Consider the following 72,089-nt stretch of genomic DNA (forward strand, 5'->3'; position numbering starts at 1 on the left):
GGTTTTGTTGTCGTGGTCAGTTAAAGTCGGCACTAGCTCTCATGCGCCCTCCGATGTACGTCATACATGTTTCATATAATGGAAAAGTTAACATTTAAGCCTATACCTGTTTTGGTATTTGCAAATTTGTGACGAAGGTTTGCCCTATATTCATAAACTGGGTGTCAAAATAACCGCAAGACATCAGAACAACTGTCAGAAAAACTTGGCAGAATTTAATGAAAGCATTGCCACGACAGGAGCCAAAATGTATACGGAGGGGGGTTGCGGCCCCGCCCCCTCCGCACTGTTTACGCCGCGCTTAAGTTAATTAGTCTGACCAAAAGGAACTCTTAAGTCATATTTTCATGTTCCACTAGTGCCAAGGCATCAATAAAAATGGTTTCAATTTCCCAATTTAAATTTTGTATTACGTTTGCACAGTTTCAATTCAATCTGTTAGTTGACACTGTCATGCACGCTTTCATGCGCATGCACTTTTCAATGAGAAAAGTAAACATTTAGGCCTACCTGTGTTGGTAAATGGACATTTCGTGACAAAGTTATGCCCTTTTTTATAAACTTGGTGTCAAAATAACCGCAAGACATCAGAACAACTATCAAAGAAACTTGGCAGGATTTAACAAATACCTTGCGACAATAGGATCCAAAATGTACATGGTGGGGGGTTTAGGCCCCGCCCCCTCTTGGTTTTTCCTGCCGCTCTTAATGCAATAAGTCTGGTTTCGTTCTTGTTCTCAACATTTTGATTAAAGGTAAAATTGGCCCCATTCGGCATGGCGCCAATTGGCCTTGGTCTGATCTAGCGAAACTTAAAAATTGCCATTCTGTGATCAGGGTCGAAAATACTATGCTGACAATCAGGGGATTTGTTCCCGAAATTTTGATTAAACACTATCCAGCTCTCCGTTTAAATGACAAATGAGCTTTGCGCTACGGCGTACTCCCGCCCTGACGCCATTTGTGAAGTTTAATTATCACGATGGCATTGTACTTTTAGCAGGTGAATAGTGACCACCCGTTTACATTTATTTTAGAAATGAAAAATAAGAAATATTGATGGAATGTTTTATGCAATACAGACAAATATAAACACACACAATATTACGACATACAAGTTTTTACAAGCGGTCCTCTTTCTTTCAGCTTTTGAAAATGATATATGCCTTGTTCGTCTGTTCGAAAAGATTGTTGCTGTACTTCTTACCTTATTAATGGGGGCGGGGGAGGGGACATGGGGGATGAGGGTCACTACGTACCCTCATCCTTCAGCAAATGAGTGTCTGGTTTTTCTGTCCCCCCCCCCCCGGCTGTGAGATGGTCAAAATAGCCCGGCCCCTTTCAGGTTAAGGGCCCGGATTTTGGGGGGATTATAAATGTTCTGTGGTGCGATCTGAGACCATTTTTGACCACTTATACCATCTTTTTTGAGGAGAAGATGATGGTGTACGCAGTGTCTGCCTTTATTGCGACGTCACTTAAACAATCATAAACATGCGGGGGGGGGGAGATGGGTGGCCCCCGTTGCCCCCCCCCTCCCGGATCCACCCTTGGACAGAGGTCTCCGCTCGTTTTTTTATCCATGTCTTGACGCGACAAAGATGAATGACCGAAGACCCGACAGAGAAAGCACCCGCTGATTGGTCAAAGTCTAGAGTTCAAGGTTCGGATGTCTTGACTAATGTCATATAGACTACCCCTCCGTTGTACAGTTTTGTATTCATGGTCCATGCTTAGTTTACCTAGGTAACGCGGACGGCGATTTTTTTAAGGAGATATTAAACCCCCAGCCTCATCAGCTTCTGCGTATAGGTTGTTTAGTATGTTATTTGTGACAACGGATATATTTTGGCTATTCATTGTCCATTTTAAGTTTACCTAGGTAACGCAGACGGCGAGGTTAGGTCATGTAATTACTACGGCCGTGCACCCAAGCCTGTGCCAGGTGAGAGCTGGATGGAGACAGCATTACGAGAGGCGTACCATCGATGCAATCAGCAGACTTACACTGGCCCTGCAGGTATATCATGATAGACTCTGTGCATGAACAGTAGGTGGCGTTTCGTCACCACACACACTGCAAGGTGACTGACTGACTTAGTAACTGACTGAGTGACTGACAGATTGGGTGACTGCCTGAGTGAGTGAGTGACTGACAGACTTGGTGACTGACTGAGTGAAGGAGTGACTGACAGACTGGATGACTGAGTGAGTGACTGAGTGACTGACTGACAGACATGGTGACTGACTGAGTGACTGACTGATTAAGTGAGTGGCTGACATTCTGGGTGGCTGACTGGGTTAGTGAGTGGGTGGCTGACAGACTGGGTGGCTGACTGACTGAGTGAGTGGCTGGCTGACTGACTGACTGACTGACTCCCCTACTGGGTGACAGACTGGGTGGCTGACTGACTGAGAGACTGTCTAACTAGTGAGTGGCTGAGAGACTAGGTGACAGATGTGTGACTGACTCGGTGACTAACTGGGTAACTGGCGGAGAGAGTGAGCATAAACTGACTGACTGACTGACTGACTGACTCCCCGACTGACTGACTGACTGACTGACTGACTGACTTGTAATTTTCTTTTTTTAACCTCCATGACTTTGTGACAGGTTGCTGCAATGGGAAACCACTCGGTATGAAGGATGGCTCCATCCCAGACAGTAGCATCACGGAATTGAGGCATCACAGCAGTTGGGTGACAGCTTTCGCGCGACTAGGTATGGTATTTTCCTAAGGAGTTGAATATTGGTTTAATGGACCACCTGCATAGAGCCACTTATTGAGGCTTAATATGCAAATCTATGCAATGGAATGGAAGTACAAGCTCTCATCTCTCGCCTACCACACACATTCCCCAATTCATTTATCCTATTATTATAATCGGGTAATAGCACATTTGTAAGGGTTTCATCGTCGCCCTACAACTTCAAAAAACAATCACTCGTTTTAGTTCTCACGCAACGAGGAATATAGCTTCAGTCTGAACCCCACAGTAAAATGCAAGTTTGCTTATTGTATATGAAGCCGATTTTCTCACACCTTAAATGGACATGCAAATGGTACAAGAGCTGTGAACATATCAAACAATCACTTGCAAGATTAAGCCCTTTTCCAAATCGATCATTTGTGTTATTTTTGTTGTTCATAGCTGCATCACTTCAAATCTGAGGTGCTGGGTAAACCATTGGTGGATTCCGATTCAATAGGCCTACAAACAATATAACGATCATTGAAACTCCTTGATACGATCATGCTTTTATATGTTTAGAAATATCAGTCTTGTTTTTTAAAGGGAATATACATCATTTGCTTTTGCTGTAATTTTCAGAAATGGATGGAATTGGGGGGTTGAAAATATATAGCAAATATAGTTACACTGACTTTTTTGAGGTTTTGGGTTCGAAAATGCCCCATTTAAGAAGAAACAGAGCAGTTTACATATATTGGGGAATTGTAAGGTCAGGGAACCAATCTAGCTGGCTTGTACCCGTTCATAGGTGTGTAATCGATTGCAAACAAGTGCGATGGTCAACTGGGGCCAGTATTTGAAAAAAAGCCAGTTTTTTCCAACGCTGATCGGCCGATCAGCGTTGGAAATTGATACAAAAATACCACTTTTCTTGAAAATGACAGTATACCAGGTGCCATGATTTTACACGATGCTTTACGCTGTCATTCACTAACAGTCCAGCAAGGTATTTCAAAATGATTTGGTAGTTTTATTTTTTGATGTTTGCAAATGTTGTATTTTCCCTTTAAGTACAAGTATATTATTCAAAGGTATTTGTATAAAAAATATAACTAAAATAAATTGACCCTTTATTCAGATGATAGCAGATGCTGGGGGTTTTATCTGCACAATGGGTACAGCTGGATACAGGTCGACCTCGGTGCCATGTACAGTGTCTCCGGTTTGATCACTAGAGGTTATAATCACCCGAATTATCACTACTGGGTGCTTGAATATCAAGTCTCATACAGCTTCGATGGGGATAAGTGGCGTAATGTGACCGAGGCAAGCGGGACAACCAAGACATCGCCTGAACAGGTGGAAGCCCCTAAGAAGGTATTCAGAGCTAGTTTTTGTTTTACAATTTCACAGCTGAGAACCGTTGCGGTGGGGTAGTCCTCGATGTTTGCATGTATGTTCTTTACAAGGATCAGATTCGAACCAGCCAACCGATCCCGTTTGGTCGAGTGGTAAGACATCTGCACTAAAAAGCAGGAGGTCGTGTGTTCGAGTCCAACCTGAGTGATTTTTTTTTCAAACATTCACTCGGGAGGTATCACACTGAGTATACAGTGTTTATACGTCGGTGAAGGGCAACACCTAATTTGCTTAACAAAGTTGTTCTGTCAATCTTGAAAAGGGCATTCCTATCGGTTCACAAAAAAAGTTGAACATTTATTCAAGACCTTAAATATTCAGAGGGAGAGACACCCCCCTCCTAAAAACATATGTCTTTGAAATTATAATTCCTTGTTAGGCCAAAAAAAAAAAAAAAATATTCGGTCTCTGGTCAGACCAAAGTTCCAGAATTGACGCGGCGACGCGTATTTTTTTTCTTTTTTTCTTTTTTCTTCAAGCTTGGATTGTACAGACAAGGTGGGGTACTATTTTGCTTTTTTGGTGTCCTCATGTACATTGGTGTCCTCCATAATTTGCCTTGGTGCTTTCGATCATTTGCCTTGGTGCAATTTCCCATTCCTTGGTGCTCTTTGGTAAAAACAAAATTGAGGAGGTGCGGCAATAGAGGGCGCTGTTGGAGCTACCGCGGAACATTTTGGAAAAAAAAGATTGACGCGCATGATTAAAATCGACGCGCGCGCTGACCAGAGACCGACTTTTTTTTTTTGGCCTTATCGTCGACAGGCTACATTTACAAATTTCCATTTAATGTTTGTTTGAAGTTCGCAGGAAACATCGACGGGAGCTCCCATGTAACCATTCAGTTCCCGATGGCCGTACGCACCCGATTCCTGCGGATTGAACCCACACGGTGCAACCATTTCTGCTGTCTTCAGTTTGAGGTGTTGGGTTGCTCTGATATATAAACAAGAAAGAAAATAGAACGAACTTAACAGTTTCGCGCCCCTTTCATTTTCTCAAACTCATGGGGACACAGCTCGTCAAGCAAAAAAAAAAATAGGTATCGTCGCCATCATGCAAAACTATTACGGCAGGCTTGACGAGAGTGTAAATCATAGAACATTCGGAAGATTAATAGTCGTGTTACTATCTGTGCTGAAGTGCTGAAGGAGAGAGGAAGGGGGGGGGTGCTAGACACAATCTTCCCATTGGGGCGCTGTTCAAAACCTATATCCTGTTTGACGTGAGGCAATAACTACCGCTATTCGCTCTCCACGGACAGTAAAATAAACAGCCACTTGCGAAAAGTCAGGGTTTTGGTGAAAAATACGCACACAATCGCGAAAAAATGGACTTTATGTTCCTCCAGCTAATCATGGTAACTCATGCGGCCGTGCTTTTCTCCGGATGCTAAATTTCCAGGAGGGGGGGGGGGGAGGAGCTAGGCGACTGGGAGCGCGAACTTTTTCTGAGGGGGGGGGGTGCCCCCTGCCACCTAGCTACACCGCTGATGTGCAGGCTTCAAATTGTAGCAAAATGTAAACCAACAGCAGTCTTAAACTTCCTTTTTTTATTAAACTGTATGTGTTCATAATTCAATAAGTTAACGTTGGTGGTTTCATTCTGTTATATATATTACTGACATACAGATCCTAGTCATTTGATTGGTGGAACTCACATCACGTGGCATTCGTTATTACTCTCATTCATGCCACGGCTCAAAAAGTACTATCCGCCCATCGGGAATGGGAAATATTATAACACCTCACCCACAGATTCTGTGTCTTGATTGGCCGTGAGCGAGTCACATGTTACTTTCTATTTTTGCTATCTTTCTGTGCCGGGCAAAGTACTATGCGCATAGCAACCAAAGTACTATACCATTAGCAACCAAAGTACTATTTCCACGGCGCGGTATTTGTGTGCAAATGCATGCTGGTGTGCGCGTTGCCCGTTGTGCGTAGCGCGTATTATTTCAAAGAGAGCGCGCCGCAGACTTGGGTTCAAACATTTCGTGAAGGGTTAGTTTTTAAGAGAGAAATACATTTTCCACCAATTTTGTATTGAAATTGAAGTTTATTTCAACTGTGTTCAGATTTAAATAATGTAAAATATTAAAATCAAGCAGAATCTGTGGGTGAAGTGTTATAAAACAAATATTGAATGTTTTATCTCGTGGTGAAGTAAAACTAGCCTCCCTCGGTGATCAATGGACCATTCTATTTTCCCTCGGCTTCGCCTCGGGAAAATAGAATGGTCCATGGATCACCTCGGGAGGCTAGTTTTACTACAGTTAGGAGCATGACGCGGCATTTGTGTGCAAATGCATGCTGGTGTGCGCGTCCAGCGTTGCGCGTAGCGCGTATTGTTCCAAAGAGCCAGCGCTACAGCGTTGGGTTCAAACATTTTCGTGAAGGGGTTTGGAAGAGACAAATGCATTTTTCTCCAGGTTTGTATTGAAATAAAAGTTCAAATATATCAAATGACAAGGATCTATATGTCAGTTATATAAAACAAATATTGAGTGGCTTTAAATTGTGAAATGGGAGGAATATTATCGCAAGGTAAAATCTGGACTTTTCCATTTCACGAGGCGAATTCCACGCTGAGCCACTCAATATTTGTATACCATGTCCTATTCAGAAATGAATAATTTATATATTTCTAAGAAAACAGACATTGCAAAAATAAATCAGTTGACGAGATTGCTCGACATAGCACGAAGAAAACATCTTTAATTTTACAGAGTTGCACATTGGTTTTTAAATAGTTAATTAAATGCACCAGCGTTGGTAGTTTTTCCTGATAGTGATTGCTTATTTAAAGAATGAAATATATGAATACGTATATATATTTATTAGCAATTTAGGACAGTGTGGACAAGTTTATTCTAACAGAGTTGCACGTGGCTACGTTTGTATTTAGTTAAATGCACCATAATGAGTAGGTTTCGTTTCACCTAACATTCCTTCTTTACATATTAAGTAACAGGATATATTTAAAATTTACCAGCAATTTAAGACAGTATGGGCAAAGAATATAAAAAAGAAGCACGTAGAGATATCTGATAACAGACGATAGTTTTCAAGTAAACATTGCATATCATGCACACCTTTCTCTTGTTTACTGACCTTTTCCCGGAAATCGCCATCTTGGATACATTTTTGAAGTCACGTGATGTCTTCTGATGGCCATTGTACCAACCTCGTCCCCAGGGTGTCGAGCAGTACGCGCCCACCACTACCTGCTCTCTGCTCACCCTGGTATGGGATCATTTGCATATCCAAAATTTTAGGACACGTATGCAAATTAGGAATGCCTGCCTGTGCTTTACGTTAGCGTTTGTTTTTGTATGGGGTTTCTGGGGTAAACTCGATTTTTTTTTCAAAGTTTAAATGTTACAATATGCAGTATCACATTTCACATTAATATGAGCAAATTCGAAAGGAAAGGATTATTTTTGGGAAGGTGTGGACCTAAAAATGAAAATGAACGTGAAACCACGTAATGCACGTTGGAAATAACAACACCAAGTACTCGATATATATCCATTACTTGCCAATTGTAGTATCAAATCAGGAAACAGGCAGAACGTTTCCTATCGAGGGCATTGGAAACGAGGATGAAATTAAAGTAAGCCCTGGGGACGAGGTTGCATTGTCACGCGTTGGCAAGCCTTAGATCGCTGAAACCATCCGGCTAATGGGGGCGCTGTTCGAAGTGGATGATATCAGACACTTGGCAGACTGGTTTCCGCTCCCATAATATGGGGACCGGTAGCTAGTTCCAATTTAAAGTCATTGACGTTGTACCGTGCGCGTGCGCAGCATGATTGATTATTTTTGAAAATATTATGTACAGCTTTGCACAGGGATGACAGTTTACCCCACACGGTTATCAAAATACTAACTCTTATACCATAACCAGTGGGCAAAATCGCTAGTGTCTCCACGAAGGCAACGTTCAAGCATTTCAACTGCGTATGTTTCAAATACTGAAAAGTAGTGACTAGTGCCCCTCTCTTTATTGATAGCTGCCAGAGACACTTTTAAATTCAGCAAAAATTGAAGCTCATCACCACACAAACTGCACATTAATGGTGGACATTTTGCAGTAGGCCGGTTCCGCGCTAACATTATCGTTGTGATTTTGTATTTAGGGGGCGGGAATATGACTCTAGGTTAGTCCTGCATATAATTGGTGTAATGTATTCCTGATCTATTGCCCACTACCTGTCCCTACTTTCGCAGTCCGAAGGACAATGGAGAGACCGCGAACCAGTCTAATCAGACACTTTCGGACAACAAGTTGCGCCTTTCGTCAAAAATAATATCTGAATTTATCTCTCCGGTGACATACAGCGCGTCCCAAAAATACCTTCAAATTGTTTTGCGAGGCTCTAGCGTAGGCGCGGAAACACGTACAGCCATTATTGTTAAACCATTGTAAAGCTTGGAATCTTAACTTTATCCATGGCGAGTATTGATTTGATACTTAAAAGGGTTTCAAAATTATTTGTGTTCAAATAAAGGCATGTCGAAAACAAACTCAACCGATTTCAAGGAAAATCGATGATGCGGTACATCAGATGCAAACTCGAGTAAACAAGCTGTTGAAATAACAAAAAAAGACAAGTTGATTTACATTACAAACACATTGAACTTGAAACGAAGAACAACATATATATTCCATGGTTCCATTTATTAAAATGGCGTACTGATGTGACCGAACTTTGAAATGCAGTCACATCAGTACGCGATTTCAATAAATTTGTTGAACCATGGAACCGTCAGAGTTTTTTTAGCGTGTGTTCTTTGCTAGCGCTTTTCTTCAAAATGGTACTTTGGATATACATGAAACTTTCACCAAATATGTCCAAAAGACCAGCCTATTACATATCTCATTTGCACTTGTGTTGATAATTGCTATACATATTTTTAATATTTTATTTAATTTGGGTTCCGATCATTCTGACTCACCCTGTACATGAGATTTATGATTGGCAAACCCATTTTAGTGCCTCCTCTAGAAAATTAGGTCAAGCCCCTAATGTTCTCTCTGCAATGTGACCCTTTAATGCACCTTACGACATCACTGCATATTATTGGTTGTAAACTGGCAACATTTTCCCAACCAGTCTAAAAGTTTACCACCATTCCAAAAGCTTTTTCTGATATCACCTTTTCTCCCAATTGTTTTAACCTGTGTGCTTCACGGATGTGAGATGGTTTAAGAATGTCACATGTTATGATTATAATAAAATATGCACTCTAAAATTACTCTCTATAACCTGTGATACGCAAGCACTGAGGAATGTAAGTCGTTAATCTCTGATACAAAGGTAAATAAGCAAATGAACCTTTATGCCTTGAAGTGTATTTGAGAGATGGTATTATGTATTATTGGTAACCTAAACTTCATATAACAGTGTAGGAAAACCGCAAGGCACATTGTTTTCTATACAAAAGTTGTGGCAAGTACATGCATATTATCATTAGGCCAAAACAAATGGTTGGTCGCTGGTCAGACCAAAGTTCCGGAATTGATGCGGCAATGCGTTTTCCCCCCCCTTTTTTTTCTCAAGCTTGGATAGTGCAGACAAAGTGGGTACTATATTGACACTTTTTGGTGTCCTCGTATACCTTGGTGTCCTCCAACACTTGCCTTGGACAGGTGCCCTCCATCATTTGTTTTTGTGCCCTTCCCCATTCCTTGGTGCTCCTTGGTACGAAAATGTGAGGCGCACGGAAGGCGCTGTTGAAGCTAACGCGGACAATTTTGAAAAAAAAAAGTATTGACGCGCATGATCACAATCGACGCACGCGCTGACCAGAGACCGACTATTATATAATGTTTTGGCCTTACGTACTTTTCTTATATCTATGATGTCTCAATACAACATAACGGATTCGTATAATATGGAGAATGTTGAATGTGTACATATAAGAGAGACTTATATTGTTTTGCACATCGACTCCACATAATGGAGTTCATGGGTAGATCTACGGTAGTTTCTTTTACAATGAAATGCCGAAATGTACCACGTGGAAAACCACAAGTCTGTCATTATTCAGGGTGAGTCCAAAAAAGCGGAACTGAAATCCAAAAATAAAATATTTTATATTTAAAAAAATATTTTATATTTAAAAAAATATGTAGCACCAAATATCATAATTACTTGAAGGCCAATTTCATAAGCTACTTTTAGATGACAAAATTACTGAAATTGGTCAATCCGTTCAAAGAATATCACCATTTAAATGGAATGACCCTAAAACCTGACTCGTCAAAAAAAGCAATTTATTGTGTGTTTTGACTGTTTGGAACAACAAAGACAATGACACAGAATACTTGTTTCAACAACTGTCAACAACTGTAGTACACAATTTATCAACAACCCTGGTAAGGCAAACAAATATGATTTAAAAAATCCTCTTTTTTTAAAAGACGGGCCTTCAAAAGGACTTTGTTGATTTTTTTTTTTTTTCACTTTTAAACTGAGGTTTTATCGCTGGTGATGTTTGAAGACAATTGTGACGACGATTCTTGAAATTGCATTTTTGGACGAGACCGGTTTTAGGTTATTGCGTTTAAATGGTGATATTCTTTGAACGGATTGAGCAATTTCAGTAATTTTCTTCATTTAAAAGTAGCTTATAAAATAGGCTTTCCAGACATAATTGTTTTTGGTGCTACATATTTTATTTAAGTATGAAATATAATTTTTGGGGTTTGGGTTCCGGTTTTTGTTTACTCACCCTATATGAGGCCTCTTTTTTTTTTTGGTTTTAAATTCATACACCTGATTAAACTTTGCACAGAGATTGTCGATATATCTTGTCTTTTTTTTCCCAATAAAATTGTATTTATAAAGGATTATTTCTCTGCTGGGCACAGTTTTGTATCAACCAAATAGTTGAGAAAATCGAAGAATCCATCCACCATGTTGGAAAATTAGCCACCTTAGGGGAAAAAAAGCGCCCGCCTTTTTTTTTCTCCAAGAAAAAAAAGCCAAACGAGAGACTACTTAAGTTTTTACTCGGCTTTGTTGTTCATTGTAAATATATTTGCACAAGACACTATATTGTACTTGCACCAGAGAATAAAAAAGATATAGAAACCAATAAAAACAATTGTAACGGTATTTTATTTCACAGCACCATGTGTTACATGTCTCTTGAAAATAATTAAAACAATAAGTTTATAAAATGCAATTATTTATATAAGAAAACAAAAATATCCAATGGCGAGTTTAGACATACAATTGATGAAATTATAGCAGCCTTGCTTACTTCATGCGCGTATTTTTGTTCATTCAAACCCTTCGTAGGATTCATACCTGTACTCGCGAAACCTTTTTAAATAGCTTTTGAATAATGATTCCCGCAGCTTTTTTGAATAGTGGCGCATTCTCGTTTTTCAAACCCATAAAATTAATGGTTACCTAGTGCCCCATTAGGTGAAAAACACCCCCGTATTCAATTAGTCAAATAACCGGTTAACAGGCAGGCCTGGTCTGAAAAGCAATATTTGTGCGTTTCACAAAGACACAGGCAGAACCTTTACTACCTGATGACTTCAATAACGAGCAACGTGATAGGTGTCTTTGACTTGGGTGACAGTATCATTTGGTTTTGGTTCATGAGCGGCCGGCAGTACCACGCAGTTGAACTATCTCTGTGGTAGTTCATTTTGCGCTGGTTATTCAGTGCAACTTTGGATTTTGATCAAGCTGTTGGGAGCAAAAAGCATGTCAGCTTACCAATGACAGCCATGTTGTCTACGTATTTGGCCCTTGCAACCTTTCTGGTTTCCGTTTACGGTAAGTTCCTACATTAATTCCAGTATTTTATAGATGGTAGCTTGGATTACTAACGCGAATGAAAAAGAGGAATTTTGATTGGAAAAGTAAAAAAAACACAAATGCTCGCTTGTTTCGTGGTAAGTTAAACTTTTAATGATTGGTGACATATGGTTGACATTCATGTTCGGTATAAATTGTCAGGAAAATGGTCTGGTAGACAGTATGTGATTGATACAAGTTTGGGGGTAGGGGAGCTAGATTCCATCAAAGTTCAAAATGCTGATGACTAATTTCATGCAGCTTTCTTGAAGTTATTCGGTCTTCATGGAATTGGTAGACAGTTATTCCGAAACCAGTAGGTTTTTGGGTGTATGGATCCTACCAAATAAGTCTGACAGGTGTTTTACAGGTTTTTTTTCAAGTGCAGTGGAAACAGCATACTATGTGTTGAAATATGGCTCTGTTTGACATCGTTAGATGAAAGCAGATAATTATTAAAAATTTATTTTTTTAGTGTTCTTTTCCATTGTGAAGGACAACAACAACGACAACAACAAACCAATAACACAGACAACATATCCGCGTTTGTTTTTGTTACAAACGCAGGGGGATCGGGCATGCAATTGTACATCGCCCAGTTAATTGTTAATATTTACATGACAGAACAGAAAAGGAGTCACGATATTCAACATTTTCTTTTAAATAAACCATGAATGCTTTTTGTCACAGTCAGGGATTTAAATTCCACATTTCTAGGTCGGGCCAGCCGGTGAAGGATTATCAGCCTAATCCTCAGGGCCCAACTTCCCAAAATATTTCATTTGTATTACAAGTTTGCATAATAAGTTAACAAGTGGAATGTGCTGGCCCACATAAATTGGGTAGCCACTCCCATGCCGATTCCTCTGTTAGTCCACGGATCCTACACATGAATTAACGATTCGGCCAAACTTCTGGTAAGACGCATGGTAACGGCCTGTACAGGTGGGAGGAATACCACGAATACTTGTCAACAAAGAGACCTGCGCGCGGCGGCTTTCAGATTTGCAGGTGCCCTGCGCCCGATCTGGTGTCGAAGTCTGTCAAGCCAGAGAATTATATTTGTTTGAATATTCATGATCCTACGTTCTTGTCTTTTATTATTGAACTCTGATAAATGATAACTACATAACCATGTTAGCACCGAGCACAACATCCTTAGCTTTTACATGAACTATGAAATGTCGAATTTGTTTCATCGGTTCGGGACCACATCTCTCTGAAACCTATTAATGCAAGCCTATAAATTAAAAACGAGATTTGGCTAAACGGTGTTCTCCTCGGAAAAGGTGTCACATTTGACGTTTATTTCCCGGGTAAAAATTTCATCTATGACGACGAAAAACTGCTCCATAATAAATATGGAGATGATCACTGTTTTAATACTCGATATTTCTTCAAATTTTAAAATTTCTCATTGAAAGATGTGTAAATAAAACTTAAAACACATGTGCCAATCCAAAGACCCTTTCTTTGTACCTTTTTATCGACTTATCTTTCGGTGTAACGATGTTAATTACGTATTTGCTGTACACATTAGAAACCAAACACGTTTTTTTTGAAAATCTGTCAAAGTTAGCCGAAAATCGGCTGAAACGGTCACCATGCTCGCACGAGCCTGATATCACCGCAGAAAATGGCTGCCGCCGGATTTTTCTATACCTTTAAATTCACAAAACCATTAAAAATAACAATACAAAACGCAAATTGTCGGTAATATCTTTAAAAAAAAAGGGCCCAATGCATTGCCAGTCATTCAAGTGAATCGGTAATCATTGACAATGGGCTATTTAGCCGACGAAGCTCTTATCATCATTTGCCTAACGAGTATGGCTATGCCTCTTAATTGATTCGCCAGTCAATTAAGCTTGACCGTCATTGTTTGGTTCAATGACAAATGAGCTTTGCGCTACGGCGTACGCCCGCCCTGACGCCATTTGTGAAGGTTAATGATGACGATGGCATTGTACTTTTAGCAGGTGAATAGTGACCACCCGTTTACATTTATTTTCAAAATGATAATTAAGAATTATTGATGGAATGTTTTATGCAATACAGAAAAATATAAACACAGACAATATTACGACGTACGACAAGTTTAAACACGCGTCCCTCTATCTTTCAGCTTTTGAAATTGATTTATGCCTTGTTCGTCTGTTCGAAAAGATTCTTGCTGTACTTGTTACATTATTAACGGGGGCGGGGGGGGGGGGGGGGGGCATGGGGAATGAGGGTTACTTCGTTCCCCCATCCTACAGCAAATGAGTGTCTGTTTTTTTTTCTGTTTTTACGCCCCCGGCTGTGAGATGGTCAAAATAACCCGGCCCTTTTCGGTTAAGGCCAAACAAAAAAAGTATTCGGTTTCTGGTATGCGCGCGCGGCGCCGTAGCCATGCGCGTCGGCAAATGAAAACGTTTTTTTTTCAATAAAAGATGATGTCTCAAAACCGCCAAACTCACTGGTTTGACTTGAATCCTGCTGCTGCACAATTTTAACGTGTTTTTAGATGGGGTTATGATCGAGAATAAGCTTTATGTGGCCTTTCTGGACTCTCATATATTTGCACTAAGTTTAGTCGGGCACCATTTGCAGTCATCAGACGACATTTGAAGCAAAAAAAACCCAGGTAAAAAAAAAGCCGCGTCGCCGCACCACTTTTTGGGCAAGCTCCATACCAGAAACCGGAGACTTTTTTGGGCCTTAAGGGTCCCTATTGTTGGGGGGGGGGGGTTAGATGCCCTGTGGTGCGATCTGAGGCATTTTCTGACCACTTTAACCACCTTTTTTTAGGAGAAGATGGTGATGTTCGCGGTGCCTGCCTTCATTGCGACGTCACTTAAAACAAAGAAAAACTTGGGGTGGGGGCAGTGCCCCCCCCCCCCCCGTTTCCCTCCCCTGGATCCACTCTTGGACAGAGGTCTCCGCTCGTTTTTTTGTATCCATGTCTTGACGCGACAAAGGTGAATGACCGAAGACCCGACAGAGAAGGCACCCGCTGATTGATCAAAGTCTAGAGGTCAAAGTGCGGTTTTCCTGACTAATTAATCGGCGAATCTGTTCATGGTCCATTCTCAGTTCACCTAGGTAACGCGGACGGCGAGGTTAGGTCGTGTAATTATTACGGGCGTCCACCCAAGCCTGTACCAGGGGAGCGCTGGATGAAGACGGCACTGCGAGAGGCGTACCATCGATGCAATCAGCAGAATTACGCTGGCCCTACAGGTATATCATGATAGCATGAACAGTAGGTGGCGTTTCGTCACCACACACACCACAAGGTGACTGACTGATTGACAAACTGACTGATTGACTTAGTAACTGACTGATTGACTGTCAGACTGGGTGACTGACTGAGTGATTGAGTGACAGACAGACGGAGTGACTGACTGAGTGAGTGAGTGACTGACAGACTGGTGACTGACTGAGTGAAGGAGTGACTGACAGCTAGACTGGGTGATTGAGTGACTGACAGACTGGGTGGCTGACTGAGTGAGTGAGTACGTGGCTGACTGACTGACTCACTCCCCGACATATTTGGTGATAGACTGTGTGACTGACGTGGTAACTGACTGGATGGCTGACTGAGAGACTGTGTAACTGAGTGAGTGGCTAACAGACTGGGTGACTGACTGAGTGAGTGAGTGAGTGGCTGACTGACTGACTCCCCGACTCCCCGCCGGGGCGACAGACTGTGTGACTGACAGGGTGACAGACTGGGTGGCTGACTGAGGGTCTGTGTAACTGAGTGAGTGGCTTACAAATTGGGTGGCTGACTGAATGAGTGAGTGGCTGGCTGACTTCCCGACTGACTGACATACGGGGTGACAGACTGTGTGACTGACTGGGTGACAGACTGGGTGGCTGACTGAGAGACTGTCTAACTGAGTGAGTGGCTGACAGACTGGGTGGCTGACTGAATGAGTGAGTGGCTGACTGACTGACTGACTGACTCCCTGACTGACTGACTGAATAAATGCATGAATGAATGAATGAACGATTGAGTGACGGACCGACCGACTGATGGACTGACTGACTGACTTGTGATATTCTTTTTTTAACCTCCATGACTTTGTGACAGGTTGCTGCAATGGGAAGCCACTCGGTATGAAGGATGGCTCCATCCCAGACAGTAGCATCACGGAATTGAGGCATCACCACATTTGGGTGACAGCTTTCGCGCGACTAGGTATGGTATTTTCTTAAGGAGTTGAATATTGGTTTAATGGACCACCTTCAAAGAGCCACTTATTGAGGCTTAATATGCAAATCTATGCAATGGAATGGAAGTACAAGCTCTCATCTCTCGCTTACCACACACATTCCCCAATTCATTTATCCTATTATAATAATCGGGTAATAGCACATTTGTAAGGGTTTCATCGTCGCCCTACAACTTGAAAAACAATCACTCTTTTTAGTTCTCACGCAACGAGGAATATAGCTTCAGTCTGAACCCCACAGTAAAATGCAAGTTTGCTTATTGTATATGAAGCCGATGTTCTCACACCTTAAATGGACATGCAAATGGTACAAGAGCTGTGAACATATCAAACAATCACTTGCAAAATTAAGCCCTTTTCCAAATTGATCATTTGTGTTATTTTTGTTGTTCATAGCTGCATCACTTCAAATCTGAGGTACTAGGTAAACATTTGGTGGATTCCGATTCAATAGGCCTACAAACAATATAACGACTTTTGAAACTCCTTGATACGATCATGCTTTTATATGTTTTGAAATGTCAGTCTTGTTTTTTAAGTACAAGTATATTATTCAAAGGTATTTGTATAAAAAATATAACCAAAATATATTGATCCTTTATTCAGATGATAGCAGATGCTGGGGGTTTCATCTGTACAATGGGTACAGCTGGATACAGGTCGACCTCGGTGCCATGTACAGTGTTTCCGGTCTGATCACTAGAGGTCATCCGGGGCTCTACTGGGTGCTTGAATATCAAGTCTCATACAGCTTCGATGGGGATAATTGGCGTAATGTGACCGAGGCAAGTGGGACAACCAAGACATCGCCTGAACAAATGGAAGCCCCTAAGAAGGTATTTCAGAGCTAGTTTGAGAACCGTTGCGGTGGGGTAGTCCTCAATGTTTGCATGTATGTTCTTTACAAGGATCAGATTCGAACCAGCCAACCGATCTCGTTAGCTCGGTGGTCGAGTGGTAAGACATCTGCACTAGAAAGCAGGAGGTCGTGGGTTCGAGTCCAACCCAGGTGATATTTTTTTCAAAAATTCACTCGGGAGGTAACACACTGAGTATACAGTGTTTATACGTCGGTGAAGGGCAGAACCTGATTTGCTTTACAAAGTTGTTCTGTCAATTTTGAAAAGCGCATTCCTATCGGTTCACAAAAAGTTGAACATTTATTCGAGCCCTTTAAAATTCAGTGCGAGATACACCCACCCTAAAAAATATGTCTTTGAGATTTATATGTCCTTGTTAATATCGTCGATTGGCTGCATTTTCAAATTTCCATTTAATGTTTGTTTGAAGTTCGCAGGAAACATCGACGGGAGCTCCCATGTAACCACCAATTTCCCGATAGCCGTGCGCACCCGATTCCTGCGAATTGAACCCACACGGTGCAACAGTTTCTGCTGCCTTCAGTTTGAGGTGTTGGGCTGCTCTGATATATAAAAAAAGAAAACATTTATTCGAGACCTTTAAAATTCAGTGCGAGATACACCCACCCTAAAAAATATGTCTTTGAGATTTAAATGTCCTTGTTAATATCGTCGATTGGCTGCATTTGCAAATTTCCATTTAATGTTTGTTTGAAGTTCGCAGGAAACATCGACGGGAGCTCCCATGTAACCACCAATTTCCCGATAGCCGTGCGCACCCGATTCCTGCGAATTGAACCCACACGGTGCAACAGTTTCTGCTGCCTTCAGTTTGAGGTGTTGGGCTGCTCTGATATATAAAAAAAGAAAAGAAAAAGAATGAACAGTTTCGCGCCACTTTCATTTTTTCAAACCCATGGGGACACAGCTCGTCAAACAAAAATTAGGTATCGTCGCCATCATGCAAAACTATTACGGCAGGCTTGATGAGAGTGTAATTCATAGAACGTTCGAAAGATTAATAGTCGTGTATTATTTGTTGCCCGATTATCTGTTTGTTCAGCAGCAGCGTAGTCAGGGTTCTCATCCTGGAGGGGGGGGGGTGGTGGTTACAATGGAAGGACGCCCAAAATATTCATCTGGGCTGAAGTGTAGACAGGGTTTTTTTCACCGGACACCCAAATTCCGTATATCATCTATATATACTCTATATCACTTCCCATGGGGGCGCTGTTCAAAACCTATATCATGGTGGATGTGAGGCAATAACTACCGCTATTCGCTTTCCATGGACGGTACAATTAACATCCACTCGCGAAAAGAAGGATTTTGGTGAATACGCACAAAATAGTTTATGTTCCTCCAGCAATCATGGTAACTCAAGCGGCCGTGCTTTTCTCGGGATGCTAAATTTCCAGTGGGGGGAGGGGGGAGGGGGCGACTGGGAGCGCGAACTTTTTCCGGGGGGGGGGGGGCGTGCGTCCCCTGCCCCCTAGCTACACCGCTGATGTGCCGGCTTCAAATTGTAGCAAAATGTAAACCAACAGCAGTCTTAAACTTCATCTTTGATTAAACTATATGATTGTGTATATAATTCCATAAATTAACGTTGGTGTTTCATTCGGTTCCATGTCTTATTCAGAAGTAAATAATTTGTATGTTTCTAGGGAAACAGACATTGCTCAAACAAATCTGTTGACGAGATTGCTCGACATAGCACGAGGAACACACCTTTAATTTTACAGAGTTGCACATTGGTATTTAAATAGTTAATTAAATGCACCAGCGTTGGTATTTTTTCCTGATAGTGATTCCTTATTTACAGAAATAAATGTATGAATAAATAAATATTTATTAGCAATTTAGGACAGTGTGGACAAGTTCACTGAAAAATTGCCTGGGTTAATTTTACCCAAGAAAGGGTGAAAACTGGAACTACCCAAACTTGGGTTGTTCTATAACCAATTGTTTGGGTTAGAATTTCTGCTAAATTCAACCAAAACTTGTAGTCATACAAGACAGAATTAAATTTGGTCTTGAATTACCACAGGTTTTGGTTGAATTTAGCAAATATTCAAACCCAAACTATTGGTTATAGAACAACCCAAGTTTGAGCAGTTCCAGTTTTCACCTTTTCTTGGGTAAAATTAACCCAGGCAATTTTTTAGTGTTTATTCTAACAGAGTTGCACGTGGCTACTTTTGTATTTAATTAAATGCACCGTAATGAGTAGGTTTCGTTTTACCTAACATTCCTTCTTTACATATTAAGTAACAGGATATATTTAAAATTTACCAGCAATTTAAGACAGTATGGGGAAAAAATATTTTAAAAAAGCACGTAGATATATATGATTACAGACGATAGTTTTCAAGTAAACATTGCATATCATGCACGCCTTTCTCTTGTTCAGTGACCTTTTCCCGGAAATCGCCATCTTGGATACATTTTTGTAGTCACGTGATGTCTTCTGATGGCCATTATACCAACCTCGTACCCAGGGTGTCGAGCAGTACGCGCCCACAACTACCTGCTCTCTGCTCACCCTGGTATTGGACCATTTGCATATCCAAAATTTTAGGACACATATGCAAATTAGGAATGCCTGCCTGTGCTTTACGTTAGCGTATGTTTTTGTTTGCGGTTTCTGGGGTAAACACGATTTTTTTTCCAAAGTTTAAATGTTACAATATGCAGTATCACATTTCACATTAATATGAGCAAATTGGAAAGGAAGGATTATTTTTGGGAAGGTGTGGACCTTATAATTAAAATGAACGTGAAACCACGTAATGCACGTTGGAAATAACAACACCAAGTACACGATATCAATCCATTACTTGCCAATTGCGGTATCGAATCCGCCAACAGGAAGAACGTTTCCTATCGAGGGCATTGGAAACGAGGTTGAAGTTAAAGTAAGCCCTGGGGACGACGTTGCACTGTCACGCGTTGGCAAGCGTTAGATCGCTGAAACCATCTGGCTAATGGGGGCGCTGTTCGAAGTGGATGATATCAGATGGATGATACTTTTAAATTCAGCAAAAATCGAAGCTCATCACCACACAAACTGCACATTAATGGTGGCCATGTTGCCATTTTGCAGTAGGCTGGTTCCGCGCTAACATTATCGTTGTGATTTTGTATTTAGGGGGCGGGAATCAGACTCTAGGCTAGTCCTGCATATAATTGGCATAATGTATTCCTTATCTATTGCCCACTACCTGTCCCTACTTTCAAAGTCCGAAGGACAATGGAGGGACCACGAACAAGTCTAATCAGACCCTTTCGGACAATAGGTTGCGCTTTTCTTCAAAATTAATATTTTAATTTATCTCTCCGGTGACATATCTTAGCTTTATCCCTGGCGAGTATTGATTTGATATTTAAAAGAGTTTTATGATTATTTGCGTTCAAACAAAGGCACGTCGAAAACAAACTCAACCGATTTCAAGGAAAATCGATGGTGCGGTGCATCAGATGCAAACTCGAGTAAACAAGCTGTTGAAATAAAAAAAAAAAACAAGTTTATTTATATCAAAACCACATTGAACAGGAAACAAAGAACAACATATATATTCCATGGTTCCATCTATTTAAAATTTGCACAGATATTGTCGATACATATTGTCTTTTTACCAATAAAATTGTATTTAAAAAGGATTATGGCTCTGCTGGGCACAATATTGTATTGTTGGGAGCTGAGTTTTGCGACTGGAAGAAAGTCTAATTATTTAGTACGCGGGGGCATGCACTTTTACTGAAGTCACCCGATCCTGCTGATCCAGGCTAATAGCCCGTGGTAGTGATCCCTCTGCTGCTCTTCCCTACTTACGGTACTGGGGTACCCCGTGGGAATGAAACAGACACCGTGACTATCTGGATTTATTATATGGGTTAGTTTATTCTTCGAATTCATATGATTTGCCGTCAACATTATTTAGAAAACCTACTTAATGTAAGCTGACTTTGTAGTAGTCCAGAGAGGGGGGGGGGGGGGATATAACCGGAATGACGGAACAGTTGATACGCGCGCTAGCGCAGCAACGCGTTTGTGGGGCCTTTTTGCCGTTATCGCCTTGGCTTGGAACGCAGATCTTACATTTATCGCTCGAGAAAGTTTCGTGAGATTGACAAGGAGCCTGCTGTTCGTGTTATATTTTACTTGCACAGGACTCTTTCAGCCAGTCTGCCATTGCAGGGGCGCTGAGTGACTGCTGTTGCAGAGCATTTACAGGCGTTCGAGTTCTTTTTGTTCACTCGTACCCTATATGGGATTCATACCTGTAATCGCCAAACCTGTTGAGATAGCTTCTGAATAATGATTCGAGCAGCCTTCATGTACATAATGGCGCAGTCTGGTTTTTCATGCGAAACAAACTCATAACATTAATGGTTACTTCTGTGCCCCATTAGGCTAAAAGCACCCCCATTCAATTAGTCAAACAGGCGGTTTACAGGCAGGCCTGGTCTAAAAAGCAATATTTGTGCGTTCCACAAAGACACCGACAGAACCTTTACTACCTGATGACTTCGATAACGAGCAACGTGATAGTTGTCTTGGACTTGGAGGACAGTATCATTTAGTTTTGGTTCGTGAGCGGCCGGCAGTACCACGCACCTCAACTAGCTCTGTCGTTATTCATTTTGCGCTGGTTATTCTGTGCAACTGTGGATATTGATCAAGCCTTTGGAGCAAAAAGCATGTCAGCTTACCAATGACAGCCATGTTGTCTACGTATTTGGCCCTTGCAACCCTTCTGGCTGCAACTTACGGTGAGTTCCTACATGTATTACTTTATTTTATACATGATAGCTTAGCCTACTAAAGCGAATGAAACAGAGGGGTTTTGAATGGAAAATTTGAAAAGCCGAGCATGTACTGCTTCGTAATTAATTAAACTTTGGATGATTGGTAACATGGTCGCACTTAATTATCGGTATAAATTTTCAAGAAAATGGTCTGGTAGACGGTATGTGATTGATACAAAGTTGGGGGTGGGGGAGATTCCATCCCAATTAAACGTGCTGATGACAGATCTCATACAGCTAAAACAGAAATGACTGTTTATTCCAAGATGCCGAAAAAAGCATTTGGTCCTTAAACATCATTGGCACACATATAGTTCCCATTCCGGCCACTATTTTTTTAAACACATACTTGAGGTTATGTTACGGTCTTCCTTGAAGGCAGTAAGTTTAGTGGTGAATGGATTCTACAAAAAAAAGTCTGACAGGTTCTCGCAGGTTTTTTTTTTCATGTGCAGTGGAAACAGCATCCCGTGCTGTTTATTTTGAAATGTTGCTCTGTTTGACATCGTTGTATGCAGATAATTACCAGGAATTGTTTTTTCGAGGATTCTTTTTCATTGTGAAGGATATTAAAAAAAACCACACATAACCAATAACAATAACAATAACAACAGATTCGCGTTTGTTTTTGTTACAAACGCAGTGTGATCGGGCAAGGAAATATTTCATTGAACATCGCCCAGTTAATTGTAAATATTTACATGACAGAAGAGAAAAAGAGTCACGATGTTCAACATTTTTTAGCTGCACCATTTGTTTTAATTGAAAATAAACCATGCATCCTTTTTGTCACAGTCAGGGATTTAAATTCCACATTTCTAGGTCGGGCCAGCCGGTGACGGATTATCAGCTTAATCCGCGGGGACCAACTCCCCAAAATATTTCATTTGTTTTACAACTTTGCATAATGAGTGAACAAGTGGAATGTGCTGGCCCACATAAAGTGGGTAGCCACTCCCATTCCGAGTCCTCTATTAGTCCACGGATCCTACACATGGATGTACGACTCTGCCAAACTCCTGGTAAGACCCGTGATACCACGAATACTTGTCAACGAAGACCCCTGCGCGCGGCGGCTTTCAACTTTGTAGGTGCCCTGCACCCGATCTGGTATCGAAGTCTGTCAAGCCAGCTAAATATAATTTGAATATTCATGATCCTACGTTTTTTGCCTTTATTATTGAACTCTGCTAAATGATAACTACATAACCATATTAGCACCGAGCACAACATCCTTAGCTTTTACATGAACTATGAAATGTCGCATTTGTTTGATCGGTCGGGACCACATCTCTCTAAAACTTTTTAATGCAAGCCTACTTAAAAACGAGATTTGGGTAAACGGTGTTTTCCTCGGAAAAGGTGTCACATTTGACATTTATTTCAAGGGTAAATACTTCATCTATGACGACGAAAAACTGCTCCATAATACATATGGAGATGAACACTGTTTACTCGATATTTCTTCAAATTTTAAAATGTCTTTTTGAAAGATGTGTAAATAAAACTTAAAACACATGTGGCAATTCAAAGACCCTTTATTTGTACTTTTTATCGAATTATCTTTCGTTGATACTATGTAAATAACATTTGCTGTACACATAAACCAAACTCGTTTTTATCAAAAATCTGTCAAAGTTAGCCGAAAATCGGCTGAGACATTCACCATGCTCGCACGAGCCTGATATCACCGCAGAAAATGGCTGCCGCCGGATTTGAATATACTTTAAAATAAAAAAAAAACCTTAAAAATAACATTAAAATACGCAAATTGTTGGTAATATCTTTTGAAAAAAAATCCCAATGCATTGCCAGTCAGTCAAGTGAATCGGTAATCATTGACAATGGGCTATTCAGCCGACGAAGCTTTTATCATCTTTTGCCTAACGAGCATGGCTATGCCGCTTAATTGATTCGCCAATCAATTAAGCATGACAGTCATTGTTTGGTTCAATTAGACTGAGAGCTGGATAGTGTTTAAGCAAAATTTCGGGAACAAATCCCCTGATTGTCTTAAAGTATAGTATTATCGACCCTGATCACAGAATGGCCATTCTTAAGTTTCGCTAGATCAGACTTAGGCCCATTGGCGCCATGCTAAATGGGGCCAATTTTACATTTAATCAAAATCAAGAACGAAACCAGACTTGTTGCATTAAGAGCGGCGGGAAAAACCAAAAGGGGGCGGGGCCTAAACCCCCCACCATGTACATTTTGTTTCCTATTGTCGCAGGGCATTTGTTAAATCCTGCCAAGTTTCTTTGATAGTTGTTCTGATGTCTTGCGGTTATTTTGACAACAAGTTTATAAAAAAAGGCATAACTTTGTCACGAAATGTCCATTTACCAACACAGGTGGGCCTATAAATGTTAACTTTTCCCATTGAAAAGTGCATGCGCATGAAAGCAAATGTACTACAAAATTTAAATTGGGAAAATGAAACCATTTTGATTGATGCCTTGGCACTTGTGGAACATGAAACTATGACTTAAGAGTTCCTTTTGGTCAGACTATTTAACTTGAGAGCGGCGTAAACAGCGCGGAGGGGGCGGGGCCGCAACCCCCATCCGTATACATTTTGGCTCCTGTCGTAGCAATGCATTCATTAAATTCTTCCAAGTTTCTCTGACAGTTGTTCTGATGTCTTGCGATTATTTTGACACCCAGTTTATGAAAATAGGGCATACCTTCGTCACAAAGTTTTTAAATACCAAAACAGGTATAGGCGTAAATGTTAACTTACCCATTACATGGTGCATGTACGTACATCGGAAGGCGCACGAGAGTGCCGACTCTAGATAACTATGACAACAAAACATTTTAACAGGTTGAAATTTGAATTGAAACTTTACAGATGTTGATAGATGTTCCGGAGTCATTTCATTAGAGATATCAACTTCTGCTTAAAATAATGGGTAATTATGCGAAAGCACAGGTAGTAGGAGCTGGCGAATTAACAAAAAATATAAAGAAGATATCAGTTTTTCGGTTTGAAACTAAAGATTTAATTGAATCTGATGGGGCAGTGGATGGGCTGACAGAGCTGTTAAGGTCAAATATCGTTAAAAAATGTGCACTTTGAGACTAAAGCATAAAACTTCGTACGTTGGTTTTTCATACAATGAATGTAATGATCGGATGTGAGAAAGTGTTTCATATTTGCCCTCTGGTGACTTTCAGAGGTCAATTAACGTTGCACACCCTGTTTATTGATATTTAAAGATGTATTATTCAAACTCTACTTTTCCAGAACCCATATATAATCTTACGATATGAATTCTTACCAGGGAAAGTTCATAGCTGGTGAAGTTATGGGCGTCGCCAGGATTTTTTTCTAGAGGGTGCACGGCACATCCCCCCTCCCAAAAATCCCTGTACTCTTCCAGCGTATTTTCGATTTATCATTTTGATGGTGGACAGGGACAATTGCCCCCCCCCCCCTTACCGAGCCATTAAATTACCAGTAATGACTTTGCACCTCTTTTTCTTTCCCTTTTCCCCTTTTTTCTCTCCTTTTTGGGGGGTTGCTTTTCCAGAGGAGGGGGGGGGGGGGGTGGAGCGGAGCAAGCGCCCCTAGCCCCTCCTCGCGACGCCCATGTGAGATGTCAGCGGTCTTTGTATACCCGTTTTCCACCATTGATTTAAAATCCCAACTTTACATGCCCAGAGTCTAAATAATGAAACAAATTAATTTTGACTATCGTTCTACAGGATCTCATGAATTCAAACCCAAAGACGATTTTGTTATTTAGAGCATCTGACCCCCATGTTCCCTGCATTCATGCCTGGCGACGCAGGCGCTACAGAACATACATGTATAAATAATATGGTCATAGGGTTTAAACAAAATGTTGCTGGTTATTGTGAACTAGAAATAATGTTTCATGGTTGGGTAAAGCGCTTTGGCTACTTTGATTCCGTGCAAAGATCATAAATCAGAAGTTTTGAAGAATACAAATGATCAGGTAAACAAAGTTAATTGACCTGTCCCAGGGCAACGGCGGTCTGATATGATCTTCCCAGTCGGAAATTATTTTAATGGACACATGAATAACAGCAGCACATCTGTGAAGTTTCAATTCAACCTGTCGAACCGTTTTGTTGTCGTGGTCAGTTAAAGTCGGCACTAGCTCTCATGCGCCGTCCGATGTACGTCATACATGTTCCATGTAATGGAAAAGTTAACATTTAAGCCTTTACCTGTTTTGTTATTTGAAAAGTTTGTGACAAAGGTATGCCCTATTTTCATAAACTTGGTGTCAAAATAACCGCAAGACATCAGAACACCTGTCAGAGCAACTTGGCAGAATTTAATGAAAGCATTGCCAAAAAAGGAGCCAAAATGTATACGGAGGGGGTTGCGGCCCCGCCCCCTCAGCACTGTTTACGCCGCGCTTAAGTTAATTAGTCTGACCAAAAGGAACTCTTAAGTCATATTTTCATGTTCCACTAGTGCCAAGGCATCAATAAAAATGGTTTCAATTTCCCAATTTAAATTTCGTAGTAATTAATAATGTACAAAGTTCCAAGCTATCACATGTTAATAGTTTCGTTCTTGTTCTCAAAATTTTGATTAAATGTAAACTTGGCCCCATTTGGCATGGCGCCAATGGGCCTTGGTATGATCTAGCGAAACTTAAGAATGGCCATTCTGTGATCAGGGTCGAAAATACTATGCTGACAATCGGGGGATTTGTTCCCGAAATTTTGATTAAACACTATCCAGCTCTCCGTTTAAATGACAAGTGAGCTTTGCGCTACGGCGTACTCCCGCCCTGACGCCATTTGTAACGTTTAATTATGACGATGGCATTGTACTTTTAGCATAGTGACCACCCGTTTACATTTATTTTAGAAATGGAAAATAAGAAATATTGATGGAATGTTTTATGCAATACAGACAAATATAAACACACACAATATTACGACATACGACAAGTTTTTACAAGCGGTCCTCTTTCTTTCAGCTTTTGAAAATGATAAATGCCTTGTTCGTCTGTTCAAAAAGATTGTTGCTGTACTTCTTATCTTATTAATGGGGGCGGGGGGGGGGGGGACATGGGGGATGAGGGTCACTACGTACCCTCATCCTACAGCAAATGAGTGTCTGGTTTTTCTGTCCCCCCCCCCCCGGCTGTGAGATGGTCAAAATAACCCGGCCCCTTTCAGGTTAAGGGCCCCGATTTTGGGGGGATTATAGATGTTCTGTGATGCGATCTGAGACAATTTTTGACCACTTTGATCATCTTTTTTGAGGAGAAGATGGTGGTGTACGCAGTGCCTGCCTTTATTGCGACGTCACTTAAACAATCAGAAACATGTTTTTTTGCGGGGGGGGGGGGGAGGGGTGGCCACCGTTGCCCCCCCCGATCCACCCTTGGACAGAGGTCTCCGCTCGTTTTTTATCCATGTCTTGACGCGACAAAGATGAATGACCGAAGACCCGACAGAGAAAGCACCCGCTGATTGGTCAAAGTCTAGAGGTCAAGGTGCGGATGCCTTGACTAATGTCATATAGACTACCTCTCCGTTGTACAGTTTTGTATTCATGGTCCATGCTCAGTTTACCTAGGTAACGCGGACGGCGAGGTTAGGTCGTGTAATTTCTACGGCCGTCCACCCAAGCCTGTGCCCGGTGAGCGCTGGATGAAGACGGCACTGCGAGAGGCGTACCAACGATGCAATCAGCAGAATTACACTGGCCCTACAGGTATATCATGATAGACTCTGTGCATGAACAGTATGTGGCGTTTCGTCACCACACACACAACAAGGTGACTGACTGACTTAGTAACTGACTGAGTGACTGACTGACTGAGTGAGTGACTGACAGACTTGGTGACTGACTGAGTGAAGGAGTGACTGACAGACTGGATGACTGAGTGAGTGAGTGAGTGAGTGAGTGAGTGACTGACAGACGTGGTGCCTGACTGAGTGACTGACTGATGAGTGAGTGAGTGGCTGACATTCTGGGCGGCTGACCGAGTGCGTGTACAAACACTGCCTTGTGGGGTACTGGAACAATGGGAGGTACCCCACAAGGAATGCCCACCGACTTGCGGGGTACCGTTTTGGTACCCCACAAGTTTTTCACGAAATAGATATATGGATTTTACTCAAAAACTAGGAATTTCCAAGGTGGGTTGATCCGTCGCAAATGGAAGAGTTTTAGAAAAGGGATATTAAGTCCGAATTTCAGCCCAGGAAATATATATGGTTAAAAAAAGAGCATTTTGAAATAAGTGTGCGACATTGCAAAATTTTAGTACACGAGAACAGAGGAAGTACCCCACTTCTATGCCTATGTAAGCGTGGGTGGGTGAGTGAGTGGCTAACAGACTGGGTGACAGACTGACTGAGTGAGTGACTGAGAGACTGAGTATCTGAGTGAGTGAGTGGCTGACTGACTCCCCGACATACTGGGTGACAGACTGTGTGACTGACTGGGTGACAGACTGGGTGGCTGACTGAGAGACTGTCTAACTAGTGAGTGGCTGAGAGACTAGGTGACAGATGTGTGACTGACTCGGTGACTAGCTGGGTAACTGGCGGAGAGAGTGAGTATACTGAGCGACTGCCAATTACTGACCCGGACCGACTCCCCGACTGACTGACTGACTGACTCCCCTACTGACTGACTGACTGACTGACTGAATGAATGAATGAATGAATGAATGAATGAATGAATGAATGAACGATCGAGTGACGGGCCGACCGACTGATGGACTGACTGACTGACTTGTGATTTTCTTTTTTTAACCTCCATGACTTTGTAACAGGTTGCTGCAACGGGAAGCCACTCGGTATGAAGGATCGCTCTATCCCAGACAGTAGCATCACGGAATTGAGGCATTACGGAGGATGGGTGACAGCCTTAGCGCGACTAGGTATGGTATTTTCTTAAGGAGTTGAACATTGGTAAACATGGACAAAGAGAGGCTTAATATGCAAATCTATGCAACACACATTACACTTACCACACACATTCCCCAATTCATTTTTCCTATTATTATAATCGGGTAATAGCACATTTGTAAGGGTTTCATCGTCGTCCTACAACTTAAAAAAAAACAATCACTATTTTTAGTTCTCACGCAACGAGGAATATAGCTTCAGTCTGAACCCCACAGTAAAATGCAAGTTTGCTTATTGTATATGAAGCCGATTTTCTCACACCTTAAATGGACATGCAAATGGTACTAGAGCTGTGAACATATCAAACAATCACTTGCAAAATTAAGCCCTTTTCCAAATTTATCATTTGTGTTATTTTTGTTGTTCATAGCTGCATCACTTCAAATCTGAGGTACTATAGGTAAACCATTGGTGGATTCCGATTCAATAGGCCTACAAACAATATAACGACCATTGAAACTCCTTGATACGATCATGCTTTTATATGTTTTGAAATAACAGTCTTGTTTTTTAAGTACAAGTATATTATTCAAAGGTATTTGTATAAAAAATATAACCAAACTCAATTGATCCTTTATTCAGATGATAGCAGATGCTGGGGTTTTTTCCCGTCTAATGGGTACAGCTGGATACAGGTCGACCTCGGTGCCATGTACAGTGTTTCCGGTCTGATCACTAGAGGTCATCCGGGGCACTTCTGGGTGCTTGAATATCAAGTCTCATACAGCTTCGACGGGGATAATTGGCGTAATGTGACCGAGGCAAGCGGGACAACCAAGACATCGCCTGAACAGGTGGAAGCCCCTAAGAAGGTATTTCAGAGCTAGTTTTTATTTCACCATGTCACAGCTGAGAACCGTTGCGGTGGGGTAGTCCTCAATGTTTGCATGTATGTTCTGTACAAGGATCAGATTCGAACCAGCCCACCGATCTCGTTTGGTCGAGTGGTAAGACATCTGCACTAGAAAGCAAGAGGTTGTGGGTTCGAGTCCAACCCGAGTGATTTTTTTTCTTCAAACATTCACTCGGGAGGTATCATACTGAGTATACAGTGTTTATACGTCGGTGACGGGCAACACCTAATTTGCTTTACAAAGTTGTTCTGTCAATCTTGAAAAGCGCATTCCTATCGGTTCACAAAAAAGTTGAACATTTATTCGAGACCTTAAATATTTAGTGGGAGAGACACCACCCCTTTCTAAAAACATATGTCTTTGAAATTATAATTCCTTGTTATCGTCGACAGGCTACATTTACAAATCTCCTTTTAATGTTTTATTGAAGTTCACAGGAAACATCGACGGGAGCTCCCATGTAACCACTCAGTTCCCGATGGCCGTGCGCACCCGATTCCTTCGAATTGAACCCACACAGTGCACTCGTTTCTGTTGCCTTCAGTTTGAGGTGTTGGGTTGCTCTGATATATAAAAGAAGAAAAGAAAAAGGAATGAACAGTTTCGTGCCACTTTCATTACTCAAACCTATGGGGACAGAGCTCGTCAAACCAAAATTAGGTATCGTCGCCATCATGCAAAACTATTACGGCAGGCTTGATGAGAGTGTAATTCATATAACATTCGAAAGATATATAGTCGTGTTACTATCTGTGCTGAAGTGAAGACAGGTTTTTTTTCACTGGACACCCGAATTCCGTAAAATCGAATAGTTAAGGAGAGGGGAAGGGGGGGGGGGTTGGCGCTAGACACAATCTTCCCATTGGGGCGCTGTTCAAAACCTATATCATGGTTGACGTGAGGCAATAACTACCGCTATTCGCTTTCCACGGACAGTAAAATAAACAGCCACTTGCGAAAAGAAAGGGTTTTGGTGAAAAATACGCACACAATCGCGAAAAAATGGACTCCAGCTAATCATGGTAACTCATGCAGCCGTGCTTTTCTCCGGATGCTAAATTTCCGGGGGGGAGGGGCGACTGGGAGCGCGAACTTTTTCCGGGCGGGTAGCGTGCGCCCCCTGCCCCTAGCTACACCGCTGATGTGCAGGCTTCAAATTGTAGCAAAACGTAAACAGTCTTAAACTTCATCTTTTATTCAACTATATGTGTAGGCCTAGACATAGTTATAGGTCAATGTCAAGGACAAATTTTAGTGTTCATGTTTAAGAGGATGCTCTTAAGAAAACTGTTGTATTTTCTTCTCCACGAATTTTCAATTTGTATGTTTTGTTTTAACAAAAAAAAATCCTACTTTAATCTGATTTTTAAGAGCTACAACCCTCCGGAAACGGGCTTTCATTTTGCGCACAAATGAACCCGCGCTGCAAAGCAAAATTACTGCCTAGCAGCCAATAATTCGTATTTTGTTTAAAAAATAATTCAATAACTTAACGTTGGTGGTTTCATTATGTTCCATGTCTTATTCAGAAGTGAATAATTGTTATATTTCTAGGAAAACAGACATTGCAAAAACAAATCTGTTTTCGAGATGTAACTCCAAATAGCACGAGGAACACATCTATAATTTTACAGAGTTGCACATTGGTATTTAAATAGTTAATTTAATGTACCAGCGTTGGTAGTTTTTCCTGATAGTGATTGCTTATTTACAGTAATTAATCAATAAATGTATATTATCAGCGATTTAGGACAGTGTGGACAAAAACATATGAACAAAAACATGTCGAAATATTTGAGACGAGACAATACCTTTCCGGAAAATGTTACGTTTCTCGCGTTCATTGACCTTTTCCTGGAAACCGCCATCTTGAATTGAGTTGGTGGCCACGCGATGTCTTCTCGGGAAAACATTGCCATTGTCCTGTGTTAGCAAGCTTTAGATCGCTGACACAATCTGAGCATGAGGGCGCTGTTTAAAGCGGATGATATCAGACACTATTGAAGAATAGGTGGCGCTTTACGTTGTGCCTTATGCTGTAAATGTTTTGGACTTCGAAAATTATTTTGGAATGTAACTGTCCGGTGGTGATTTTCACTACATAAAATGAGCAAGTATAGGCCGGGGTTCTCACATCATCATGACAAATATCAAACTCAGTTAAACAAAAACAGCTTCAACTGAAATCGGATGTCTTTTATAATGTTTTTTTTGTAATTGGGCCATGATGGTGATTTAATTCCTAAATTTAGCAAAGCATAAATGCTAAAAATGGGCAAGTTAACGGGGAGGGGCAAGAGATGCCAATTAGGCCCCTATCCCTCCAACACCAAATATTCGTATTGCACCAGCATATTTACCTGTTAGCTGAACGAAATTTAGTGAAGAATCTATCTAAGCATGCGTGACGTCATTTCATTCCGAAATCAGAACTAAGATTGTGATTGGTCAATTTTGATGCCACGTTTTTGGAATGCAACAACCTGTACAAAAATGCTACTCATAGTGGGCGTGATGTTTACGCACGCGGGGAGCTCGAATTACGCGCGTATACAGGGTGTTTCAATAAAAAGGAAACCCAACTTTGAAGAACTAGTATGGACAGACTAAATATTTACTGGCTATAAACTGGTATCATCTGAAAGCGTAATCTCTATGCTTTTCAATGATACCTTGTTTACATTTCCAGGGTCATGCATCACTGAGCGCCACTATCATGAGATTTTGATGCAAAATTACAGTTGGTTCACTTTCATGTCAAACACAATAGGCATGGTATGCACGAGAATAAGTATTCATGAAGAAGACACGAGCGCATAAAAGGAAACCAAAAAACCAAGTCGGGTTGGTTTCAAAACTGGAGTTTATTGTTTGTCATGAATTTCTCGTTTTGACCAAGCCAAGTTCAAAACAATGTGCCATTTTCCCGATGATTACCATTCAAGCCATTTCACAGACATTTCCGTAACAATGGGCACACCGTGCCCAGTGTTTTTTAATTTTTTTTTATGAAAGTGAACCAACTGCATTTTCATCCAGTTTTCAAAACAATGATGCTCAGTGATGCATGACTCAGAAACCTATTCTCGGTATCATTGAAAAGCATAGAGATTACGCTTTCAGATGATACCAGTTTTATAGCCAGTAAACAAATCGTCTGTCCATACTAATTCTTTGAAGTTGGGTTTCCTTTTTTTGAAACACCCTGTAGAAGGCGCCTGCTGATAGGTCAGTTTCTCGAGGTCATACGCAGTCTAGTTGCATAATTGATCGCCGAATCTGTTTACGTATGATAGACCACGGTCGGCTTCGCCAGGGCCAGGATATATTACATAGACTACAGGGATGGGAGATGGTCTTAAGAATGTCAGATATTATTATTATAAATAAAATATGCACTTTACAGATACAAACTTACACGCTAAAACATCAGTAGTGGCGAATCGTATTTGTTATTCTCTGATACAAAAGTAAATAAGCAGGAATTTATTTCAATCCATCATGACGCAGACTGTTCGTTAGAACATAATACTCCGACTTCGTGTATACTTTAATCGCAAGCCGCTCAATTACGTCCTTTTAATGCACTGGCAGTTCCTGTCGCTTGTATAAAAGACAAACGAAAGGAGCATTGTTCCATTAGCAGATGTCCTACGATTTTATCTCTCAGACAATAAGTGGCAAATTATTTCAAAAACCTTTTTGAGACCCTGGATGGAATTAATCTTACAGCATAGATTTTTTTTTCTTCACCGGTTAATAAATAAAATCATATGAGAAAAAAATGTATATGGTCTTGCTGCGTAACTGTTGAAAGGTCGTTCTAGCATTGAAAAAGGTGATTCTACTTTCAATGCGCGACTGCAGTGTAGAAATTAAATATTGTGAAAAAGTAAATTTGTAAAATTGAATTCTTTCTTTTTAAAGTGATGTCAATAAAATTGGATTCACGTCTGTTTGGACCTCCAATATTGTGTCGTTATGGCGCCCTCATACGGTCATAATGGCCTATTTATAGTAATGAGGGCTTGTAGTATTCTTAGGCCAAATAAAAAAAAACGAGTACTAAAATTGTATTTTTCTCTGAAAGTGATGTCAATAAACTTGGATTCGAGTCTGTTTGGACCTCCAACATTTTGTCGTTATGGCGCCCTCATTCGTTCATATTGGCCTATTTATAGTAATGAGAGCTTGTATTATTTTTATGCCCCCCAAAAAATCCATTCTCGTCTGATCTTTTTGAAAAAAGGAGGATGCGGATGGCCATTTTTCACCGCTTTCGTGATTTTGTTTCCGAGGTGGCAGATGCTGTTTTTCTCAAAATTGCCACTTCTTTTCTAAGACTAGCCTTTCAATAACAATAATAGTGACAATAGTGGATATTTAAGCGCACGTATCCACCAGGACTGGTGCTCAAGGCGCTACATCATTATTACCCCTGTTCATTGGGCCCATGAAACATTCCAAATACCATCTCAGCTCCCTGGGGAGTATACAGCTCGATGTATCCTGTTAGGCGCAAGGAAGCTTATTCAATCACAATAACCATCTCTGCCCTCACAGGTACCCATTTACTCCTGGGTGGAGAGAAGCAATGAGTGACAAAGTGCCTTGCCCAAGGGCACACGCACCATGACCCCAGGCTGGACTTGAACCCACAACCTGCAGAATTACCTGCAGACCACGGATCCAATCTCCTAACCACGAGGTCACGGCACTCCAAATTAACCTTAAAATAGCAACTAATTCATCATGGAAACTAGACTTGATGACAATTCGTTAACTTCAGTCGAACTCCATCGGCGCGGCTGGTATAAGACTAGTACGTAATCGGGTTGTGAAAAATTCAACGACTTGACGATTATGCAACGGTTATGCGTTATGCAAGCAGCGCAATACACATATGGGGACTTTTTGCGGTGATATCCCCTCGCACCGCTATGCAAATGAGGACTCATTCATTCCGTTACATGGGGGGGGGGGGATCTTCTCAATGCATCAGGGACATGTTCGCAGATCTGGCGACGTTTTAACGACCAATACACTCACCTTCGACAATTGTGTATGGAAAAAAAAGTATCAATGTGACAAACTTGATTTATTTATAATAAGTCGTGTATGCCCTATTATGAATTTTGTAATGTTACACAACACAAAGCAATAACCCTCGAAGTAATGAGAACGATCTTCCGTGGCGGCCTAGAATACGCCCTGGAATCTGAACCAATCAGAGTGCTCGCATAGAATTCGCTAGCGATTCAAAATACTCCTATTATAATGTTGTGTACACATATTGAAAGCATATTCGCCAAGTCGGTAATTTTATCAGAAATAGTCAGCATCATTTGGTCTGGGAACCAGACTACGCGCATTGCAGCGATAGTTTGCGTGTGTGTAGCCAGTAACCGGTACCGTACGCAAAACAATTACCGACTTGGCACCATGTTTACTTTAAAACAAACATTAAGACGCAAGATATTTCTGATGGGTGCAAATAACAGAAAACAACGGCTGATCTTGCCGTTTAACACAGTGAATATTTATTTTAAAAAGAAATAAATGCAATTGATGCAGTAGGAAGAAAGGATGCCGGCGGGACCATACAAGATTTTTTTTTTGTAACATGGTAAATGCTTTACGGTTTTCCAAACATGCCGATATTTAAAAAATGAATAAATAAATAATTATAACTAACAACAAACTGCAAATTTGCACCAAAGTACGGTATAACCATCCAATAATAGATACTACTCAATGCATCGACAAGAAAAATCCAGAATGTATTCCAGAATACATTCAGTTAAATCAGCTGCCAGACTAGTCTGAGCTACAAAACTATTCAACTGAAAAGAGTTTGTCCCGGGGCGACATACGTTCTATCAGAATGGATAACATCTTTCCAAAGGTTTAAACCGGCCACCCTACCCGCCCCAATGCAATCATGGATGTCGCCTCCGTCCATCGCCCTACTCTTGTTCGTTGGCGACAAAATTATCGGTGTTATCTACCGTGCTTATATCAATTCTCCAGTACTATATTTCATAACAATGCCCCCGGATATGAATACATACATCGCGTAAATGGAATTTCGTAGAGCGGGTTTAGTTTGGAGTACAGTGAGTTTTACTCTCAGGGGTACTAGAAACTGGGACAAGAGATATTGGTAGAAGACAGAAATAATCACAAATCCTTAAACAAATATCAAATATACATGTGTAGGTGGCGATATAATGGAATCCCAACAGAGTTTCTGAAAGACGCAAACAGTGTACGATGGTGGAGATAAGAAGTATGTTTTGCCACATGGAAATTAGAAACCTCTCAATATGAAAGGTAAATCGTCATATCCTTAGGTATCGTATTAAATTATTCTAAAGCTAATGGTTTTTATGTCCTCATATTTTGTTATTCTATGCGTAGGCCTACGGCTTTACAAATGCACTTTTACGTATATGTCAATATTTATGACCAATCTCTTGAGCAAAATAAGTTCCTTTTGAAGCGCAAAGCTTTGGTATTGAAATTCGGATGTCGGGAGTTTTCATGGCATACACTAACCAAATCGAATAACTATTGCTTATGTGAGCGCGGACATCCGGGGCTTTCTTAACACTGCCTTGTCTAGTTCCCAGACCCATTTAACAAAGACTCGACTGCAGTGGTTCTTGAGAGTGGAGTGTTGAATCGGAACTCATCGCAACCGCTGAACAAAAGGTGCACAATTCAAAGAATAGATGTTTTTACGGGTTGACGTTATCCCGCCAAAACTGTGTTTCTTTTCGTCACCGAATGTACGTTTATTATTAATTTGTTTGGACAGCGCGCCTTGGTTTAACTGCCTAGGTATTGAGGAAAATACAATCTCCACATGTTCACAATTAATTTTTGGAGACATCAATAAATTGAAGACATAACCACGTTCTGACGACAAACAAACATAAGAGATGAAATGAAATCATTGAACCCAAGCATATGGCTGATTTCCTCTTCACGAGAATCCGGTTTCATATGAAATTTTGACTCCTATTAAATTTGGTCTATTTTACCTCATATGGACTCTAATGGCCCTCGCACGTGACCTGTCGCCGTCCAAATTACTTACGCATGTGCAATACAATCAGCGCGTCCGTATTTCATCGCGTCTGAATTTCGTACCATACTGGTCGTTCCATTTACCTACATTCACAGTGATCAATTAAAAGACCTTAGGGCTTACCCTTATCTACCTTTCCAACTAACCTGAGAAATCCTATGAATGGTAAACATAGGCCGCTCAGTGCTTCATCCCAACATGGTGTCAGGTGCTGACGTGCCGATAGGCTAAAATATGTAGCAATTTACATTCTGATTAATAAAAGGGTGTTGATGGATCGTGGAAAGGCAACTGAAGATTGCAAAAAACATGAAAGGGAAAGACAGCGTTTACATCAAAGGAGACCGTTGGGACAGCATGGATAGAATAAGTTCTTTCATGTCTCGGAGTGGGCAGACTGTTTGTTGCAGGTCGATGTTTGTCGTGAGTGACGTCCGATGTCTGTGTTAATGGTCTTTTTCCTTTGATTTGTTTTTCAAGTGTGTAACAGAATTGTGTTTAAAGTGTAACCAACTGGAGCGTGGGAGTTGAGTCAGATGTGTAAATAAAGAAGTGAATCAGTGAATGGATGTATTTAATTATCTTCTTTTTTAAACTTAGGCCTAGACAGAGGAGTAGATTTTAATGACGTCATCTCTCTAGGGGACGTGAATAAGTTGAAAAGAGGTTTTGTTTCTGATTTAGCAGAAATCATTTGTTGGCCGAGGCGATAATTTATCAAAGAGAATGTTTAACATGATTGTAGGGTGCACTAAATTGTAAGGTTTGCAGGTACACTATGACATTTATAGACGCCATTTAAAATGATGCAAGTATTTGAGTCTCATGCAGCTCACAATTTTTTTCCGAAACGCGGTTGTATTTCATCGGACACACTTTGAGAAATTATTGTATCTCACATCAAAATGTTGACAATTGGTGAAATATACAAACACAATTTGGATGTAATCGGCTCTTGTAATTGAGCTGCATACCTAAAACGCCCGCGCGTCTTTTGGAATGGTCTCAATTCTCGTCCGTCATGGGTCTGAAAAGAAGCCATTGAAAGAACTGTTCTCGACGTTTCTGACAGCTGGTGCTTTTTATGTCCACACTTATTCAAAGAAGATAGGCCCACGAGTGTCATTGTGTAACCTCAAATTAACATTAAACACTGTAGTTTGCCTTTCGTTGATGAAAAGCTTCAAATCACACTATGGTTGTATGGTAAAAAGTCGAATCCGCTACGAGTAATTCCAATGAGGAGATGCATGTTGGTTGCATTGTTATGTTAGGCGTTACGATAGGTTATTAGCTGATTTACTTGAAATGTCGTCGGTAGAACGAGACACTGGTGAATGGGGTGAGATTTCTCTTTATATAGAGCGTGCACGTTGACCTATAATAAGTCTATGGGATTCCACAAGAATACAGCACGTCCGGGCAACATGGATCTGCAACGTGTGTAACGTCCTTTTTGGGGGCATTTATTTTATGTCCAGACTGGGCCCATCCAAACGCCGGCAACAAATGGGTACATGTATTTCGAAAGAAAAGGTAGCATTATGCAATTTACAACAAGTTGAAAGTATTGGGAATCGATGACTGTTATAAAATTGAACTTGTTGACCTCAACTGCAGCCGTTCAATTGATCACGCAGATAACAATTGGGTATTAATTCAAACACGGGAGTCTGTGACTAGACTAGTCAGTGTTTGGTACTAAGACGTCCACAATAAAAGTGAATGTGGACTGGCGAGACGTGCACGCTTCAAACAAAAACATTCGCAATAAGGAGTTTTTGGGAGAAATATTACAAGAACCACACCAAAGCAGATTATCAGGAGAACTTACATTTGTCACATGAAGACAGTGACTAACAGAGCAAGACAAGCACCGACCTGCAACCCACAGAGGAGTTGAAGAGAGCAAGATGAAGACCTGAAGGAGTACAGTCATCAATGCCTTTGCTCTTTACGGGGAAGGAAGATGGTCCCGCGTAAGTACTCTCATTTAAATTCAAAATTGGTTGCACCGAATGATAGTTCTCGAAAGCCTTTGGACAGCATTGAATTCGGGCGATTCACAATGCAGTGCGCCACCAAGAGTTTGCCACGGAGAGTGCATTTTTCCCAGTGCATTGTGGGAGATGGTCGACAAATTCGCAGCGCGGGACATTTGAAATTGTTAGTTTTTCCTGTCAGTGGTTTCGTAAGCGTATGATTCGTGGATCTGTTTGCCCATTTCTTTTCTTGTTATCAAATGGTGTTTTTTGTAAGGCGGCAGAATTATATGCCACAATCTGTGACATATTAGCTCAAGTTGTCTACCGACACTCATTCAAATAACCATGTTTTGTCGACCGTAAACTTGAAAAATGGACTCTCCGTGGCAAACTCTTGGTGGCGCACTGCATTGTGAATCGCCCGAATTAATAGACCTTATGCCTAGCGGCCATCTTAGAGGGCATCTTTTGTCATTTTCATTCAGTAACAATAAATGCACTAAAGGTTCACTCTGTATATCCCAGCAAAACAAAGGTATTACCCTCTAAAATTGCTGCTACGCATGTCTATATAGAAACGCGGACATCCGGGAACTTCTGTCATTCCTTTATCTGGTTCCCAGACCTATTTACAACTCAATGGTTCTTGAGTCTGGAGTGCTGACTGGTAACCCTTTCGCAATCGGTGAAAGCTAACATTTCCTACGGCTGACTTAACCCCGCCCGCACTTGTAAGGCTCATGAAAATATTGCGTTTGTGAAAGGGAACAAAAACCAATAATATCAACGCAAATTCCATCTTACGTTTAAAAATAATGACTGGTTAAATCGATAGAGCGCTGACATTGATATATAATATAATTGATATAATTATAGCGCATTTGATTTTGATAACGAAATCTCAACGCGCTACAGTTAAAAACTGCAAATTAATAAAATTGTCTAAAAGTAGTACAAAAGCACGACAAAATTAAAACAATAAAAATACAATATTCCTGTGCATTTCAAAAGACCGAACGACATTTACTAGAGGAGCATGCAACAAAATGCTTAGGTACTGGTAAAAAGGTTAGTCTTCAACATGGCTTTTAGAACCTCTACGGACTTGGCACATGTGTATAGTCATTGGAAGTTCCTTCCAAACTTTTGGAGTAGCGGCTGTGAAAGCTCCATCACTGTAGGATGTTCCACTTCATTCCACTTCATTCCACTTATGTCAAAGAAAATTTCCAATAATCCACAGTCGATATTTTTGGCAAACAATTGTTCACTGTGTGATATACCCGAAGTAGCCAGGAATAACGGTATGCATGTATATAAACAAAGCGATCTCTAGTTTTATTTGTTACTTATTTCTTTTGGCGGGGAACAGTTTTATTTGTTACTTATTTCTTTTGGCGGGGAAAAGTTAAAAATAATATACAGGGTGTCACAAATTCTCAAAAACTACTAAACATGAGCATTTTCACTGATTATACACACGAGTATAATTAATATGCTCTATCAAGACGAAATACTCATGTTAAATAGTTGAGAAATTTGAGAAATTAAAGGGTATCTCCTAGCACAATTTGGCGGGGACACCCTGTATTGTGCTGTAGCAAACTGCTTAAAATGCTCTTTCGGTAGATTTGTTATTTTTTTCACGATAGTGCGGAACTGTCTGAAAATAAACAAAATGGGCTAAGGTTTGATTGTTATTGCGACGCTCGTAACAATGCAGCATAATTGAGTTATTTTGACCTGTTAGCAGTTTTCAAATTTCCCGGAAAATGACTTCTTCTAACACAATAACTTCAGCCTGTCATTGTATGTTACTGCAATCTACAGGTAGCAAGACTCCGTTCCTAGTACGGGACGTGCCCCATACATATGCCTACTAACTTCATTTCAGTTCATCAAAATGCCAACAATAGCAAAAGTTCTGAACGAGCTTTCCAAATGTAACATAACGCGTTCTTATTAAAGAAAATGTAGCGCGGAAATTACAGTGGACATAACTTCATAATGGCTTCAGTGCCATGCACTGGTTATTCAACGTTTAATTGCCGCAGATACTGACCTTTTCAGAAATGCATTTATTCTAGCGACATACTTCGGTATTGGTTCACAATCACCGCAAGATTGCAGGTGGTTTGTGGCGAGGAAGATGTTCCTAGAACAGTATCTATGTATAGCTGATATACATTGTAGAATGTATTTTTGGAATTGCAGCGTTTCGAGTGTTCTGTTGTGTCGCCCGTTATTCTTGGTATGAAACATTGTCAGATTATCTCTAGGGGTATTCCGTTTCGAGGAGTAATGTTCGGTTTCATGTATCGGTATGTTGCGGAGACTGAGTGCTTCGATTCGGGCTGTCTTTTAAGAGCATGTTTCCTCGTCTGGTCATTTCCAGGGAATACCCACCCACAATTACGGACGAGTGTGTGGGCTGCTGAGCTGCTCACGTGCGCTACGACAACTAACTCTCTATAATTTCCCCAGCGTGAAACCAATTTGGAAGAGTCACTTCACTCGAAGCTTTGGTGAAAACGCGATCTATTTGAATGAATGGTTTTTCCCTGTAAATTGTCGTGTTATGTTCAAAATTTCATTTTGTCAGAGTATCACCCGTTGTTTAACGAAGCCCACTCCGCATTCAACGTCTGCTGTAATGTGAGCTTGTTAATATTGTATATGCGACACCGCGCGCCAGCCCATCGGAGTCGACTTTATAAACTGTGCCGTCGTTTCAGTCAGAAATGTGGACTAAGCTGTTGATTGGTCAATTTGGCTGCCATGTTTTTGGAATACAACAACGGGTTTCAGTCGGATGGAGTGACTTTTTACTTGAATGGAGCTAGAGAGTGAATGTTAGGTATTTGGCAATAAGAAGTATTTATTCAACCCAGTGTAGTATCCTACCACCCATTATAGGCTTATGTTTTTTGCCCAACTTTTACCCCTCGCGACGCCCATATGGCAGTAATATTGCCTGGATAAAATCTGTCTGCAAAGGCCCATGTAATTTGCAATGTAATTTCTTAAATGCAATCCTTAAAAATGGAATTTGTGTCCCATTTAACCTCATTGCCAGTTTCAAGGGTATTTGGGTGCTTTTTGATTTGTATGCTGATGCAAATTTCCATATTCATGAGCAAAAATGTGATGTCATTTCAGGCAGAAACATCAATGTTACAACTATTACTGCACCAAACGTTGCCAGAAGTTTGGATGTCGTTGTTGTGTCAGTGTATGGCAGTTAGCCAATGAGCAAACTTTTTTCACAATTGTTTACAATGAGCAAATATTACAATATTAACAGAAAACCCCTACAATTGAATAGTGTCTTCCTGAAACGACATCACAGTTCATTTGTTCGGAAAAATACGTGGCACTTTAAAATAGAAATGTTTAAAGAAGTGCATTTTTTAATAAAACTAACCCAAAAGGGATATCAAAATACTTTTCATTCATTTTAATAAGAGGAGTAGAAAGTTGCACAAAATGTGTTTCTAAGAAAAAATCATCTCATGGAAACTGCTCACCTCGACCACAAATCATATACCGATCACGGTTTCAGACGGGGGGGGGGGGGGACGACACCCCCTGCAGTGTCCCTATACCCCGTATATAAGTACACTCTTTGGACTACTGTTACCTGACTCGTCCCTCTATATATCTCAAAAGGATTCCTGAGATTTCGCGAACACAATGACCAACACACGGACCATGCGTCGCATATCTTGCTTCAGCTGATGAATCCGTTTCAACGTGACCAGTGCATGCATACATCTCAACTGAATACAAAAACAACTTTGGTTTAATCCATTCCAATCGACAAACAGAACAAAGAAAAGAGAATGTAACCAAAATTCACCATAATTACTACCGGCATGAGTTCGTGGCTATGACAAGTATATTTATATGTCCAGGTTTCCCTTAGGCATACTTCACATACACACGAAAAAACGACGGCCAAAATTGAGCTAGCAATCTTCCTTTAGAACGGTAATAACATTCCTCCTGAGAAAGTACGCAGTACACCGAGACGACTCCCTCAGGGTTGACTCGTTTCCCTCCCAATCGAGATAATTGAAATCTGAGATATGCTGTTCTTGGAAAGCTTAAGAGAAGCACGATCACGTCCGCATTTTCAAATACAGATACGGCATTTTGTTCAGTTGTACTGGTCGTGTAATTTAAGAGTCACTAGCTGGGTGGAGTCATATACTAATGTTTACTTCGACCTCAATTTGCATGTTGAAACCAAGTGGGCGTGGTAAACCGTTGGAAGCAATTTTGCACATTTTTTTCATTATCAACGTTATGTTTTGCGTAATAGTGATACGTCTTGGAGTTGTTCATAGTGATAATGTTTTAATATTTAATTATTCAAAGTTTGAAAGAAACGAATTTACCCAAAACGCAAACAACAAAACAAATAAATAATTGTTGTCAGGTGCCAACCGTGACTTCAGAGGACAATGAAATCGTAGGACCTGCATAGCCTGGCTACTTCTCCATTAACCCTTTCACTTTTTGCATACTCCTAGACCTTTTACAAAAAACCGTGACACACAGACATCAGACAGGCATCAGACAGACAAAAAGACTTCGTAGGATCTTTCAGTAAATTTACATTTGAATGGTTATATTTCCAAAAAGCGCTAAACGCCATTATATTACCCTTTCTTTTAATCCCACCCTCCACTGGCTGCCCAAAATCAGTTTTGACAGGTGAAATATACTTCAATACAACTTAATAAATTAATAAAAGCGAAAAATGAAGTAAAAAAAACCATCATGCTGTTTATTCTTTAAAGTTACATAATGGTAGAAATTTGTCATGTTTTTTTTCATACGGATATATCTCGTCTTAGAAAAACTTTTATTTTTATTATATATTTCTTTTTTAAATTGCTATATTTCTACATCGTGCAGCCGTAGACTTAGCCTCGTTGCTTTCTTCACCAACACATTTTTGGCAATTATTTTCAGGAATACACCAGCAGTGAAAGTAGTGAAAAAAACCTGGCTTTTTTTTTAGTATACTGCCCAAATGCAATTTACCATATTTAGTCAATCTGCAATTTGTTTGCAATAGATTACCGACCTATGAACGGGTACAAGCCAACTAGACTGGTTCCCTGACCTTACAATTCCCCGACGTATATAAATTGCTCCGTTTCATCTTAAGGTGAGTCAGGTAACCAGACTATAAGAAAATGATTGTTTTTCTTGGTTTTTCCTGGCATCTACGAACACAACACTTCAAGTCAGTGAAACAATATTTGCCATAAAATACTAGCCCCCAAATCCATCCATTTGTGGAAATTACAGCAAAAAAAAAAATGTTGTGTACTGTATTCCCTTTAGTAGCATCCTAAAAAAAAGGCTTTTTGAGAGGAATACTGACGCTCAAAATGGAAAGTGAAGTCTCGTCAGGAGAGAAACAAATCGAAATCGTTGAAGAACACAGACATTCCATCTTTAAGTCTTCTCTGTTTGTCTATCTCCTAATCTACACCTCTTTTTCTATTGCCTCTTTCGACGTCGCAACCGCGCCACCTCCGACCCCGCTGGCTCCATCTCTTAGAATCTCAACTTAAAGAAAAAAAACCAGTCCTCTTTAAGAACAAAAAGAGGCAGAGTACGGATCATTAACCCGTACAATGATGATCAAGGTGCGAGCAGGAAATACACAACGTCCCTCGGGTGTCCATTACTGTCTATTGATATCCGATGTCCGGGCCTTTTCTTTTATGAAGTACGGCGTGCGGATGGGCCGTGGAGACTCTCACATCTAGGAGTGCTCCCTGACGCCGAGTGGTGTTATTATAGTCACCTTTGACTCCTCCGTGGTGTGGCTGACAAGCCAATCATGAAGCGAGAGGTGTTAAGGGCCGGCACGGCGGCGCTAGATGGCGAGCGAAAAAAACAACAACCTGGAAATTCAACACGGGGAATCTGTCGCAATCAGCCCGCTCTCGTAAGGAGCGTCCTTTCGCTGTATGTTGCTACCTTATGTAGCTAAACATACGGTCATGTAAAGGTCAGTAATTCAAAGGCTTTAACAGGAATCCTAGATGATTCTCCTGGGATTTACGCTGCTTCACCCTGAAAGTACCCGGGTCACATTAGATACGGAATCCAGTTTTCTATATGGCACAGCACATCCTCCGGGTCAAAATGGCACTTTTCCGGGTCAATGTCACCCTTTTTCCGCGTTCAAATGACACTTTTCCTTGTCAACATGACACTTCTCTGACTAATTTCTGGGTCACTTGGACCCGGAAAAGTGTCATTTTGACCCAGAAAAATGTCACCTTGACCCCGGAATAGTGTCATTCTGACCCGGACAAGTGTCACCTTTTCCCCGGAAAAGTGTCAGTTTGACCCGGAAAAATGTCAGCTTGACCCCGGAAAGTGTATTTTTGACCCGGGAATTTGTCAGGCCCTATAGAAACTAGATTCCGGGACAAAATTGACTCGGTACTTTTTAGAGTGTATATTCCTGTAAGCCTGTTGTCTTTATACGACACAAAATAGTGTTTCCTATATTACATAGGACAGAGTTTCCTATAGACTTTGGCGAAAATGCATACGGAATCTATAGGATCTCAAAAGATATTCATGAGGTAATTATTATATTTCTTAAGATGTTTATAAGATATCAGTAATAACGACGATATATATTTATCTAGCTTTATTCTTGGTTTTTACCAATGACTATAGGCCTAACTAAAATACCCTTTTGTGTAGAATACGATTATCAGTAGATCTTCAACTTATTCAGGAAAACCGTCTCCCCGAAAATAAACATTTCTTTTTTAGGGAGCTCGGAGGAAGGCTTTCCTAAATAAGGGTTTAAAGTCAGCAATGCAATGATTAAAAAGTGGTTTTTTTTCTTCAAAACCTGTCAATCGTGTGTAAATACAGAAGAGGCATGACGGTTAATTAATTAAAGCGTATGCTATGCATCACAGCAGACAGATTGATTAAAATGTTCCAATCGATTGTCTTGACATGACTGTTCATAACCACGTCAAGCCCATGTCAAAATCACATCATAACTAGGTCGCCGACATAGTCGAACATTCGGGTTTTTCCTTCCTTCATTCGTGTACGTCACGATCAATATACATGGCATTTGAGCTCCGTAAGTGTAGCGTCAGTGTAGCGTGCAAACGGACCAGCCTTTGCGCCGGGGGCCGGGACCCCTTCCCCGGGGGAAGGAATGGGGAGATCCGTGCTCCTGACGCGGACGACGGTAATTAACCTCAATGCAATCGTTCTTAATCTCGATCACTAGTCAGGGTTTATGAGTACTATCCAGGATTAACTGCATAATTATTTAACCGGCTATGACAGGCCACATATTAATTTCTGGTGCGAACGAGCTGCCTGGTATAGACCGCCCATAGATTTGTCCACTGCAATTTGTCACCAACGGACGGTTCAAGTACGGCGAATCATCTACGAAACATGTTAAAATGGTTAGTTTTCCATGAGAAAATCCACAATTGCAAGTGTTGCACAGGGTGAGTTAAAAAATGTCGCTTTGGCTATTCCCTTGTCTGCCACAAAAACGGGAAAGTTACAAGTTTCGATCTGGGTATTGACGGCATTCAGTACAAATTTCATGCATGCATGCAAAGGATACAGGCCTTTCTTTGTGACTACCCCCAAAACACTATACCAACACAATGTTTACTTATATATTAAAGAGGTTGTGGAATTTGCTCGAAGACATTTCCGTCATTTTTCGGGTATATGTAGCCTAAGGTGTGATGAAATAAAAACAACTATTCTGTCTGTCATGGAATGAGTACAAAAGGTACTTTTGAGAGCTGTTTTTCAGGTCCTTTTATACTACGCTTCATCCCACCTTAGGCTACATATACCCGAGAAATGACGGAAATGTCTTCGAGCATTCCACAGCCTCTTTGAGGGGGTATTTTACGTTATTTAATGGTGCAAACAAGAACATGAACAAAGAGCTCCAGATTGAATGTTGGTTGAAGAGACAACCTTAATTGTAACCTTTCCCGTTTTTGTGGGAGACAAGGAATTATCCAAAGGAAAATTTGTTTTACTCACCCTGCACAAGTGTTTTTGTCGACCGAAAATATTCACCGATTTCGCTTCAAAAATGACTTCACAGTTACCTTTTGCAGTTTCAGGTGCAGAAAGGAATTATGGTTTACCAACAAAAGTGACCCCTGCTCTATTTTCGAGTTCGACATCGAAAAATAAATTATTAAAAAAAAATGATACTTTTCCATCGAAGTAACGGGTACAAATTGAAAATAGAGCCTGAAAATTGACCCCTAGTGGCGCGCTTCCGGACCCCTGCAATAGGAAAATTAGCGTGTAAAAGTCGGAGTTTTTAAAATTATTTTTGGTGCATATTGATTTCTTAAGAAAATCACCCTCGGAAAAAGGCCTTTGTGGAAATGTGACTAGCATCTCAATTTATGGAAACTGTAAAATCGCATGACGTGAAAGAGAAATTTCGTGCCCAAAAAATGACCTCTCGCTCCCGAAAATCTTCAATACGTGTGGACTAGTGGAACTCGGAGCACTCGTTCAAACCTGAACATATATACAATAATTTGTGGCGTAAAACTGAAACTTGAATAGCAGACTGAACTGTCATTTTGGGACACACCATTTGTTTGAATAAACTGTGAATGACTAATTCTCATTTACAAACAAATCTAAAATGACCGTTGATACGAACTGTATTCAAGCAAGCCCGACTAAATCTAAAATCCATCGGATACAGGTAGGTAAATCTTTACGTCCTTATTGTTTCGTTCTCACGCAAGTACACGATGTGAAAACAAACGTGATCGAACAAGGATACCTAGGTACGAAAATCCGGATGTGAAAGGTCGTAAGTAAAATTCGTTTTTACCCATCTCCAACTGATTTCTCATCATTTGTTCTTGTGGTTAACAAGATAAAATTCCAACATGAACGTTTCTTTGGATGTATAAGGTTAGAAATCATTATGTCAACAATTATAGCAAGAGAAAAGGTAACCCCGTGTAAAATGTCCATAGAAGGGTCGCGGAGGGGTCCGGAAGCTCAAACACAAAATGGCGTACTTTCAGGTTGTATTCATTAGGATAAAAAAAATACAGGGTGCGTAAAAAAAAAAGCGGACCTCAAACCCTCAAAATTATGTTTTATATTAAAAAAAATATGTAGTACCAAACATAATAATTACTGGAAAGCCATAAGCTACTGTTAGATAAAAAAATACTGAAATTGCTGAAAATTCAAAGAATATCACCATTTAAACGCAATGGCCCTGAAACCTCCTTCGTCCAAAAATAAATGAGATTTCAAGAAACGTCGTCACAATTGTCTATAAACATCGGTAACTACTCAGTTTAAAAGTTAAAAATATTCAACAAAGTTCATTCGAAGGCCCGTCTTTAAAAAAAATAGGGGATTTCATAAATCATATTGTTTGCCTAACCAGGGTTGTTATAATAAAGATATTGCGTTGTACTACAGTTGTTGCCAGTCGTTGAAACAAGTATTCTGTGTCATTTTCTTTGTTGTTCCAAACAGTCAGAATACGCAATTAAACTGCTTTCTTTTGACTCGCCCTGTACATGGTGAGTAAAAAAAACCCCGAAACCCAAATGTTGGGACCATTTTTTTAAGGTAGTTCTGCATGTGTAGCACTTTCAAAATCTAGGATATCAAAGCCCTTTTCATGAGCTTTCTTTTAGTACAAGAATCATTCAAATCACTTATGTACTTTTCAAGTTACGGAATTTTAAACATAACCATCGTTTTAAGGTTCTGTCCACGGAACACAAAAAAAGTTCATTGTTCTTTCAGCAAAACGAAAACAAATCACATAGGGATGTGTGTGAATTGTTTTCGATTTGCCGAAAGAACGCTCACCTTTTTTTGTGATCCGTGGACAGGACCTTAAAACGGTGGTTGTGTTTAAAATTCCGTAACTTGAAAAGTACATAAGTGATTTGAATGATTCTTGTACTCAAAGAAAGCTTATGACTTGAGCTTTTATATCCTAGATTTTGAAAGTGCTACTTGCAGAACTTCAATAAAACAACATTTGGGTTTAGTTTTTTTTTTTTTTTTTACTCACCCTGTATGTTGAAGAGCATGGGTTTCTCGGTAGAGTAATAATCGACCGGGCTGTGGCATTTCCCAGTGGAATCGCGATGAGTAAAGAATGCATGGGTTGTAAGGCAAATAATCTGCCAGTAAGTTAGAAAAACACACTGGAAGCCCTCCAGTATAATTGGTAATCTGCTTTTGACCGATGTGATGTATCTAAAATGGGTTGCAATGAGCGGTGAGCTATTTGCGGACCACGGGAGATTTACTTCGAATCATGTAATTCAAACCTCAGGATATAAAGCTTATCTCCAATCTACGTATTCCGTCGTTAGTCGAGAGTCATTTATGGCTAGGAAATGTATGCTAAGTAATTTACGACATGATAGTTTGACATTTGGCTGTCGACCGATTATTTTTGCCAAGCACATCTTTTCTGTATATGCTATTAAGGTTCCCAATGTATCCCAATAAATCGATTCGTAAAGCCCTCCCCAGGAAGTACGTTTGGAGCAATCACAAAAGCAAACGTCCAACAATTTATAGACTGTTTTCCGGCCCCCAAAAATATGAGGACCGGTAGCTAGCTCCCACTAAAGCCATTGATTGGATCACCTCTGCGCGCGCGCAGCATGATTGTTTATTTTTGAATCACTATTCAGCTTTATGCATGGACGATGACTGAACACATGGATATAAAAAAAAAACTGACTCTGGTCGTACCACAAAAAGTACGCACAATCACCGGTGTCTCCATGAAGGCAACTTTCAAGCGTTTCAACCTTGCAGGTTTTAAAATACTGAACAATAATGCCCCTCTCTTTATTGATATTTGCCAGAGACACTTCCGAATTCAGCAAATTTCGAAGCTCATCACCTTTGAAATTGCACATTCGTGGCCTATTGCCATTTTGCAATAGGCTGGTTGCGCGCACATATAATCGTTGTGATTTTGAATTCAGGAGGCGGGATTCAGGTCTATGCATATAATTTGCATACATTTAAAAGAAAGCCTCTCAATATATTCGTGACCCCATATTTGAAGCCCGATGGCAGTAATTTAAACATCTTGAACGAGGATGGTAACAGCTTTAACTGCTTTTTTTTTGGGTACGATTTCATATCTGACATCTTCGCCCGCCATGTTGAAAATAGTTTTGTCCGACTTAGAATTTTTTACAAAATGAAAAATGAGAATAAAGCAAGTTTGCCATGTTGCGCCAACCCCACGCAAATATTGTTGAGTATCTAGTAACAATTCAGCTCAATTAAAGATAATTAAACATATGGAAAGCTGTCAGAACGCCATATGTTGTATTTTAATTGCATTAATTTAATATGATTATTACTTGTGTGTCCTCGTGCTTCTGACAATATTTTACAATTTGAAACTTCAATGTATGGAGACAACTCTTATTTGTTTAAAGGCAATATACCCAATAGTGCATTTAAAATGTGACAGAACATCATGATAAGGCTGACCCACAAAGTGTCACGCCTCCGACGTGTGTACACGCCTGGGATTCAATTCACACGCTAGCACTCGTAATCACACGCCTCAAGGAAACATTCAATATGGGGGGGGGGGGGGTCGTGTTTTGGTTGAGCATTTTGGCGACTTCGGTTCAGCGCAAAGATCGTCTAGCACCGCGCAGCGTGGTTCTGCGTGAATGACAGTGGTGGTTCAATCAAACCTGTTTCTAGTCATGGTCGCAAAAAGTACCCCCAACGCCATCGACCAACAGAGACTACCTCGTCCCCAGGGCCAGCCCATAGGTTACATTATGATGACCATTGCCGCTCGCACTGTCACACTCTCAGCTGTTGTGTGATCCTGACACCGCTGGATAAGGTTGTCGAATATCATAAACTTGAATTGCAAATCATGCAAAAACAACTCCAAGTCTGTTGAGATCATGTTGTTTTTATTCATAACAATACTACAGGAGGTCCAGCAAGAGTATAAAATCTCAAGTGACGTTAGTGGTGTTTTTTCTTTCGTTCAGATGATTTTTTTGGTAAGGATTTAATCACAAATTAAGGGTACCGCTTAGGCTTTAACCTCGTACCCCTAAGTATCACCACCCACGTAGTAATACCACATGCATCCTTAATTGAGTCCACAATCGTCTGCCGACCGATCAGTTTCCCCGTTTTCCTCAGCAAGGCTTTAATTATTTAATTTGATATTCATTTCCTGTTCTACGAAAAAAAGTGATCGTCGAATACGACCGCTGGGAGCGCTATCCACACGTATTAAATAATACCCTTCAGATATATTTCTTCCTATCCTTTAGTAATTACACCATAATTACTTTTGATCAATTTTATTGACCTCGCGTGGGCTTGAGACCAGCAAAGGGATTTCCAAAAACAAAGAGTAATTCTTGGTACTTCAGTAAAACAGTGCAATTTGTTGCCCTAGGCTGGTCATAAAAAGCAGACGCGCCGTTTGGATTATACGTACCTAAACACGTTCGTTCTGTGGTGTTTTGAATCGACCGTGTCCATACACGGTGAGTAAAAAATAAGCGAAGCCCAAATGGGAAAGAATGTTGCAACCTGACACCACTTTTTCCTTTCTATATTATCACAGTAAAGGTCAGTCATTGAAAAAAAAATGTTGAACAGACATGAATCTGGGACTGAGAAACATTTCCACTTTTGTTAAGAGATATACTGAGACAATTTTCTTGACTCTCTATTGACTTTGAACACAACTGCTGAAGTGGTGTCAAGATGCAACATTCTTTCCCCCAAATGGCAGGACCAATTTTTGAAGGACCGAAGTAGCCTAAGTGTTCTTTCAGCTAAACGAAAACAATTCTCATAGGGATGCAGGTGAATTTTTTCGTTTTGCTGAAAGAACACTTACCTTTTTTGGCGATCCGTGGACAGAAGTTTAAAACGGCGTTTGTGCTCAAAACTTGAAAAGTACATTACTGATTTGAGTGATTGTTGTACTGAAAGAAAGCTCAATGATACTGCTTTCATATCCTAGATTTTGCAAGTGCTACAGGAAAACTTCATTCAAATTTTTTTCCTGCCCTTTGGTTTTCGGTTTTTTTTTCTTCAACTCACCCTGTAGTATAGGCTTTACAAAGTCAGATGTCGCGACTGAATACAGAAGGTGATTGAGTTTTGGACCTGAACAATCAGCATTCATTATAAAGTTCCTTTTCAGCACGAAACACGATTACGTCAATAGCACTCTATATTATTTCTAATACAAAAACATTTGTCAATTGACTAATCGTGGCAAATTACCTACATATTTTGATTTCTTTTTGAGCCAGATGGAATAATTTCACAGGGTGTTTAGTACCAGTGCGATCTATAATCCAATAAACTGTTTGATGATAATTCGGTAGGTTACTTTTGGGATGAATGCTAATGATCCTGTATGCCAAACAAGCGAAAAAACAAAACAACGTTGCAGTGATACCTTTGATTTCGAACCAATTGTAGGCCAATAACCTTATCTGTATCAAATACCTCCATTGGGTTTAATATGTCCCGTGTTGAATACTATAATGTTTCAACAAACCTGAACCGTGGAATCAGTTCCTAGGATAACGATCAAAGCCAGGCCAAGTGTTAGGCGATATGTTGTCTACGATTACATATATCATTTCTTTTTATTTGTAACATTTTGTGTCCATTATATTATTCCGTTTTTCATACCCCTTTGCTTTTCATATCTGTTAGAATGATTTTTGGATATCATATTTATTTCTTCAAATTGTTGTTAGGAGTACCAATTTCGCAATGTGCCAAATAGAAGCTTCGAATTTTTTGACAGGATAATAAGGTTACCTCTAGTCAGTATTAAGCGACAATTCACGTGGTCGGCCTGTGTATTAGTGTAAATTGTTATATGTTGCATATTTTTGTCTTACTTGGAAATATGAAATGCAAAGCAAATAAATGAACAAATCGAGCTTAAAACAAACCCCTTGTTTTAATATTACCAGCCCGATTCCCCAAATAACTTAGTCCGGAGGTTCGTTAGTCCGAAGGTTCAATGGGCCTTATTCACGAGTCGGCCATATTGAATTGAAAGTTAAGTAAAACCTTACATTTTGGAACATGCGAAGAGAAATGAAATTTAATGTATAATAAATTCCAGTCTGCTTCAATGAATAATTTAAAATGTGTAATTGAACATTGCCTAATGTTTAAAGCCATATTAAAAAAAAAATGACAGTAAAATAAGGCTGCATTGTGCCAGCATAATAGTCTGGCGCCATCCCATTGAACAGTGAACAATTAATGAAATACATTCACGTAACTCGACAATAATGGCAAACTCGTGAATAAAACCAATAGTCCCAGGGTTCGATATTCCGCAGGTTCGTTAGTCAGAAGGTTCGATTAGTCCAAAGGTTCGTTAGTCCGAAGGTTCGATAGTGCGAAGGTTCGATTGTCCAAAGGTTCGTTAGTCAGAAAAAAAAAAGGTTTAATAATCCGAAAGCTCGACAGGCCGAATCGACAATAAGGACAACATTATTGTCAATTCGGACTGTGGAACCTTGTGCTTTCGGAATAATAAACCTTCGGACTATTGAACCTTGTTTTCGTTTGGAACTATGAAACCTTCGGACTAATGAACCTTATTCTAAATTCGGACTTCGGATAAATGAACCTTCGGATTATCGAACCTTTAGACTAACGAACCTTCGGACTATCGCATCAAATGTTCGGATTAAAGAACCCTATTTCATTTTCCGACTAATGAATGTCTGGTTACGGGAAATTTGTGCGTTTGGATTGTCGAACCTTCGGATCGACAAACCTTCAGACTAATGCACCTGGGACTATCGGGCGGGCTGCGAATTTTTTTCCCAAAGGAAATCGGACAAAATCAAAAGAGGGCGCTCTCTCTGCATTATGCATATTCATTATGTCCAGGGCTTTGGAGAGCAATATATTATAACAAGGAATAATGGTATTTAAATCACCAACGATTGGCAGACGATTTGTGGACTGGTTGGAAGTAGTCCTGACTTCTAATCAGGTGATCCGAGTTCGTATGGCTGTGAGCGTTTTTCACTTCTTCTCATTTTACCTTTTGAATAACTAAAGGAACATTTCTCACAAGACGTAAAGCCTTTCTTGGATTTGTGTTGTGGAGAACAAGGCTTTAGATATGCATGTAATGGACCAATCAGAAAATGGGAAACGGACCTCGTTTGGGAAAAAAAAAGATTCGCTGGCGGGCCCCGTTTTAATACCTGTAATTTCAATTTGATGTGCACATCAAATTTTTCAGTTTTGGCGGGGTCATTAGGTTACTCAAGTGTTCTTTCCACCAACGCGGAAAATGCCAGGCAGGCAATATGCGGTTTAATTATTGCCCGCAACTTAGCTATATCCCCTAGTTACTCCGTGGCATAGAACGGCACATCGATATTTCATGCCTAATTAAAGGAAACACCAGCCTGAGCAATTGACTCCGGTGTGGCGGGGATATATGCTGATCTACGCTAGTCGTTTAATATCGAGTTCTATAGTCGTTCATAAAGTAACCTGATATACGTAACGATGGACGAAGGCATTTAATGTACTTAACTCTTCATTTGGAAGACTCCAAGCGTGACCTTTTCGCCTGACAAGAGACCTTGTATTAAAGATGGCACTTTATTTGCCGGAGATCATAAAATAATGACCTCAAAGACTGGGATTTATTGAGTAAAGTGAGGGGGATTTGATCAGGAAGCTGTGGGCGATTTAAAGTCCCTCATAATTAACGATTGTGGAGTTGGGACTTGGAAAACCATATGAATGATTTGTGTTTTAGTTAACTAACATCCAACGAGCCGAACTGTCCGGTGGTCATGTTTAATCGCCCTATAATTGAGTCTCGAAAGTTATAGGCTGTAAAGAGATCATTTTTATTATTGCCAAAATCCTAGTCATTGCATTTGTTGTTCAGAACGAATTCATTAATATCTAAGAAAGTTTACTCATTCATATTGGTCAAGAGCCCGTGGTTTCAAGCGGTTGATAACACCGACTAGTTTTAACACTTTCTTCCGGCACCGCTACGTTCTGCGTCACATCGCCAGCTACGTGCACGCAAATCTCCATAAAAGGAGATTTTAAGTACTACTATATAGCTCGAGGCACATGTTCAACAAATTGTCGAAGGTTTACAATTTTTGAGTTGTTTGACTTTTGGACGGACACGTATTTATTCATATCAGCGTCCAGGCCGCGCCTAGCCGGTTTAAACGCTTGTTCGAAACCGGCCCAGCACAATTTATTCCCTTATTTGTAAATATAACTGTATACGCTGGAATGAAACAACCGGAGAAATTCGTCAGTAGCTGTTCCTTCGATGCTGTTCCCTCGATATTCTGTAACTTTGATCAACTCTCAGCTCAAGTTTAAATGGACATTATGGCCTGGAATATGGCCAATTGGGCTACAAAATGCCTTTTAAATGAAATTTACTTGAATGGAAAGAACATTTAAAAGTAAGATATAAACGTCCACGCAACCATCCTTTAAAAACCAAACGTTTTTTGGTGTTTCTCTTGCGAGAACCACGCGAGATAGAATTTCAGGGGTCACAATTTTGCCCCGACAAATTGAACTGTTCGTTGCTAGTTGTGATTCCAGCCGACTTTGTCGCCTTTTGTAAGAAACGTGTAAGAAACACCGTGTGTAATTTACATGAATCGTACATTAAATGAAAGCGACAGGAAAAATGTATGCGTACTTCGTCGTAACAGATGTAAACAAATGTTTTTTTCGTCTGTTCTCGGAAACGGTAAGACATAAGGTTAGTGTCTTTTCAACTAGACCTTTAAAATGGTATAGGCCTAAGTAAGCAATCCAAAACATGAAATTTCCGCAAATTGCAGGCCGTATTGCCCCTTTAAGTATAGAAATGACTAAAAAAGTAAATCTTACCATATTGCTAGAACTAGACTTTAGGACAAGTCGCCAGACAGTCGTGTTTTGTCTGTTGGCGCCCGCAATATTTGCTAGCACTACGCTGTGTGTCGTGTTTATCATTTAACGGACGGATATTCATTTATGCGCGCAGCGAATTGCAGGTGTTTTACATTTCCATAGAGAGTGCCAATGATAACTCACCCGTACCGCTGAGAAAGTATTCATTATTAGAGTGGGGATATCTCTCTCTTGATTAGTGTACGTTTTTCATTTTTCGTACGATTGTCATTACCATTACAGCATTGAACTCAGTGCTATAAATATAATACATTAGACAAAACAATATTCCAAATTATTGTTCCCGAAAAAGAAAATGGTTCATGATTCAATACCAAACGGCCCAGGAATAATTAAGCTTTTGACTCCTAGAGGGAATTTGATTCGCTCCATGCTGTACTGCATTCCCCACACACATAACACATCGTGCACGTACAAATACGCAGCAACTGTGGTGTAATATGAATATTCAAATTTTCCTGATTCTTAACAAATCAGACTGCTCCGTCCATATCTGGTGGCGATTGTCATACATTGAGTACAAAGCTAAGAACAGATTATGCAAGTCGGTCATAAGTGTCAACCTGCATGCATATTGGTGCAGAGGATGCACAAAGTGTCCCCGCAAGTTAGTGTCATACCGCACGCTATCCTGGGACGGTATGCTGCATCTGTGCACGCTGGTGCGCGCTTGGTCAACAAAACCCGGCCAATTACCGACTTGACTCCAAGTCTGTGCAAAAACAAGCCCCAAACAAAAACTACAACAAGAACTGGAAAACTGTGTACTTATCGATCCAGATTGGTGGATGTTTTGAGAAAAAGCGACTGTTACTGTCGGTTGGAATGTTTGGTTTAGCCAAGACTGAATTAGACCCACCGCTGTCTCGTAAATGTAGTTGTGATAACCTTCCTGTAGAAGATTTGCGCCACAGAATGTGAATACTGCTCTGAGTCAAAGTGTTGCTCCTGCTTTTCTTATAAAAAAGGAGAGAAAAGGGAGTGAAAAACCTCCCATGGTTTTCAGATAAAGCCGTTGAAATTCAGCAGGTGTTTTTACTGCGCGTTCTGAATACACAAATCAGATAATTCCCTCCTGAATTAGCAACCCTTCTTCAAATTTATTCCGGAGGATGATTGTATCGCAGCTATCTATCAAAGATAGCAGGGGCTTTTTTTCTTCTTCTCGGGCCGGTTTCGAAAACAATATTTCCCCCGTAGGTTTGCCGAACGCACTCTCGTATCCTGGAGATTTCTAAGGTTAGTTGGGGAAGAAAATAAGGCAAACAAGCCTTTTTTTCTTTGAAAGAAAAAAAAGGCTTGTTTGCTTGAATAACCCAATTTCAGTGAAATTCACTGAAATTGGGTTATTCGGGGTCCCAGCGTCTCTTTAAGAAAAAAAATCTGCATTTGGAAAGCGGGAACACGCCTGGAAGATTAGAACGAGGGCGGAGGAGCAGTCCGTGCCTTCCCTTCAAATCCAAACACAATCCACGTCTTGAGGCGCTCCTCTCCGCTCGCGCGTATTTTGGTCACCTCCCTGTTTTATTTTGGTCCTCTTCTTTGCTTTTTTAATAACAGGCCACCACGTGTGTTTTAATTGGGGCTCCAGGGATGTCATTAATGGGAGATCTCTGACGGGAAGTGGGGGGATGTGTTTTAGATGCGGCGATGAAGTGCGGTAACGAAAACAAACTTGGTCATGAAACGATCTGGCCGGATTTTACCAGAGGTGTGCATACCGGCCGAATTCCTGTGTCAAGTGGAGATCATGCACAGAATTCAAGTTCATGATTTTCGAAGGAGTGCACACCAATGTCTGACTCGAAAACTCGATAGGATCGGTTGCCGCATTTCATGCATTTTGTTCGCTTACAATAATAACACTCCAAATCCAAAGAAGAATGTTCATATGTTAACCAGTTGAAGTTTCAACGGAGTGGATATTACAATTAGCGGGAAAACAGTGAAAAAAACAAGCACAAATTTTGATCACGAAACGCGATTTCGTCTATTTAACTCTTTATTCCAAAGATCGGTCAATTGACGGATTGTGGGGAATCACCTACTTTTCTTGATTTCGTCTCAATGACAGCAAGCTATAGACGGTATAAGTTCACGGGGTGTTAAGTATACCAGTGCGATCTTTAATCCAAGTACGTTTTTGGTAATATTTCACTTTTGGGACAAATGTAAATGATCCTATATGCCTCTAAAGTACCAAACAGATTACATCCTCTTCAGAAATAGGATGAACCTCCGGCGGTACATATACTGCCAACCATCACAAATTTCCCAAACCAATTTTATGATAAAGCATCGCAGTTGATATTAAATCTCTTTAAATAATTGATAACTGAAGCTTTACTTTCTGTTGTTGTGATACAACAAATCAGCGGCCATATCTAAATAAATATTCCTGTGAGGCTAATTTGTTTTGTGTTTATTCATGCTGTGGATGATTTTTTTTGCCTGTGGAAAAAAAAATTGAATTGAATCGAAACTTTGAAAGCCATGTCTACAAACGTAAGAGCTCCATAAAATCGAAATTTACACCTTTTGCGGCATTAGCTTGTGCTGGTAAATTAGTGGAGAGAGGGAGACCACGAACCTGTATCACAAACATGCAAACGAACACATTTGACATGCAAACAAGAAGAGACTATGTCTTTATTTCATAACACATTCATTTGTAATGTTCAAAAATAAAATATGATTCTGATAAAATGAAATATTGCCCCTTGAATACATGTAGTCACTTCTTGTTTGGATGTGAAATGTGTTCGTGTGTGATGCAGGTTCGTGGTTTCCCTCTCTTGCAGCACAAAGCTGCTAATGCCAATTTTATGGAGCTCTTACGTTTGATGCAAGGCTTAAACAGTTTTCAATCAATTCCGTTCATTTTTCCACAAGCAATAAACAACATCAACAGCATGTTAAACAAAAGCAACATTTAGTCTTACATGAATATTTGTTTAGATCTGGCCGCTGATTTGTTCGGGTCCGTTTTTCTAGGACACACTGTACATAGCTCCCTATACAAAATACACGAGATCTGATTGGTGGGTCGTTGATCACGTGTCATACAATAATAGTCCCCGCCCACGACCCGCCCTCACCGCAAAAATACAAATTCTATTCCATTGAAAATAGGACTTCTCATACGTCGGGGACATGTTTGCAGATCTGGCGGCGTTTTAACGACCAATACACTCAGCTAGGCCAATCGTGTATTGAAACATAATGTATCATTGTGATATTTGATTTATTTGAGTCGTGTGTGCCCTATAATGATCTTCGTAATGTTACACAACACAAAGTACAGACCCTCGAAGTAATTAGAATGATCTTCCGTGGCGGCCTAGAATACACTCTGGAATCTGAACCAATCAGAGTGCTCGCATAAAATTCGCTAGCGATTCAAGAAAATACTCCCATATGTTGTGTACAAAATTGAAAACGTATTCGCCAAGTCGGTACTTTTATCAGAAATAGTCAGCATCATTTGGCCTGGTAACCAGACTACGCGCATTGCATCGTATTTTGCGTGCGTGTAGCCAGTAACCGGTACCGTACGCAAAACAATTACCGACTTGGCACCAAGTCTAGTATACTCCTGGAGTGCGAACGTTTTTTTTCCTCAGGCGGTATGGAGTGGTGAGGTGTGCGCAAGCTGTAAATGTTTTATACAATATAATGACTGTTTTATGAGTGCAATGGTAAGAAGAATTTCAAGAAGTGACAAATGGAATGTTTGCCGAGTGAAATGGAACATTCCATTTGCCACAGAATGAAATTAGTCTTTCCATTGCACAAATGTGAAACATTCATTATTTGATTTATACAACACCTGAATAAATCCTCATCATCTGATTGGTCAGCGCCACCAAAAGTGTGTGACCGTGCAACGGAAGAACTCCCCATATAACGGAATGAATGAGTCTCATTTGCATAGCGATGCGCGATTTGATCTCAATCGCGCATCAATCCACTGCAGGTGTATTGCGCTAGCTGTAATCGTCAAGTTGTTAGATTTGTCGCAACCCGGCGCGGCCGATAACGTACTAGTCTTATACCAGCCGCACCGGGTGAGTTCCTCTGAAGTTCACGGACAAAATACGACTATCTAACGACTTTTCATCAAGTCTAGGAGTATACTGGTTCGGTTTCACCCTCTCAACATGTCTTGGCAACATACAAAACATCTTTCTAATATAAACACCGATGATATATTTTCAAAAGGGCATTGTTAGTCCTCACAAAGCCAGCACCAATTCTGTCACCCGATATCTCTTTTCATAATTCCGTGAATTTTACATGAGCCTCTTTTCGCATCGATTTCACACATTCAATGGCTATAGATGTAATATTATGCCCACAATTTCTTTACGCCATTGCGGTATTCTTCGTTAAAAATGCCACATTGGAAAAATAATTTTGTGGTCAGCAAGTTGACTACTTGCTTTTCAGCTCTTTTGTTATTTAAAATCTTTTAGATAATTCTCTGAAGAGGATTCCGGTGATCGGCGAGAGCTCTCATAAGTTCCACTTTATATTCTCGAGAGAAACAAACTACGCATATTAATGCATCCGAGAGGTTTTTTTTTTTGGAACCGAGAATAGTTTCAAAAAAATATTGCGCGTGCAAGGAAATGCTTCTCGGACCTAAGTACCCTTTCAAAAAAATAATCAACCTGAGCCAATCATGCCAACAATAAAGTGTTCCTCTAATAATAGAACAGCAATCAAAATGCAAATACGGTCAACAAAGTATCAAGAAACAAGAGGGGAAGGTCGTGGTTAAAATTAAATGATCATCCATTTAAAATTCAAAACTTACAGGTTAGTTTCTTTTCTCCCAATTATCGTCCGAAGATGAATTTACCGGATAGGCCTACAGCCACTCCGAACTATTTACAATCTTGTATGGGCACGTATGCCGTTGGCAAGAAGCGCTGTCAACAACATCTAGATGTATTGAAATGATCATTCAGTATTTATAATTTGTGGGGAATCGAAATTGTTTTGATCTGATCCTTTCCTGTGTTCTGGCCCAGGGGGCAAAATAGTCCGTACTTTTTTTATTTTCAGCATTATCTGCTTCGCCGTATTCCCGATACACTTCACCAACCGTCGCTGGGGAAGGTTCAATATGTCAAAGAGCAAACAAATGGCAAGAATATAAATTACTGAAAGAGGAAGAATGTACAGAATAGTACTTGACGCAGCGAGCTCGAAATGACGCGCCGAGGTCAAAACAAAGTATTGCCTTCAAATTAACACGATCGAGTGACTACCGCGCCCGTGCGCATGCCTGTACGAAGAATGGAACCTTCCGTTCGCTCCGTTACAAACACGCTTCATGATCCCCGCCAGATCGCGGCTGGGCTACTTATATAAAACAGCTTCCTCCGTCTCATCATCAAGTGCGCAAGTCACCACCGCCGGATCTTAAACACTGGAGTTTTCTCGAGGAGTTTTCCACGGGACAAATTTGCGCGGGATCTTGACTTTAAATTGTAGATTTTCGTTTCTCACATAGCATTCAGTGCCATCTGGCAAGGGCTGTATTAGCCTAATTTGAAAGTATTTTGTAGTCTGGAAAGCCGACGCCGTATTCGATTTTTTCTAAATCGGGATTGGAAAAGTGTTGAGGGATCGGGGCCTATTTTTTTTCCTCCATCGGCAAGGCCGTAAAACATCGAAACAATACACTCGTGGCTTGGATAGCGCCGATGTGCGGAGGCTCGCCCGAGAGGAACTTATCCGGCCGGCTTCTTCGATTTTCTGTCGGATGTAACCTCGATAGAGGGGAAGATTTTCTCATGCTCTAATCGCTGGAAGGACTAAGTGTGCAAGCAGGTTGAATTGATTTTTCAGGGTAAGTTGAAGTAAAAATCGTTGCATGTTTTAAAAGCTACAGCGTGTTATAGTAGCATTTATGTAATGCATCCAGAAAGCACTTCTCTGCTGTAGTTTTGGGTTGTCAAGGCCTATGTTAAAAAGTGGGAGACAGATGCATATTATCAAAATATCTAATACAAATCCATCAATTTGTGTTACTGTTTGATAAATAAATAAATATTAGCCCATTTGACATAAAAACATATCAACACAATGGGAGTTTGTTGATATCGCTTACTCTTGCATGGTTGTTTTCATCTTTACCCGGCATTATCAGACTTTAACATTTTATAACGAAAACTTTGACTTTGAAGATTGCCGTTTCTTTAAGAGCAAGTTACCTTCGGGAAAAATATCCTTTTAAATTTGCGGAAAACGATTGGTAGAAGATAACGGATATTTCATTACAGCTAAAAGGCCATATGTGTCAATTAAAAAAACTGAGGTAAAATAATATGTCCAAACTTAACTACTAGTTCAGTTTCACCGTAAGGAATGTTTCTTGTTTTCAAATGTGGTGATGATTGTCAAGACTCCAACTGTACGTAAATAAGAAAAAAATACACTCACACAATAAGTCTTACGTCATATCGAGACATTTTAAAAATATTTCATTGGTGGAGATACATTTGACCCCAGTGAATCAAGCCTTTCTTTGAAATTCTTCTTCCACTTTTCGCAAAAAACCGTCAACACTTCACCCGATGAAAGTCAGTTGAACGCTGGTGTTTCTTTTATGGACTATAAAGTTCAGCCAGCTGGCTCAGCTCTATCGACAAAAAGTTCTTATTACCCAGGCGAAAAGGATGTGATATAGGCGCGCCGTGTTAATTACATTCTTGTCGGTTTAAATTAACTTAAAATGGGACCTGATCAAACATCGCGTGTGCCGGTCCGTGTTTTCGTGGTCGAATATAAAACAAAGTTGTGGCGCCACTTTAGTTTGATTAAGCCTCGGTTATTTTGTACTCCGAGGGAGGTTTTTCCATTCGGTTGAATAAAACGGACAAAATCAACACGTAGGTGTGGAAGTTTTATTGGCAATCCTAGCACATTATAGATGCCTTAAACTATTGGTCAGTCGTCGTAAGCAAACTGGACTTTGTGCTGAAAGATGGATTGTGCCGTATCACCAACCGATAATGTCACACAAATTGACCGATACTGTATCACTAACCGATAATGTAGCAAAATTTGACCGATAGTGTGGTAAAATGTACTACACTAGCAGTCAGTCGTTGTTACGTTGTCGTTCAAAGCCGATAATGTAACAAAAATTGACCGTTGATGCAGTGACATTTAATACACTATCAGTCAATTTCTGTTACAATAGTCCTATCGGTTAGTGATACAGTATCGGTCAATTTGTGTGACATTATCGGTTAGTGATACGTTATCCGTTGGTTACATGGATGAAATAAAGGGTGAATCTTGTTTAAATTTAGGGGACGTGATGCCAAACTGTGTTATTCAATGTGGCAATCGTGCATTTGATGCCAAGATTCGTGTACAACTACGAAAATATTAAAGGTAGCACAAGCAACGCCTAAGTAGGACCTTAAGTTCAGAGTTTTTGATCGAACAGGTTTTATGTTTCCGTGAAGACTGCAGAATCGCGGATGTAGACCTGTATCTTGATTGGGAGTGGAATCGTCCAATAATCTAATAATAATGTTAAAGTATAATTAGGCCTATGTTCTTTAGGAAAAACAGTGCCCACCCAGTACTCTAATCGAGAACACAAATTAGAAACGATGCGATAAAGGCAAAATAGCTGAAAAATGAATAAAACAGAACACTTTGTTACAACAGATAATGCATTAACCACCAGATAACGTATCACCAACCGATAATGTCACACAAATTGACCGATACTGTATCACTAACCGGTAATGTAACAGACATTGACTGATAGTGTAGTAAATGTTATAACACTATCAGTCAATTTTCGCCAGATTATTGGTAAGGGCCGATAATGTAACAACAATGGACTGATATTAGTTCATTTATACTACACTATCAGTACATGTTTGATACGTTATCAGTTAGTAATACAGTTAGTTACTCATTATCAGTTGTAACACACTTTCTTCAATTTAGAATGCCGTTCTTTCCTTTGTTTTGCAATGCCAAATTTCTTTGTCATGAATACACATTGCAAATTGATGCATTCTGCGATGAAATCTATTCTTCAGGCATTGTGATCTCTGCAAGTGTAAGCGATGAATGTCAGATGTGTGTGGACGTTCGATCGTGGTTGATGTAGACAAAAAGAAACGACTATAAGCCGGGACAACCACACGCCGTTCTTCAAACAATACCTGGCAATTTTCGTTTCCTCCCAGAACCTCCGGTGTCTCCTCAAACATCCAAGCCTGCTTCTACCCTACAATGCGAGTCAACACACGTGTGCTTGCATGCCCTCGGCAGAACGCTACTAAACGAATTTTATCAATTGCACGCGCCGCGTGTTTGGTCACCGCCTTCAGTTCGTCTACGGTAGATAGCTCGCTCCGATTCGGAGTTCGGCCAAACAAACCCGGCCCACCAAAGGTTGCGAATAACGGCGCTGTTCAAACGCTCAACGCGGCTCTTGCTGTCGACTTCAAAACGAAATCTCCAAACGACCGAAGGTCTGGGTAAATATTGCCGAGGAACTTCGCCAAATTGTCTCTATTAGCTTTTAACTCATCTCATCTGATTTGGAAGACGGCACTCTCCTTTTTACCCATTTCGCAATTACGTTTTCTCCCACTTACAGGGTACGACTTCTCGGCAGAAAGGGAATAATTCTAACAATATGTGTGTGTTGAATCAGGGCGGCCTTAATGTACAATTAGATTTATCGGTTTTGAGGAAGTATAGGAGAACTCGCCTTTCGTACAAACCCGAACCTGGCAGTGAGAAATGGTTGCCACTTCAGCTGAATTTAAAGGGACGGTTGCGAATATATAATCGCGATTCATTTCAAACGGGTCATTTTAAAATTAGGTCTTATCGGTTTCTTTCTTAGTTTCTGTATCTCATATCGTATTATAAAAAAACTGTTTTGTTTCCAAGTTTAATACAGAAATTGACTGGAGCTGGGTTTGAACTTGCGACATCGGGATTGCTCTTCCGATGCTCTACCAACTGAGCTATCCAGCCCTGTGTTGGTGTTTTTTTCAGTGTCTTTGTTCAAGGGTGCCAGTCGGAGGCCCTAAACCTGTCTTTGTCTTGTAGCCAGGGATCACTCCTAAAGTCACGATGCGAGCAACATTAGAAATGCTGCAAACCTGGAAATAACAAACGGGGATCACTCAGAAAGGATACGTTTTTTTAATTACAAATTGCCGGAACGTCAATCCGGAGGTCGCTGGTTTAAAACCCTCTCCTATCGATTTCTTTGTTCAACTTTAAAAAAGATATTCATAAATACCTAAGACTGTTTTCTCATTCCTATTGTTCGAGAGCCCGTCACGGTTTTAAACGGTTGTATAAATACCGGCTGGTTGGTCTTAAACACTTTTACGGCATTACTGCAGTGATTCAGTATTTCATAGTTCTAAATTCATAGCACACCGCGGCACAGCTGCGTTCTGCGCCACATCACGCGCGCGCGCCAATCTCCATATAAGAAGTTGTTTACGACAACTCGCGAGAGGGTCATACGATATAGCATAGCTAGAGGGGTGTTTCAAAAAACATTAAGTATAATTGATGAGCAAAATTTTTGGAAATTTCTAATTTTGTTTTGTTTTGACTGAAACGTTTTGATATTTTGATCAAAGAGATATTCATAAAGTGGAATAAATATGTGCTTGGCCGGTATTAAAGTTTTTCCGGGTGATATCGTGAACCACGTACTCAAATTGTGCAGTCTTGCCTTTTTTTGCAAGATGTTTAGGTCGATATCAAAAGCAGCTGTCCATAATAGAGATTTTCTGGAAAGAAGAGAAACTCAGCCCGCATAATCGTGAGCCTATTTCGTGATTATTTCTGACAACTTGATCCATCTCATCAAGCTGCGTGGATTTATGGCGAGGATTGATGGTCGAAGGAAAAACGATATTACCGTTTATGTCATCATCTGACGCTGGTTATTGACCTTTCGCTCATTTTTTCTCTTTTCAAATGAACTTTCAAATCTGTATCTTCATTATTATTCTTTGACATTTGAAAAACATCAGTGTCTACTTGATTTCTTAAGCCAAAAGTTAGGAATACACTTAAAAGAACATCCAATTTCCTTATATTTTTCAAAAGTACAGGGTGGATAAAATAAAACGAAACCTAGATATTATTGCCAATTGAAACAGAAGTAGGGCACGTGTGAATTAAAAAGACATATCCTCCGTTAGGGCTGAATCTCCTCTTTAAAATGACACCCTGATCATGTCATTACAATCACGGTTGACCGAGTAGTGACCACTTTTATGAAAGGGTCTATTTAGAGAGTTGCGCCACTTTTCAATTATGGTTTTTGTGGTGTCATTTGTCACAGAGTGAAAGGTTTCCAATCAAGGCAGGTGGGGAAAAAAGAGAGCTTTCGCCATAAAAGTGGCGCAATTCTCTAAAAAGACCCTTTCATGAAATTGGTCACTGCTCAGTCAACCGTGAATGTAATGAAATATAAACGTTTGTGTATGAGATAAATTCACAAACCATTCTATCCATGTGGCCGACCACTGTCTGTTTGATTTGGTTTGGAAAAAAAAGGCCAAATTTCAAATGTCATATAAATATTTTTTTTCTGATTTGAAATGTTACTGGAATATAGAAGTAGTGGAGGGAGTCCTTTTAATGAGGTCGTTGTGTAAATGCAGCCTGTCCAAATATGCTTAACATCACAAGCAGTGGACTTAATTACCCGTAATGGTGTGATTTAATTGGGAAAATGACACCTTTAATATTAACGTATTTCTCCAAAAAAAAATACTCATGCAAAACCCCACAACACAAGTCTTGGTTTTTTTTTGTTCATACGAACGATGGATTGTTTTAATGTTCGGCAAGGGTTGTCGTTGCTAATGATCCCTGTGTTAGGCAGCCGACCATTACCGATGAGATATGAGCTGCTGGTTCTCTCAGTACATTCAGTACCCATACACAATCCCCTTGGCAACACCCCGAACAGACACAGAGCGGCACGATACAGGGGAAAGTGATTTTGAAAAATTGACAGCTCTCGCCCCGCGTGGACGCAAAACAATAACATATCTGGAATAGCCTCAAGCCTTACTCTATCACCCGGGAAATTATTAACAGTTCACCGACTGTCAATCTCTATACTTTTATTATTTCAATCCGGGTTGTTCTTTTGTGTATAATGGGGTTTTATCTTACGGAACCCGCTGGCATTTGTTTGTATTCTTTCGAATGAAGTTGCGGTGGCTGGTCATATAGGCGAAACAGAATAGTCTGGATGTTTTAGGAAAACAGGGCAAGGTGTAAGTTGAGCGTTAGGAATAACAACATGGAATTTCACATCTAGGCCTACACTCTTAAAACTGAAGTGTTAAATCCAACTGTATAAATGATAAGCTCAAGACTTGCTATGAGTTCGGTCAGCGACCACACTTTAAAAGTGATTCAACACTTTCCAAAGTGTTACGAATTCCAACACTTTTAGAAAGTTACAAAAGTGTCGGTCCCTTTTGCAACACTTTTCCAAGTGTTAAAAAAGTGTTGGGATCTAGCACTTTGAAAATGTTAGGAAAGTGTAGGAAGGTGTCGGATCTGACCCTTTTAAAATATTAAAACAACTATTCAGTTACCTCTCTACCCATTGTCTAGTGTTAAGAAAGTGTTGATATCCAACCCTTTGAAACTGTTGAAACAATTTTGTTCCCCTTTAAATGTGTTACCTTGAGCAATTGTAATGTCAAAAAAATCATCCTTGAAGTGCACGCAAAAAGACCAATAAAAACAGAGAATGTCATTGATGGTAAGGACTCCAATACGGCGTTGCATTCTTCGTAACTTTTTGTCCTACATCGACCAACATCGCCGTCCATCCCGATATAACCAGTTGAGTAAAGGTGAGTTTTTTTTATAATGAGATATTATCGTAGGAACACTGCACATTTTTATGTTAATACTGCTTTTATATCGTACGAAATTGACAGATAATTTTAGACCCTACACCTAACAGATTAGTGTCGCTATACATGTACGTACATTCTACGTGTATATGATTTGCGTGATGTATCGATACATGGCCCTTTTCAGTGGCGTAGCAAGGTCTTTTTTATTGGGGGGGGGGGGGGGTAAACAATTTTAAAAAGGCACTCGCACATCCGTGGTGAAATGTAGACACGTTTTTTTTCTCTCGGGACACGGGGGGGGGGGGAGGGGCTGGTATGGGGGCGTTGTTCAAAACCGACGATTATGCACAATAGATGGTGATTTTAATGACTCGCAGTCGAAAAAGGCACTTTTAACGGCCGATGAAAGCAAAAATACTACTCGAAAACAGGCCACATTCATTTCACCAAGGCCAAATCGTGGGACTAAAAAAAAATATAATGTTTTTCTGGAAATTGTATCGGTACGAAAATGGCAACATATCGATATCCTAGCGAGACAGCAAAACAGTGGCATATTTTACCCTTTTGAACTGAGCACTGGAATTAATGTGATATCACAAGTTGACATTTGGTATCATCATTTCTGAATGCTAGATTTTCTACAACAAAACACTGGTCCAGGTACTTTTATGAAATGTTTCTTTTATCATGATAAGGGTTTTAACTGCTTATTCTAAGACTTGTATCATAAATATTATACAGTTTATACCTTTGCAGAACATACTTCAACTTCAAAATTATTTCAAATTTGCAGCTTAGAGTTCATTTTTTTTCAGTGTAATTCACAAATTTAGATTTCTTCGTCGTTGTAGATCTCGGCCTGAAATACCCGAAAATTTCATATTTTGGATTGTTTACTTATACTATTTCAAAGGTCTGGTTGAAAGAAAACAAACATATTTGTCTTAACGTTCCCAAGAAAAGACTAAAAAAAAATCGGTTGTTTACATCGGACGCGACGGACATGTTGTGGCATACCCATACGTATTTCAAGTCGTGTCTAATCAATGCAGCGTACACGTTGTGTGTGTGGTACATGATACACACATTACAAATACACAAATGTTGTTTCTTACACGTCCGCGAAAGTCCGAAACAACTGTGCGGCTGGATCACAATTAGCAGTGAACAAATCGATTTTTCGTGGACAAAATCGTGACCCCCGAAATACGGACGTTAATATTCAACTTTGAAATGCTCTTTCTATTTAATAGCACTTCGTTTCAAACGCGTTTTGTAGCCCAATTGGGTGCATTATAGGCCGTAGTGTCCCTTTAATACACTGAGGTGTAAAATACACCATTGCGTGTCTATGTTTTCATGCCATTTTTCAACAAAGGCACACTAAGTGTTAATTCTACGCTATAGGTTTTGAAGTGGCGAACGGCATCCGTTAAGGCAATGTTATTATTGGATCCCCATTTTGCCGGCCGACTCAAAGATTTTTGTGTTGCTCCTAGCCTCCCAGTACATTAAAATGAAGGCTTTTTGATCATATTTGTAAATATAATGGAGACAAGGGTACAGAAAAAACATACTCCTGATTCAAAGGGCCGACGGGCTGGAAAGTCTCGGCAGACGAAAGTGATAAATGGCGGTAAGAGCCTTCAAGCGGATGTCTTGTACACTTCACTCGTAATCGAAAGTAAGAAGAAATGGAGCAGCCTTAATGCACTGAATAAATATTACAATACGACAGGTCCCGCGACCTTAAAATTGCAAAGTCCCAAGTGAAGATGTTCCGCGAGAGACGACTGTACATTACACCAGGACTCTCTGGTTATTGCCGTTGGGTTTTTAATAATGGAATTATGCAGTGAAGATGGCGGTAACGCTTATCTGGCTTACCAATTCGCTGCGGCCCCGCTGTAAAAATATACCAAACATTCGACTTAATACAGTCAAGTTGATGGACAGTTCACGAAGTTCAGCTTTGTCTGCAGGAGGACTGATGTTAATTCAATAGCTACGCCACTCTGAGTCTAACTAACTCAAGCTTTTTGCTTTTACCAAGGGAATATTACAATGATTCTATAAAAGGATGAGTTTTCCCACTGGGCTTAGCCTATCATACTTTGAAATTGATTTTGTTGTTAGTTTTTCCCTTGTTAACCTCAAGCAGAAGAGGTAAATATCATAAAAAAAGTAACTGTTCCCTTTAAACTTCTCTCGGCCCGGGCTCATTTTCGCGCTCTAGACAAACAGCCTCCGGGATGTCACCCGGACGAGGCTGGGGTCAGGTCATCAACTCATCCTCGTCCGGGAATCATTGCGATGGTTAAACAATACAAATGGGCCAGTATTTGCACGGTTCTTGATAAACTGAGCGGTTTGTGATCGTGAATATATTGACTGCTGATTCAGAACAGGCTAGAGGAAGTAGGGTCCATGTTTTAATTGGAACTGCTGTGTTTACCGAAAGGGGGAACATGAGCGGCAACTCCCGGCTATGATCTACCTAGCTATGCCGGCTCGATCGAGCCTTGCAGGCGAGTCGGAGAATTATTTTGGCGCCTGTCTGTATATCAGAAGTCAAACAGTAGTTTGTTGAAGTCTGTCAAATTGTGATGGAATCAGGATTCCCGTGGACGAAATCGATGGCAAATATAAAACGGCACTTGAGTTATAAAATATACCCCAGAAAACTATTTACTGTTTAACATCAGTATCTGAGTTTGAAATGTCATGCAATATGTTGTTCATGCCGTGTATTACCTCTGCCAAAGGAGGTTATGTATTCATCGGCGTTGGTTTGTGTGTGTGTTGGTAGGTTGGTTAGTGTGTTTTTCTGTTAACAGGATAACTTCAAAAGTTCTGGACGGATTTTCATGATTTTTTTTTAAGGGCTGGTCCTTGGTACATGTACAAATCGATAAGATTTTGGAAGTGATCGGGATCTGCGTGTGGATGCATGTAAAACTTTCCCCAGATCGCTCTGTGCACAGGTTCCTGTGCGTGGTACTGACCTGGTGACCCTATATGCTTTGTAACCCACCTAATCTAACCACACATGTCAATGGATTATACCATTTTATACAATGGGGGAGTTGGTTAGTAGACCAAGACAGGCATATACATACAAAATGTTTAAGTGTAAGGATGTTTTAAATGTGCAATAAAATGTGGAAGTCCAATTGATATGCAAGGCTGTATGGGTATGGGCCTACTAACAATATGGCAAGGAATTGTTCAGCCCTTCTGAGTGCTTTCTAGTTATGTTACAAGAATGCGTCAAAAATGGGTTTTCTTCGTCGGTGTAAACTTAAATTACAGTAAAATCACAGGCTTTGCCAGACCAAATTGAATGTGGGTGTGTGAAAACAAGACAAGAAATTGCCCTGTGGAGACGTATACAATCTTTTGTTCCCTATTGTGCACATGTCTCCACAGGGTACCGTGTACCAGATCAAAATAGTATATGCCGACAGACAATCCGTTGTGTGACTGTAACCAGGATTTCTCTCCTGGGTGTCACCTTCCCCCAAAGCAACGCCTGTTGGCAAAATAAAAAAACAAAATCGGGAAAATTGCTCCACTTTCCCCGTGCACTGCTGGAGACGCCAATGGTCTTATCCAAAATTCAATTTTAACTGATTCAAATAATCACTGCTTCGGATTTCCAGCATTCGGGTTTGCCGTGAAGTAGCACCTGTTCTTTCGATTCTAATTGACAAATTAATTTGACTCGTTCTACCGGTCTTAAGCACCATGAGCTTCAATATGAATGATTGATAATGATGGTGTAACTTTTAAAACATTGGCAATCCTATGGTACTAACAGTGCCTTATAGCTTAAATTGATAAGCAGGAACGCACAATCGTAAATTTCTATACGCCCGAGGACAATGCTTTGTGTTTCCCTTTGCCCCTGCATTAAAACTCTCCCATAGACTAAGTACATAACCGCACGATCGAGGACCGTTTATAACAAAAGACCCAACGCCTGAGGACTGCAAGGATATTTTGTTCTCCCTTTATGTGTATGTCCTCTATCTTAAAGTGCGCACTAAATTGCTTTTGATAGTGAAAGTGAGGTCATACGTACATAATTACATCAACAAATCCGCATTTAAAAGTACCTAAAACAGTTTACCCATTCCTATTGGTCAAGAGCCCATCACGTCGGTGGTTTAAACGCCTGATAAAACACCAACTGGTTTGGGATATCTTTTTTTTCCGGTGTCACCTGAATTCGGACACAAACGAAACCTGGTCCCTTTTACCATATTATTGGTTAAACGTTCAAAATACTACCATTGAGTCCGTATTTTATAGAGTCCTAAATTCACAATACACCGGCACCGCTGCGTTCTGCGCCACTCCTGCAATCCATAAGGATTTTGTTAGTACTATACTCGCGAGAGGCACATACCATAAACATAGCAAGGGGG

At 40.3% G+C, this 72,089-nt stretch overlaps 3 protein-coding genes across 3 annotated transcripts; all 3 read left to right on the forward strand.

Moving 5' to 3' along the window:
• Positions 1–1,890: 1,890 nt before the first annotated feature.
• On the forward strand, positions 1,891–5,236 carry LOC119731472 (lactadherin-like). Its single transcript, XM_038204655.1, has 4 exons — positions 1,891–2,020; positions 2,615–2,722; positions 3,833–4,071; positions 4,917–5,236. Exons 1-4 carry the CDS (start codon positions 1,957–1,959, stop codon positions 5,058–5,060), a joined length of 555 nt encoding a protein of 184 aa, XP_038060583.1. The 5' UTR covers positions 1,891–1,956; the 3' UTR covers positions 5,061–5,236.
• A 6,423-nt stretch (positions 5,237–11,659) lies between these two features.
• On the forward strand, positions 11,660–17,602 carry LOC119731471 (lactadherin-like). The gene is made up of 5 exons (XM_038204654.1): positions 11,660–11,917; positions 15,014–15,160; positions 16,017–16,124; positions 16,765–16,994; positions 17,449–17,602. Exons 1-5 carry the CDS (start codon positions 11,860–11,862, stop codon positions 17,590–17,592), a joined length of 687 nt encoding a protein of 228 aa, XP_038060582.1. The 5' UTR covers positions 11,660–11,859; the 3' UTR covers positions 17,593–17,602.
• Positions 17,603–26,430: 8,828 nt separating this feature from the next.
• LOC119731431 (lactadherin-like) lies at positions 26,431–30,380 on the forward strand. The gene is made up of 5 exons (XM_038204601.1): positions 26,431–26,449; positions 27,394–27,540; positions 28,610–28,717; positions 29,328–29,557; positions 30,030–30,380. Exons 1-5 carry the CDS (start codon positions 26,431–26,433, stop codon positions 30,171–30,173), a joined length of 648 nt encoding a protein of 215 aa, XP_038060529.1. The 3' UTR covers positions 30,174–30,380.
• The last annotated feature ends 41,709 nt before the right edge of the window (positions 30,381–72,089 follow it).

The sequence above is a fragment of the Patiria miniata genome, unplaced genomic scaffold, assembly GCF_015706575.1.
Source record: "Patiria miniata isolate m_02_andy unplaced genomic scaffold, ASM1570657v1 HiC_scaffold_23, whole genome shotgun sequence".
Taxonomy (NCBI): Eukaryota; Metazoa; Echinodermata; class Asteroidea; order Valvatida; family Asterinidae; genus Patiria; species Patiria miniata.

What these genes read in the sequence shown, in the direction of transcription:
- LOC119731472 (XM_038204655.1), top strand. Translation starts at nt 1,957, where the DNA reads ATGGAGACAGCATTACGAGAGGCGTACCATCGATGCAATCAGCAGACT. An exon ending in GACTTACACTGGCCCTGCAG is followed by an intron (nt 2,021 to 2,614) that starts GTATATCATGAT and finishes ACTTTGTGACAG; the next exon opens with GTTGCTGCAATGGGAAACCA. An exon ending in AGGTGGAAGCCCCTAAGAAG is followed by an intron (nt 4,072 to 4,916) that starts GTATTCAGAGCT and finishes GTTTGTTTGAAG; the next exon opens with TTCGCAGGAAACATCGACGG.
- LOC119731471 (XM_038204654.1), top strand. Translation starts at nt 11,860, where the DNA reads ATGACAGCCATGTTGTCTACGTATTTGGCCCTTGCAACCTTTCTGGTT. An exon ending in CTTTCTGGTTTCCGTTTACG is followed by an intron (nt 11,918 to 15,013) that starts GTAAGTTCCTAC and finishes GTCCATTCTCAG; the next exon opens with TTCACCTAGGTAACGCGGAC. An exon ending in GACAGCTTTCGCGCGACTAG is followed by an intron (nt 16,125 to 16,764) that starts GTATGGTATTTT and finishes TCCTTTATTCAG; the next exon opens with ATGATAGCAGATGCTGGGGG.
- LOC119731431 (XM_038204601.1), top strand. An exon ending in GAATTACACTGGCCCTACAG is followed by an intron (nt 27,541 to 28,609) that starts GTATATCATGAT and finishes ACTTTGTAACAG; the next exon opens with GTTGCTGCAACGGGAAGCCA. An exon ending in AGGTGGAAGCCCCTAAGAAG is followed by an intron (nt 29,558 to 30,029) that starts GTATTTCAGAGC and finishes GTTTTATTGAAG; the next exon opens with TTCACAGGAAACATCGACGG.